Source organism: Notamacropus eugenii, chromosome X (genome assembly GCF_028372415.1).
Source record: "Notamacropus eugenii isolate mMacEug1 chromosome X, mMacEug1.pri_v2, whole genome shotgun sequence".
Lineage (NCBI taxonomy): Eukaryota > Metazoa > Chordata > Mammalia > Diprotodontia > Macropodidae > Notamacropus > Notamacropus eugenii.
Window position 1 is genome coordinate 23,608,213 of NC_092879.1, and position 72,089 is coordinate 23,680,301.

A 72,089-nucleotide genomic window follows, 5' to 3' on the forward strand; every position below is an offset into this window, starting at 1 on the left:
ACATATATAAGTTAATAGAGAAAATATGGCTACTCCTGGATATGAATGGAGAGTAAATATATGAATACTCATATATATGTACTAATACAGGGTACCATTACTAATGTCTATGAGGAGACAGAATTGTAAACTGTACAAATCAATTTATAGAAAGAACAAATGACTTCTTGTACAAAGGAATGATGAGAAAGCCCCAGAGTGCCCATATACATATATATTTGCTGTCTTCATACATATGAGTTGTCTTGTGACATATTCTCTATACATTCAGTTACATAAGTTTAAAGTAATATTTTATAGGAGAAAGACTCTCTAGTCTTATATATGAGTATGCATAGATAAATATAGGGAATATCTATAAATGTATGATTTATTCCCATATAAGATAATATAATGCTATATATATATATCATTATATATATATGTACATACATATATGGGTGTATATATATTATTATAAAGAGAGCCATGCAATACTCATAAAGAGGAAAGAAGAGAGAAAATGAAAGATACAGAAGCAATGAATATTCGCAGAAAATACTTGAACGCTCATGGAGACAAAGCCTCAATCCTGGTCCTTAGGGTTCTCTCCCTTCCTGCCCAGTTCCCCGCATAGCCAGAGTCAGGAAACCCCGATGGGAGCCCGAGACACTTACAACGGTGATGGGGGAGGGGGAAACGACCCCGAGCACTTATTAGGGGGAAGGAGAATTAAGCTCCAGAAGGTGGGGTGGGGAGAGATGCTGACTGCAGGGAGATGGATAAGTGGGATGTCTGGTGAGGGCCATAGAAGGGAGGAGGGACGTTTGGCATAGGAGGACTCCTGGCTCACCAAGGTGGCAGTTGACGTCACAGGTTATCAGAGCTTTGCCTTCAGCGGGGTTCCACCTTGCCCAGGCTCAACCCCGATAGACCGGTGGCTCCCCGAGGACCCTGAGGGCCGGGAGTGGATATCGGAGAGGGGAGAGAAGCCAGGGAAGTAGCCCATAGCCGCTGGTTCCCATCCCCTCGAGGCCCAGGTGCCTGAGCTTGCGAGACACCAGGCCTCGAAACATAAGCCCCAGACCCTAGAACTTCTGCTCACTCCTGCTCACTCCCGCACTAGCCCTTAAGGGACTTTGTCCTTCCACCCCCGGACTCTGAGGTCTGACAGTCCCTGCGAGATGGGGAGGGGGGACGTAAGGAGGAGGGGGCCGAAGGGGAAGGGCGCTCTGGTTCAGGAAACCGGTGGGTCCAGGAAGAACCAGAGGTTTTCTTCCAATTTTAGGGTTGAAATAAGGGCAGAACTTGCTGACTGGGCGCTGCCCCGGGGGAAAGCATCGAACTAGCAGGGATTTCTCGGCAGCGGGGTTGGGGGCTAGTTTGCTAACCTGGCAAGGGTATAGATATGGGGTAGGGTCCTAGTGGGCTTGTGGGTCTGGATAGTATGGAGAGTTAAAAGAGACCTCAGAGCTCGTCTGGTCCAATGGCCTCATTTGAGAATAAGGGTAACTGAGACCTGGAGAAGAGCAGGTCCATGGCCAAGGTCGCAGGGCCAGTAAGGGGCAGATCCAGACCCTGACCCAGGTCTGTCTTGGCTGTCAGGCTATCTGGCTTCCATCTTGGCCTCTCCCTCCTCTGACAGGCAAGCTTTATGGGCTGAGGGTCCTTGGGAAAGCTCTCCCCAGAAGCTGATGGGCAGCGAGGGGATATATATCAGTGCATTGAAATATACTCTATTGCCTCTTCTGAGTCGTCTATGATTATTCCTGTATTCTCTCTAGATATGTTCACATGTGTAAACACTCATGTCATTTCTACATTCCTGTACTTCAGTCGTGAGTACGCCTTTGCTCCACATTCTTCTAGAAACCTTATTCTCTGTCTGTACTCCCATATGTTTGTCCTGAGACAGAAGTCATGATATATTTTTCTCACAGGGAGAGAAACATGCAATACTTTTAGGAATATAGAGAGGATATCGGAGAGAATGTGTACACACATTTGTGAATGGAGAGAACATGACTGCTCGTGCAGAGGAAAAGAGTAAAGAAATGAGTACACAGGTAAGTAGGAACAGAGAGCATGACTACTAATGCTGAAGAGGAGGTAGAACTTATAAAAATATAAATTAATCCATAGAAAGAATAAATGAGCACCCTAGCCTAGGAATGAGGAGAAAGAACGTGAGTGCATATACGCCTACATGCATACGTACTGTCTTCACATGAGCTGGCATGTGTTGTTTATATACTCTGACGTAAATATGAATTTGTTGGGGAGAGACTGTAATGATATACGTGGGTACACACGGAAGAAGATAAACACATATAGGTGAAATATATGAGTCCTTTACATAGGATTATTTGAGACATTTATGTATGTGCATAGACCCTTACATACGTACGTGGGTACACACTCCATTTTCAAGAGAATCATTCAGTACTCCTGAAGAGCAACAGAGAGAGGGAATGGAGGGTAATTCCTTTATGTGAACATACAGAGGAAATATGTGAGCCCTCCTGGACAAGAGTATACAAATCCCCGCGGGTCTGAAGAGGGGTCGAGGGCCACACACAGCAGGGGGTCTCTGCGCATCAGGCCGGGTCCCTGGGATCCTCTCCCTCCCTGCCCGGCTCTCCAAATGGTCACACTCAGGAAACCCTGACGGCAGCTCCTAACGGCGATGCAGAAGAGGGAAATGAGCCCCAGAAGTTATTTGGGGGATGGGGGAATGAGCAGGAGAGGGCGTTTACGAGAAGGCGAAATGAGCCCGTGAAGACTGTGGAGGACGGGAAAATGGCCCGAGAGGGTGTTTGGGGGAAAGATGCTGACTGCAGGGAGACAGGTGAGTGGGATGCCTGGTGAGGGCTGGGCGAGGTTCTGAGAACAATGTGGAATTATGCTCAAAGGGCTAAAAATTCTGCATACCCTTTGATCCAGAAATACCACTATTAGGTCTGTATCCCCCAAAAAATGAGATACAAAGGAAAAGGACATACATGTACAAAAATATTTATAACAGCTCCTTCTGTGGTGACAAAGAATTGGAAATTGAAGAAATGACTGTCAGTTGGAGAATGGCTGAACGAATCGTGTTGTATAGTTGTGATGGAATACGATTTTGCTGTAAGAAATGATGAGCAGGAGGCTTTCAGAGAAACCTGGGAAGAACTACATGAACTGATGCAAAATGAAATGAGTAGAACCAAGACAACTTTGGGTTTTTTATTTGTCACGCTTAGATTTCAAAAATTTTTTTTAACGTAAGAGTAGTTTTCCTAATGACATGGAAAGATAGCTTTCAAGGTAAATGTTTGTAAGATTTTGAGTTCCAAGTTTTTCTCCTTCCCTTCTGTCTCTACCTCTTCCCCAATACAGCAAACAATTTGATATAGGTTATACACGTACAATCATATTAAACATACTTGCACAATAGTTGTGCTGTGAAAGAAGAAGCAGAAAGAAAGAAAAAAAGAAAAAGTGAAAATAGTATGCTTTGATCTGCAAGAAGGCTCCACAGTTCTTTCTCTGGATGTGGCGACCATTTCCCATCAGCAGTCTTTGGGAATTGGTCTTGGATTATTGTATTGCTGAGAAGAGCTAAGTCTGTCATAGTTGAGCGTCACACAGTGTTGCTGCTGCTGTGTACAAGGAGCAGGAGAACATGATGAAAAGTTCTGTCCACTTCTCAGAGAGAGAGAACTGATTGTCTCTGAGTACAGAATGAAGCCTCTTCTCTTTAACTTTCTTTATTTTTCTTGCTTTCTTTCAACATGACTAATAGACACGTTTTGCATGATATCTCACCTGTAATGTATACCATATTGTTCGCCCCTTTGGTGAGGGAGGGGCAGGAGGAAGAGAAAGATTTTGGAACTCAAAAAAGTGAACTTTAAAGTTTTTAATAATTTTTTAAAACATGACTTTTCAAAAGTCTGTAAGGGAATATAGATGTAAACAGAGTTTCGAGAAACAGAAATGCAGGTAGAGGAGCAAAACTAAAGCGCCATGGGCTAAAGCCCACAGCCGCTCCCTCCAACAATGAAATCAATGTATTTTGTGACAAGGAATTTCAGAGTGAGAGTATGCATAGATGGGGTAAGGGGAAGCAGGGACAGAGGGAAAGGGATGATGTGTCTGTATCAAGATGATGGTTCCACAAAGAAGTGATGATGTTTTCTATAGTCTCTAGATAGACAAAAGATTGCAAGTGGATGGGAAAAAGTGGCAGGAAAACAGGAATTGATTATGGAAAATTTAAGAAGGCAGATCTCAATTCAACCTGGAAAGGAGAGAGCTTCCTCGTAACTACTCCAAGAGTGTTGTCTCCATGAGAGTATTGGTCTAGGAGAAGGGATGTATGAGCTCCTGGGGGCACATGGTACCCAGAAATGTGAGACAGGAAAGGAACATGAGATAGAATGTCCAAAGAGAACAATCATGAAGAGGGTAGGACGTTGAAATGGACTAAATGATTGGAACACAGAATATTTTTTTCCCTAAGAGGCTTCTATTCAACCTTATTTCCCTCCCATATTGATACATATTTTAAAGAGTGAGGTAGAGCAGTGCTTAATACTAGTTATTTGTGGAGATAATAGCTCTTGGGAGATACTCCCTGAGGAGTTGGAGAAGCCTTCCCTGCCCACGTAGACCTTCCTTTTCCTGACGCTGTCCTTGGATGTTGGGGAGGAGGTGTTTTCTCATATCTCTTCACTCAAATCCTGATTGATCTTCATAATTTTGTTTTCTTTACTTTTGATTTTCTGCTGAGTTGCTGTTTACATTTATTTCACCTGGTGTAGATAGTTTCCTTGGCTCTGCCTCAGTTTATGTAGATTTTTCCATGCTTCTCTGTATTCATCACATACATAATTTTGGTAGTATTGACCACACAGTAGCAATTCATTGCATTCATGTACAATTTGTTTAACCATTCTACCACTGATGGGCACGTACTTTTGGAACATCCAAATTTTAGATATTATAAAAAGCGCTGCTATAAATATTTCGGACAAATGAGGACTTTTTTCTTATCAATGGCTTCCTTGAGGTGTAAGCCCAGTAATGGAGTCTCTGGTTTAAAGGAATAGGCACTTTAACCACTTTATTTGCATGATTCCAACTTGCTTTCCAAAATGGTTGTACAATTTCATAGCTCCACCAACAATGTCTTTGTGTGTCTATCTTCCCACAACTCCTCCAGTGTTGACTGTTGCCAATTTTTGGTCATTTTTGCCAATTCGCAGGTTGTGAGCTAAAACCTCAGACTTCTACATTATATCAATAATTTAGAGCATTTTTCATGTGATTGTGAATATATTGCAGTTCTTTTGAGAACTGTTTTTTCCTGTCTTGACAATTTAGCTACTGGAGAATGGCTATTGGGCTTATATTTATTAACTGTTTACGTGACTTGATTATATATCAGAGAGATTTGATAGGTTTTTTCCTATTCAATTTCTTTTTATCATTTCCTTTGATATTCTAGATCTGATTTTTTTCCCACTATTATTTTAGGGAACTTTGTAAAGTATCATCTTGGTAATCTGATTGGCATAGAATTAAAACTGCAAATTGATTTGGAGGGGCATAGTTATTTGTATTGTATTGGCAAAGTTAACCATGGACATTGAATATTTTTTCAGCTCTTTCGGTTGTGCTTTGTTCTTTTAAGGATTGCTTTGTATTTGAATCTACACAAGATTTTTGTGTTCTTTGTGACACAGATCCTCAGATATTTTATGAATTTTGTAGTGATTTGAAATGGAATTTCCATTTCCATTACTGTTTGTTGTGTTTTCTCTTTATGATATATGAAGACTGTTTGCCTATAAATATCTCTTTTGTAGCCTACAATTTTGTGGAATCTATTCCCTCAATTAGTATCTTTCATGATTCCCTGGGTTTTTCCAAGTAGGTAAACTTTTATCTTCCCTTCACCTGTCTTTATTATTTTTATTCCCTTCTCATTTTATTCCTTTTGCAAGCATTTCCAGAATTATATGAAATAATAGTGGGGAGAGTGAGTATCTTTGCTTCCCTCTGTATTTATTGAAAAAGATTCTAGTGTATCCCATTGTACATGATGATTGCTTTTGGATGCAGATAGATGCTTGTTAATTTTTAATACCTTTCTGTGGCCATACTTTCCAGGGCTTTCAGCATAAACATATGCTTTTTCAAAGACTTTTGCCAGTATCTATTGAGATTATGTAGGTCTGGATGTTTGTTTTTAATATGATTATTTATGTTGTTTTCCTAGTGTTATGATAGTACCTTCTAGGGTACTCACCATCAGAGTAACATAATGCCCATTCAGGTAACAGGCCTCTTTTAGAAGTAAACAGTGAATGGCCCCTTTAATGAGCAAAAAAAAATTAAGTAAGTAAAAGCAGGGGGGAAGGAAAGTGCAGTAGATTCTCTTGATAATCACTCTGAAGCCAGGAGGGTCCCCATAAGGGGCATTAAGTAGAGTTTGGGTAGGGACCTATTGTTGTACAAGGTGTGAGCTTCAAAGTGCTGTGGGTTTAAGGTTTTGGCAAATGGAAAGAAGGAAGGAAGGAAGGAAGGAAGGAAGGAAGGAAGCAAGGAAGCAAGGAAGCAAGGAAGGAAGGAAGGAATCTGATGTGTAAACCCCAAGTTACATGGCCGTCCTCTGGCCATCGAAATTTCCCTTCACTGCAGAGGAAAAGGAAGAGGGGACCTCACTCTAAGTGAGTACCTGAGTAGGTCAAGTTCTCCTAGTGCATGCTGGGCCTTCTCCAGTCATCCTGATGAATATCTGGTCACTGGATCCAGACGACCCAGAAGGGAAAGTGAGGCTGGGGACCGTACACAGCTCTCCCTCACTCAAAACAAAATCAAGTGCAAGTCATTTCACTATTTCTCTGATGTCATGCTCTTCCTTGAAAACGCAGGACGAACAGAGAGAGACAGGGAGGGCTTTGCATGGTGGTCAAAAAGCGCTGTGGTCCCTCGATGGGAAAAGTAGTTAGCAAGACCTGGTCTTTTGTAAAACAAATTGAAAAGACAACGAACCAATCAGGAGACCATCCTGGATAGTACTCTATAGTAGTGACCAGGGGAAGATGAAGGCATCTGGTCTCATTCCACCAGGCTCAAGTGTCTCTGGATATAAGCTACAGGTGAAATCAGCATTCATTGCAAATGGAAAAGCTGCTTGCATTTCCCAGTTAGGCATATCCTCAATAACAGGCCCCTTGGTCTTGTTACTCTTTGCTCCTACTATTTGCTGTATTGGAATGGAGCTTGTATGTAATGAGTCAGTAGTCTTAAATATAAAGACATCAAGCTCAGAAAACCAGAAATGCAGACAACTAATACAATTTATTTATGAGTTTAATACTTTACACAAAAGTCTTCAACATGCCTTGTATTGAGGGGGCGATTTAGAGAGTGTTACTGCATACACAAAGTACAATAGATATTTTAACATCTCCATTAAAATATATCTATATATACTTTCATTCCATTTAAATAACTTCCTTATCTCTTGCCGAGCATATCTAGTAGCCAGCTTGTAGCCCCTTGTAGCCAGCTGCATTCTGGTACTGAAAATACTCAAAGGTTCACAAACTAATACTAAGCATTTGGGGGTGTGTGGTTGATAGAACCACTTGCCCTTCAAGTCACCAATTCTCTTCAGATGATTGCTCCATACCCAACATGCGGTTTAAGAAGGGAAAGGAAGAGGAAATGGTTTTCTATTATTAAAGATGCTTAAAAAATGGGTTCCCAAAATAACGTCATTTCCAACAACTCAGTGTCCCACCATGTAACTTTCATTCCCCAAGAGAAGATACAGGCAGAGTCTAAAGAATCCCATAAAGGACTGCAGGTGGTAAATTCCCAACTTTAAAGGTACTGGATTGGAGGAGGAAAAAACCCAGAGAACTTTCCACAAAAAATGTACAATTCTAAAACTGCATAAAGCAGCCCCTTACTAGGGTTACTTGACTAATCCCTGAATTTAACAATGTACTCTCTTTGAGCTTCAGATGGCTTTCACCTACAAAGAGTCAAGCATTTGCAACCTTCCTTTTCCAAAAATAGCCCTCTGTACTCAAGAATCTAAGAAACTTCCAGCATTATCAAGCATCCCAAATACTTGTCCCATATTCAGGGGCCTTGGATGACAAAGCTATTTGCCTAAAAACCCCTACAACAATACATTCCATTTAGGATTTGCACAAATACAGTTCTTAAAGTTTATAACAGTACACAGTACACAGATGGAAACTACTTGTGCAGACAATTTCTATCACAGTATAAAGCACCAAGTGAATGTACAATTATACAGAAACTAATTTTTAAACATAAAGACATGCAAGGTTTTGTGTCATGCTTGAAATGGCCTTGAACGCCAACAGGAATTAGTCATAGGAGAGGAGCGACATCAAGTTTCGGTATTTTTTTTAATATTTCTGAAGAGACAGGCACACCCATGAACAGGGGAACGGGGAATACCCTACTCTTCACAAAGGAATCACAGGACAATAGTACTCAAAACAAACCACAACCCCTCTGATACTTCAGTGGAATGTAGCTCTTAGGCACAACACAAACTCAAGCATCATTTTGAAATGGCCTGGGTTTTCAAAACACTTATAGATGTTCTTCCTGTAACTGAAATAACACATTAAATATCGTCCCAAAGGACATCCAACACTCTGGGACAACCATTTAAAGCTGATAACTTAGATGATCTCAAGGTTAATGCCAGTCCTGTGCAGATATGTTTGCTTGTCAAAGATGACGTTCTCCTCTCCTGGAAACACGAGGAGGGGGGTCTTCTTTCTTTATGCTATTCATTTACTGCTGGTGGAGACTGAGAAGCAAAGCAACATAAAAACATAGCAATGAAAATTAGGCAAGCAGCTGTGATGGAATATTTTCAACATCTCATCATATAAAATTCTACACTTATTTTGAGAAATGAGAGGGAAGTCTCACTCCCACATTATTCTATGGCTAGAGGAGAGATATATCAGGACAAGTTTATGTCACACTAAAGATACCTTCCAAGCAAGGCCACAGGATTCAGCAGCCAACTTAGAAAGATGTTGAAAAGTCAATTATTTGGCGAAGTAAGATTATTAAAGACCTATGGAGTGGGGAAGTAGGCACACACCATCAGCTTGACTAGGGACGAGTTCTTGAGTCAAGGATTGAAAACACACTTCTGAGAAAAATCTCATCCAGGGTAGAGATATGGGGATAAATATACTCAGTGAAAAGTTGACCAGCTACCCTAAGTCACAATCTTCACTGTGTGGAAGCACCCCTCTCCCACTCCTCCTAGCTCCATACTTGAGGAAACATGTCATTCCCAGTTACTTTTCAACGGTCCCCCTTAAGGGTTGGAAACAAGCTTTACCTGGCTGTTCAGTGGCACAGGGAACAGTGATTCCAGTGTCTCCAAACACTGGAGCAGTGCCCGTTTCTGCTGAATTGTTAGGCTCAGGAAAGATTTCAACGTCTTCTTTTGATCTTCCGCAGCAGCAAGCTGTTGCTGTATTTCACCAAGCTGCAAAACATATTCGTCACATCTGCAAAAGAAGAACAGAAAGGCAGTTCAGCACCTCCCACCAATCACTGTACCTAAACATCTTGGTCGCCCTTCAGGCATGGGTCCCCAAGCAGGCAATCCCACTCAACCCATTTATCTTCAAGGACCAACTGGATCGCTCACAAGTGAGCAGCTGCCGTGTTGTTTCCTTGTCCTTGTAAAGAACACAGTTCTCCACTCGTTACTGCCTCAATGAAGGAGGGGATCAGACCCTGCATCAAAAAGGCTGGAGACTGCCGTCTCAAGGAAAGCTTCCACTCAGTAAATAAGTTAATAACAACTCCTTTCTCCATGGTATTCTAAAGTTTGCAAAGCTCTTTTCTCACAGCACTGAGTTGGATAATCAAGCATTGTTACGTCAATTTTTCAAACGAAGGAAACCTCACAAAAAGGATGTGACACATCTAAGATCCCAAATCTAATAAGCACAAACCACAGTGCAAACCTGGCTAAACCCTAGGTCCATTGCTCTTTCCTACATCCTTCTGACTGAAAAAAAACCCTCCTGCATGAGGAAACACAGTCAAAAATAACCTTGGTTTTAAGAAATCTCCTAGGCAAGGTCAAACACCATGGTTACCTGTGTCATTCCCTTAACATTCTCTCAGTGCTTTAGTATTGAGTCTTCATATGAATACACCTCCTGCTGAAGGTAGCTTACAAGGAAGCGATCATGTAGCACACCATGCTAAGAGTACAGGACAGTTAAGAAACAAAAAGGGAACTAAGGCAATTGATCTTCCCATTATCACGCAGGATGTGACTCCCAAAGTCAGAACCAAATTCCCACTTGGTGGTTCTTTCACAGAGTGTCTCATGTTTAGACTAGTGATGGGAAGTGTAGATAATATGAGCAGGAACAGCTCTACGTGTGCATTGTCTTTTCTGGGAAGAAAAGGTGTAAGATCTCTCCTTCCTCCCTTTGTCACACATACAACCAAACTTGCATAGATTAGCTTGGGGGCAGGTGCCCACATTAGCGTAACCCAGAACTGGAAATCTTTCCCTTGTCCCAAGCTGTGTGTTTCCTCACAACCAGGAAATAGTTGTCCACTCACACCAGAGTGTTGGGGGAGTTTTGGAAACTTTAGAAGAGGCAGAACTGAAACTTGCCTGCTGGCAAACACTGCCCGAAGGGAGCAAAAATTAGCACTATATTCTTTCAAAACTTTCAGCTCATGCCTCAATTTATTCATGGTTTCTGCCACCACAAGCTTCTCATCTTCATATTTGCGTTTCATATTGGAAAGGGCACCTTCAGCAGCCTAGAGGAGAGTGAAAAGAATATGAGTCTACTGGCAAGCTGCAATGCAGAATTTTCCAAAACCTCCTCCAGAGGTTCAATGCACTCCCCCACCCTCCTCAATACTAATACTTTCCCTCTGATAGTCCAATTTACCCTTTGTCTATCTTGCACGGACATGGTTGTTCGTGTGCTGGCTATTCCATCAGTATGTGAATACCAGGAGGGCAAGGATCGTATTTTTGGTTTGTTTTTTTTTTTTAAGTTGGTTTTTGTTTTTGTACCCCTACACCTCAGCACAGGGGCTGGCACAAGGGACGTCTTAACAAATGCTTAGTGATTTGCTTTTATCAACCAAGTGAACCAACTTCTCAACATACTTTACATGATGTTAGCTACTGACTCTTAACCCACTACAGTTATCTCATATCAAGGGGGTTAGGAGCACGGTACCCTGAGATCTTGGAAAATCCACATAAAAATTTTTGGTCTTCCCTCTGTACCAGAGAAAAAGTCTGAATCATTACCTTAATAAATCATTAAAATATGTTGATGTTATATAATATTCTATATACATTTTATGCATTTCAGCGGTTCTACAGTTTTTCAGTGTCATCTGCTGGCCTTCATGTGTCATCTGCGGATTCCACAAAACTACTCCCAAATTCCCATTAAATTGCTTATGCCAACTCCTGATATAGCAAAACAGCAACAGAAAAAGTCAAGATGTGGAAGGCAGAACTATAGTTCCTAATGTTAATCAAAAATGTAAGATGAACCTACCCTGGGGCCTAGTACACAAGATCGCTAAATTCCCATCACTATAGACCTTGGGGATGACAAGTAATAACTTGCACCTAGGCACTGGCAAGGGATTTTGTACTTTGTTGGGGTAACAAAACCTTAAAGTGGCAGAAATAGGAAAAAATGAACTATTCCTTATATCTTTCCAAGTTAACATGTGAACTTCAGAAAGAAAAAGAAAAAAATGTTCTTTTGGATGCCTGCTTTTCCCAACCTGACAACAAGTCATCTTTGAGTCCTTAAAATTTCATAGCATGTCTTTTTCTGCCTCTGCTCCAGAGGCAAATGTGACATGGCTGTGTAGTATCCAAAGTGCCCAAGATTATTGCCAATAGCTTACCTGCTTGCTGGCCTTCAAGACAGTCCTGAGAGTTGCTATTTGCTCTCTTTGAGTGTTCAACAAAGACTTCAGTTCCATTATTTCCTCAACAAGAGCATTTTTGTCCTTCAACTCTCTTGACATGGTTTCAATGGACTTGTTGCCCAGTGAGATCGCCAGGGCTGTCTGGAGTTGCTTCACTTGACTTCCAATGATGGAAATTTGGTTGGAAAGACTCTCAGGTTCCTTGTCATCCTCTTCTCCATCAGACTCACAAGGAGAATCACAAACGGCCTGGTTGCTGCTGCCACTTTCCACGGAGCTTGCCTCAGGGCTAAATAAGGCTTTCACAAAGAGATCATCAGACTGGCTTCTGCACATACGTGCATTGGCCACAACATCACTGGCATGCCTTTTGCAGGTATGGTCAGGGGCCTCTTGGCCATCTTTATAGCCATCCAACAGACCACTATCAGGTAACAGGTTGTTGCAGACACACACCTGGTGATACATGTTGGCCAGATCTTCAGTAATCACCTGCAGCTCCTCCTGGGTGAGGCTCAGTTTGCTCTGAAATTCTGATGACAGTTTCCTCGAAGCCTGAAGCTCCTTCTCTGGGTTGGTAAGGATCTCTTGCTTCTGCTTACCTGATTCAGCCCAGAATCTTATGTGCTCTGCCAGGTTTTGAAACTCTTCTTGCCAGGCCTCCACCTGTTTGTACCTGGCTTCAAAATCCTGGTATTTCTGATGTAGCTCCTGAAGTTCTGTCTTCAGCCTCGCTAATTGGGAACAGTTTGACGCCGCACACTTATTTTCCAGGCTATGGAGTTCACTGCCACCACTCTTCTCTCCATCTTTTCCAAAGAGCAAACCCCCTTCTTTAGTGCCGCACCGTCTGTTTAAAGTGTGGATTTCCTCAAGAAGGTAGGTATTTTGAATTTGCTGTACAGAAAGTGCATCCTTCGTACTATCAAGCTGGGTCTGCAACTCTTTTATACTCCTTAATAGCCATGACGTTTCATGATCAACCTGAAGGTACAAAGCAAAGAAATTCAAACAGGAATTAAATTTCCTTCTAATATTGGCCTTCAAATGAACAACCACTTGTCTGATACATGGTGGAGTGGATTTCTTCATGGATAAAAATTCCCAAGTGTGTTAGGGGTCATCTAGTCCAACCTCTGAGATTCTAGAGTTTATCCTCATTGTATGTTTAGAATAGGGTATCAAGGAGAGGGAGGAAGGGGAAGGGTATTCTGTTTGACTTAAGATTAAGACAGAATCCAGGGGGGGGAGAGAAAACTTTTGTGGCCTTTACACCACAGAGTAAGGAAGCCAGACAACATGCAGAGGGCAACCAGCATAGTGAACGAACTTGAGTTCATGCTGTATAAGGAATGGTTGAAGGAAATGAGAAGGAGAAAAGACTTGGGTGAGGTAGAACAGAATGGCCATCTTCAGGTATTTGAAGAGCTGTGATACAGAAGAGGTCTCAGACTTTCTCTATTATTTGGCCCCAGAGGAGAAGGTGGAAAGAGGCTCAATGTCAGGGAAAGGCAGACAGTTGTCCCAAAGAATAACTGACTGCCCTGAGAGGTGACAGGTTCCCTCCATGGAGGTCTTAAGCAAGCTGCACTCAGAGTCCTTTGGGGGATATGGGTTGGACTAAAAGGATTTGAGGCCACTTTCGTATTCAGAATCCTGTGATTCCATGAAGGGGAAAAAAGCATCTACTCTTCCTGAATTCACAGTTTCTGTTGGTGGTACCACCATTCACACACAGACCCCCAGGTGGTAACCCTGGGGTCAACTTTGGACTTTTCTGTCTTAGTGACTTTTCCTAGCCAGTCAGCTACCAGGTCTTCCTGATTCTGCCTCTGAAAATCTGCATCAGTCTCCTATGCTCTCCATTCCCCCAGTAATCATGTTAATAATTCCCGCTCTCTTTATTAGCTACCCAGATCTCTCTTTTCTGCTCCGCAGGCCAAAGGAATATTTCAAATGCACAGATCTGGTGGTGTTACTCCTCTGTTCAAAAGAAAAAAGAAGAGAAAAGGAAAGGAAAGGAAGGGAGGGAAGAGAAGGCCAGAAAAAGGAAAGGAAAGGAAAGGAAAGGAAAGGAAAGGAAAGGAAAGGAAAGGAAAGGAAAGGAAAGGAAAGGAAAGGAGAAAAAAAGGAACTGGGAAAAGAAAGTGAAACAAAATAAAATAAAATTGAAAATAAAATCTTCCAGGACACTGTGGGTGCACAGATGAACATGAAAAGAAGCCCTACCCTCACCGACTTTGGGTCCTGCTGAGTGGCTGCCACACATATCCTAATCAGTACGTTCCAGTACCAATAATGGAACTGAGGGACATTTCTTGAAAAGTGATCTAGGAAACTTTAAAAACAGAACCTTAATCCCTGGGGCAAATCAGATCAATCTTCCTGGAACTAGGGTCCAAGTGTTGAAAGTAGGAACACCTGCTGGTACAGTCTAGTTAGGATATAGATGACAAGATGGGAAATATTGTGAGATAAGGGTTTATTGGAACTTTGTGGACATGGGAAAAGCTTTAAGGGTCAACCTACAAAGTTTGTTTTTATCCTCAAGGCACTAGGAGGCCCCTATAGATTCTGGATCAAGGGAGTAAGATAGTCACACCTGTCTGTGACTTAAGAACATTTTCTCAAGACTTTCTTAAAGGATGGTTTGCAGAGGGAAGAGTGAACAAAAAGGCCACTCTTCCAGCTGTCATTCTTCGAGGCCCCCATGGCCTGTCACCACAACCCTTTTCTGAACTCTCTGTTGGGACTTACACCCAAACACTCTCCACTCCCGTCAGACTACATGACTCTCCTGGCCCTGATTTGGACTCCTGTGTCTCCCCCTGGCGTAGTCTGCCTCCTGTTTGTCCAAGGAATTCTTGTGATGCTCCCTTCGAAAGGCACCTTCTCCAGCAAGACTTTCCTGTTCCCCTGCTTGGTAATTGGTGGGTCAAGGATTCTTTACTCTAAAGTTTACTCCTGTAGCCTGAATCCTCAGAACTTGGCCTTTCTCTATCTAGACTCTAGGGAGGCTACTTGAACCTCCTCACATGAACTGACTGTCCTGGACCTGACTTCTGACCCACCTGAGGCTTTCCTGACTGACCATACTACTGCTTGTGGCCAGCTATGCCTTGTCTTCAAAGTCATTTTTTGACTTCAAAGTCTCAGCAATGTCCCACTACAGTAGAAGAAACGTGGTTAAATTCAATTGTGCCAGCTAGTATGGACCTGAGTCAACTTGACATTAGTTCCTCAGCACTAAGAGGCCTGTTTACATGGGCCCTTCCCTGGGTTGCACTAGAAAAGGACCTTCAGCCTCCATCCCAGGACTCTGACTCTAAGAAGGGCTTGCTAAAGAGTCATTATTTGTGCTGCAGAAGAACATTTTTTCTGCCACAAAAGTGGGAATAGTTTAGAGTGAGGCAAGTAATTTTCCAGAGGCAAATATTCTTTTAAAAAATAATCCTCTGACTCACTCACTGTTAAAATGAAATATCAGCAGCTACAAGAACTCAGTGGGTTAGAAGCCAAGGCACATTATGGTCCCATTCTCATTAGCAAAAAGCTTTTCCCATCACGGGATGGTAGAGACACCACTTTCTGACAAACTGTTTTTTCAGATGCTTTTAAGACATTAGAGCCAGGCTAAGTCAAATGCTACCAGCAATAGACAAGGGATGGGAGGCCTGTTTCTGCAAAGGGACAGATTCTAAGACTTCAAGATCTAGAGGTAGAAAGGACTCAGAGATTATCTGGTCATAATTAGATTCTCTCTTACTGAGTCACACAGGTCATAAGTGCTGGAGGCAAGATTTGAACACGGGTCCTCCCAGGGAGCCTGTGACTCCTGAAATAGGGCTCTTTCCAGTGTACCATCCTGCCTTCTCTAGTGCCTGCCTCTTTATCCAATCTACTTAAGAGCAAAAGTTTTTGGTACTTTAATCTAGCTCTTTTAGAGCAGGGAAGCTAAGGTGATCCACTATCCTTTTGTGGCAATGTGTTTCCCCACTGGAAAGTAAACTCCAGGAAGGCCCACACTGTCTTGTTTTCTTGCCTTTGTATCCCTAGAACTCTCTACAGTGTCTGGAACATAGTAGACGTTTCATAAATGTTTGCTCTCTCATTTGTCTAGCCAGCTAGTTAGTTATCTAACGATGCTATGCTGGGATACGTTTCATTTATCGTCATGGGCCACACTGGTTTCAGTTTGATTGAGCAAAAACTGTTCAGCCCAGAATATTCCTAATCAAGTCAACTCAGTTTAACAAACATTTACTACTGCCATGCACGTTTTCAAGTGGAACAGACTCAGAGATAGGCAGTTGCAAATTCATCTTAAACCTGATTACCTGGACCTGAAAAACCGAACTATTGTTACCAATCACTAATTTCTTAAAGCTTTTTCAAGAATAAGTGAGAGGTCAGAATACCCATGGAAGTATGGGAAACAAGATGTTTCACATAAATCTCTCTGAAGAAAATGTCTGAGTAGTCAAATGGCTAAGAATTTATCACATGATTTACCAAACGTCAGGAGAGCAACACTGAGGGCATCTTGTTTCTTCAAAAAGTCTCGGGGGGTAAGGTTAAAATTCCTCGACCACCTCGAAGGTCTTTTCTCACTGGTTCATTTAAGACGTGCTCCAGATGTCTGCATTTTTTTTTCAGCAAAAGTCATTTCCACATTCTATTCCCCTTTCATCATATCTGCAGATCATAGCTGTGACTCTGCCACAGCTGAGCCCTACTAGCACTCCTCACCTATTCTCCTCTTTGAAAGACCTGGAGACAAAGATACACTAAGGCCACGGGGTTTGTTTGTTTACTTGTACCACTGAAGGAAGGCTATACACAGCTCAGCAAAAGAAAGCCAGCTGAGTACTTCTCAGAAGAATTTTGCCATCTTGCATTGCTGTTCTAAACTCTCCTAAGAGGCTCATTTACGTTTAGATCCTCATGCTGCCTAGCTGACAAACACACAGAAAAGAGCCCTCCTACCTGCACAAGCCGCTGGTTCAGTTTCTGAATCTCTGATAAACTGAGCTCACTCGAAAGATCACACACTAAACCAGGAGGGGAACTGAAGCTGTTCCTATTTTGAAGCGTGGACACCATGTTTTCTCTGGGGTTCCTGAAGACTTGATTGTTGTAGCCAAAGGCCAGGTCGTCATCATTACAATGATTCAGGCCATCGAAATTTGTCGGCAGAGTCCCTAAGGAATCATAGGTATTGATGTACCCAGACAGCACCCTGCGCAGCTCCTTTTTTTGTTCTCGTTCACTCTGGAGGGTTTCCAAGGCCTCCTCTAGATGATGGTCAGAGATCTCCTTCTGTCGAGTGACTTCAGCCAGACGACTATCTCTAAGCTCAATTTCTTCATTTCTCCTCTGAACTTCACGTCTTAAGCCTTCATACTCCACCTGAAATGAAAAGAAAATGTCCTTTTCCTAAAACAACTACTTATCCTGTGCAGCTCATGAGTTCTGAATTTTGCCTCACCTTATTTATGCTAGAAACTGCCCTGATCACAGACATTCCCCAATAGATAAGAACCAAAGGATAGGAACAGGCAGTTCTCAAAGGATGATATGCAAGCTCTCAACAATCGTCTGACAAAATGCTGCAAATTACAAAAAGTTTCAGAAATGCACAGTACAACAACTCTGATGTTCCATCTCATATCCTTCAGGATGATGAAAAAGGGAAATTGCAACTGTTGCAGGGAAACAGGCACACTAATGTCTAATTGGTAGAGGTATGAATTGGTCTGGCCATTTTAAAAAGCAATCTGGAACCATGTTCCAAAGACACCAAACTGTGACTACGACTCAGTGATACTGCTATCAGGCCAATAACTCCAAAACATCAAAGAATGAGGAGGACTCATGTACAAATATATGTACAGTAGCTCTTTTCTATGGCAAAGAACTGGAAACAAAGGGAGTCAATTCGAGTATCAGTCACTGTCAACCACTATGTTAAGCGTCAGGGATTTAAAAAGAAAGCAAAATTACAAAAAATCCTAGCTCTCAGGGAACTCAGTCTAATGTATAGCTTATCATTTGGAAAACAGATGAACAAATGCATGAATATGAGTGCAACAGAACATGATCATTGCATTGTAAGAAATGATGACAAAGAAACCTTGGGAAGACTTGTATGAACTGATGTACTGCGGAAAACAGAACCAGGGTAATTATACATAAGGTGACGAATGAGACATACATTTTTGGAGGTGGTCAATGTGAGAATTTGTTTTACTTGAATGCATATTTTACAAGGGTTCTGTTTTAATTTGTGTGTGCGCGGTGAGTGTGAATGTGTAAATGTGCTCACATGCATGTGTGTTGTAGGAGGGGGGGAAGTTGGAGAAGAGAGAAGGTGACAGCAATAAGGTTTTTAGAAAGAAATAAAAGAGGGCCATTGGAGCATTTTTTAAAATGTACAGAAGAGAGCAGAAGGAACTGAGGAAAAGCAGGATAGTTTTGCAATATATCTTATACTTAAAAGTAAAGGGAAACTCTAAGCAATAGCTGCAGTGCTGGGTTGGATGTCAATCTTCTTTTTCTATTCTACTTGTTATGCAGGAGTGCTAATCTTCATGAACTTTTAGGTTTGGCATTTAAAACAAATATTTAAAGAAAAAAATAGCCAAAGGCCACTTCTGATTCTGGGCTGAAAGTCTACAGAGAGCTCTTGGTTACAAGTCTGTGGCTAGGTATCAAGCTCCATTCCTGCTGCTGCTTCCTATTAGCCCCTCTTGCTTGAATTCAGAACTCTCATTGCTCAGTCTTCTTGCCTGTGTCCCCTATTCCTGGGTCTCTTAACCTGTCTGTTCCTGAAGTCTGCTACTTGACTTCATCTGCCTAGATGTATGGCCAAAAGCTGCATGGTTCTCTGCTCTAAAAGATAGCTCTGACCCACCTGGCTTATGCCACTGGCAGGACTCTTGCTTCTGGCCACCCGAGAACTCTTGTCACCTATAATCTAGTGGAATAGTCTGAGAAAAGTGCTCTAAGGGAGCACTTTTAGTCTAGTACAATGAGCATCACTGTGGAAGTCAATAGGTCCTGTACAACAAGTACTCGCTCATAAAGTGCGTCCTCTCTGTTGGTCAAGTACCGTGGTAGATTCTGGGAACACAAAACCAAAAGGCATACGCAAACAGCATAACAAACATGTGGCACTAGCAGAACAGACTAGAATGCCATCTCTAGGCTCCATGTCAGCATTCCAGCGCATCAACAATCCCTCAGAGAAGAATGTGGTCATTCTTTGCTGTCCTTGGAGTATTATAGTCTCTCCCATGATGTCCTGCACATAATGAGCACTGAATTTAGTTAAGGCAAGAAAGTACCTTAAGGTATCTTCAGTGACACTTTAAAAAATATCCATGGCTTGTTGGCCATTTTGGGGTGGGGGAGACCATAGAGAAGAGAGGACTGCCTGGAAATTGTTGAAATAAAGCCAGGATTCAATAGAACTTTGATTAAAATATTTTTAAAAGTAAGGACTAAAGATGAGGGTTTCATACGATCTGCCCCCCTGCCCGTGTGCGCCCATATGCGCACACAGAAACACATACACACACACAGAGACTCCTAAAAACACACACACAAATCCAAAAATCATCACATCTGCTACAAAACCTTCCAAACACTCAGACATTGCCCCTTATGTTCACAGGGTACTTTGGGGAGTTCTCATTTTAAATGCCCCTCCCAAAACATTGGGTATTTCCTTTCAAATACTACATGGAGTATTTCAGAGTCAGACAGATTTAAAATAAAGACATTCCACCCACTAGATGACCAAGAAGTAACACCCACCCAAGGGTTCCTTGGGGAAGCTACTCCCCCTGCCCCATCCTTGGGGTTCAAAAGCCCATTGAGCAAGGCCACAACCAGAAGCCCATGCCAATCTAGTGATATCAAGCTTCAGAAGTCTCTTACTAGCAAGAGGCTGAATGACCCTGCTATCAAAGATCTTAAAATCCAAATCCTTTCTCAACAAATCATTTCTAGGTAAGACTTCAAGTCAGATGGCTGTTCTACAGTAGAGCCCACTTCATGGGGATGGGGAGGGCTATCTAGGGCAGATGAACAGCAGGCAACAATCCTCTTCCAATACCATCTTCCATGGTGAGGAGGGACTTATTTTTCTGCTGTTAAGCCACGTTTTCCCTTGGTGCCTGTAAGTATTCAGGAGAGAGCAATCCCCAAGGGCACACTTCTCAACCCTTGCATGAGACACATAAATGCCTAGCTCCAGCTCTGATCTAGTGCCATAATGACTGGTCATTGCTAGCCTGATGGGTGAGTCCCTGGCCCAGATGCGCTTTTCCTGAGGGGCCCCAGCCACGCTCACTTGCTTCAGGTTCAGCTCCCTCTGTGGAATGCTCCACTATACCTCAGTAATTCTGTCCTCTCCCAACCCCCTTGAACTGCTGTTGTTTAGCCATTTCCATCTCAGGTGGCTCTTTCTGACCTCATTGGTCTTGGCATAGCTAGATACAAAAGCGGTTTTCCATTGACTTCTCCAGCTCATTTTACAGATGAGGAAACTGAGGCAAACAGGATTAAGTGACTAGCCCAGGATCACACAGTTAGTAAGCATCTGAGACCAAATTGAACTAAGGTCTTTCTGACTCCAGGCCCAAGTGATCGATCCACTGCACCACGTAACTGCCCCCAGCCCCTTTCCACCTCCCCTTTGTTTTCTCTTCTCCAATTAGACTGTAAGCAACTGTCTCCCTCTCCTGAATTAGTGTCCCTGGTGTCCCCCAGTAGAAACCTATTAAATCTTCCACCTTTCGATCTGCCAGGTGTTTCAAGAAGAAAGCAACAAGGTTACTAAAGTCCATTTGGAGCCTCCAGTAACTACAGAGGATGGAAACCGAGACTCACTTACCCGGGTCTCCTTTAAATAGGAAATGTGCCCCTTTAAGGAGAGATTTTCTTCTTCCAATTCTGTAATGTCTTGCAGCTGACATAATTCATTCATCTCATATTGTTTGATGTCATCTTTCAACTGGGCTTTTTCAGTTTGTATACTTTGGCACCACTGGGGGGAAAAACCTTTTATCACTAAAAAGACAAATCTGATTTAACATTTCTCTTTTTCCATCTTCTGGAGAGCTTTAAGATGCTTCTGAAGGTATTAGATCTAAATGCACAAAAGGCAGAAACTTACGTATTTAAAAAATGGTGGCCGTGACAGAAGATGCTAAATATTTTTCATTCACCAAACATTTCTTGAGGTTCTGTTGTACCACAAGGTATAACTTGGGTCTTTCACCACCTTTGAATAGAGGCCTTTCCCAGTTCTCCCACAGATGCTGGACCCTTCTTGTCTAAGTTTCCCTTCTATCTATCCGTATGGATCTTGTATGTACCTATTTATTGATATGATTTCTCCTTGATGCAAATATAAGCTCTTCAAGAGCAGGGGCTCTTTTTGCCTTTCTTTGTATCTGAACATGCACAGGGCTTGGCACATCACACGTAATTAACAAGCGCGATGTATGCATATACACACATATCTCTGTGTGTCCATCTTTCATTGCCAAAGACAACCATGCCATCACAGAAATGATGACATGACTTGCACTTGACTTTGTTTTGAGAGAGGGAGGGCTGTGCAGGTCACCAGCTTCACTTCTCCTCCAGAGCCATCTGAATCCAGTGACCTGATATTCATCAGGATGACTGGAGATGATCCAGGATGAGGCAACTGGGGTTAAGTGACTTGCTCAAGTTCACACAGCTAGTGAGTGTCAAGTGTCTGAGGGGAGATTTCAACTCAGGTCTTTCTGACTCCTGGTGCTCTATCTACTGCACTAACTAGCTGCGCCCCCCCCCCCCCCAACAAACATATGCATCACGTAGATGACTGACTTTTTACTTACATGTATATGTGTCTGTAGACATGTACATATAGATATGTCATATATACATATATATATATGAAGCACCTAGTTGACTGAATTTTATATATATCAAACAGTAGAAAATTGAGAGGTGCATTTTCATGTACAATTCTCTTTGTTCTCTGGTATGTATATGGAAATCCTCTTTTTTTGCTGATCAAATTTAAATTTTAAAAAACTTTTAAGAGGTTATAAACCTGAAAATTAGCAGTGATAAGCATTAAGGTAGGGAACAAAGCTTGTCCAAACTAAACACATGATCTGATCACCTGGATAATGTAAAAGGATCTTTCTAAAGGACACAGACCCAAAGAAGTATAACACAGTCATTCCCAGATGAGGAAGTCATGTGACAGACTTGCTGGTAGAAAAGGAAGACAGAGCTGAGTGACAACTCTCCCATTCCCCGAGTGTCGTAATCAAAAATAGTTTATAATATATCATAATGTGTCCAGAAATGTTGGAAGTTCCTGAAGCACAGCCTCTTCTCTAGAGAAGTTACTTAAGTATCTGAAACTCTTATTTTGCTCATTTTAATCTTAATTTTTAGAGTTCGAAAGGGCCTTGAAAATCCAATCTGATATCATTTTGTTTTATTGTTTTGCCTTTTTCATTCTGAACTTTACAACCATCAAATTAAATCTGTATTTCCATATACATTACAAAATATTATTATACATAAAACACATACTCTCTTTTACATGAAACTCATTTCTCTCAGTATATAATGAATTTAGCACAATGAATTGCTGACTGGACTGCCTTGTCAGTGCCCACAGGCCTCTGGTTATCTCCCTGTGCTAAAAAAAAAATTTACCTTCTGCAGCCTGGTCTTAACCTTCCTTGACCTTTTCTGGAGCAATTGTAGGAGAGCTGCGCTGTTTCTTCCTGTGCTGTCATCTTTGCTCAAAATCCAAAACTTAATTTTAAAACTAAGCCAGCAGACAATTTGTGTGCAAACAGAAGATTTCAAACAGAATTGAACTTTTTTTAAAGAAGAACAACTCTTTTATACACTATTTGATAGATCTCTATGGACTGTCTTCCTCACACCCATATGAAGGGGCACTATTACCCCCATTTAACAAGTTCGGGAACCCAGGTATAGATAACCTCAATTATCCTGGCGAGAGTCACACAGTCCAAAGGCAGAAGAGCCAGAATTTCAGCCCAGGTCTCTCCCGACTCCCAAGGCTACTGTGCTTTTTCTTAAGCACCAATTACCATTTCAGGCTGTGAAGTAGCATACACTCAAATGCCATGGTGGTATATAGGATCATTTGCTTCTGGATTAAATGGGGTTCTTGGAGAGACCTTTTTTTGTTCTTGTGCCTTTGATATGTTTATTTTTTAGTCTTCTCCTTACTCTTATAAAACTACTAAAATTTTATTTAAAATTACCAGTACTAGGTTTTCCATGAGTGCCTCCTCATGTATATAAAGTATACATATTTTAGAACATGACCTAAATGACATCTGTTTGGGTTGTTCTGTACTTTCCTTTTCTCACTTAGGATGGGGGTGGTAAGAGGGGGACTTAAGATTACTGAGTAAGCAAGCAAGGTACTTCATAATGGAAATCTTCAATGGAATCTTATTGAGAATGTGTAAGCTGTCCCCCACACAATCTTGGCATGGGGTCCATACACCCAGGGAAGAAAGACACATACTGACACACACCTTCTTCAGCTCCTGGATTATGGATGAAAGGCGAACATTTTCTGCAGATGTAGTAGTCACAAGAAATCTCTTTTGTTCAATGTCATCCTGCAGCTCTTCAATTCTCTCCATCAGCTGTGCCTCCTTGGAAGTGGTTTCTAGCAGTGAGCATTCTTCTCTGTTCTCTCCATCAAATGTGGCCCGCTTATGGTGGCTACGACATTCTGCTAATGCCTAGAATGGACAAAGAAGACAGTCGCTTTGCAGGCACAGTAGAGATGGGATTTACAACTGAGATATTGTAGTGTAGCACACAGGAATATTAAATTCTAACCCAGAGGGATGACTTTTTCCCATGACTGAAATAGTTTTGCTGGACAAGTCAGCAAATGGTTATTGAACACCTACGATGTGTCTTATAGCAAAAGAAGAAACAAAACCCAGCACAATTTTATGGAATACTAAGGGACTGTCTCTGCCCTTAAGGAACTTGCAATTTAGATGATAAAATAAAAATGTTAACAAAACAGGCCTCTACATATAAACTAAACATATTTAAAGAATTCAGCAAAGAGATTTAACCAAAGTGCTTAGCTAAAGAAAGCTGGTGGGAGGAGTTGTGTGTTTCACATTTTCTCCAAAAGGGAAGACCTTGAAAAGGAGCATAGACAGAACCAGCCTTGGTAGCTCTCAGGAAGGGACCTCCCCAGGAGCCACTGATGGTTCTGAGTCCCTGTTAACTTCCTGTGTACCTCTTTCGGTTGAGGCATTTCCAGCCTATGGGACTCTAGCTCTGTTTCCAGGTCCCCATATTTCTGATTCAAGAGCGCATTTTCCTCAAGTCCTGCCAGGTCACATGTGGCGGCCTGGACTTTCTCCTGCCTTGTCTCCTGCAACTCACTGCATTCCACTTCTTCTCCTTGAAGTGCCTCGATCCTTTCCTGTTCCATAAGGGTTAAGGTGGACCCGTGCCTGCCAAGCACAAGCCAAGAATCAGTTCGTTGTCCCAGATAAGTCCTTAAAGAAAGGGAATATTTACCGAGTATGCTGTTAAACAAACACAAGATTCATATGGAAAGAAACTTCAACACACAGCTTGGTATGGGATTGGGAGGGTGGAGAGCGGGTGGGCAAGAGGACGATGTAAATTCTAGTGTCAGTAGTTACCAGCTTTAAAAAAAGGTGGGGGTGACTGTGCACAGGAAGAGCCTGGGAAAGTAGGGAGGGTTCAACAGACAAAGCAGTACAGTGAGAAGATTTGACAATGTAGTTTTAAGACAAGAAAGCTAGTCACTCAGAGCATCTCCACTAATCCTAAAAAAAAAAAAAAAGGAAAAGAAAAATGGGGCAACCTGGAGGAGAGAGAGAAAATGAGGCATCTTCATTCATACGCAAGTACTATAGGAAACAAAATATTTCCCACTCATTCTGTAATGAGTCAATGAATTGTGGTGGGTCAGGGTGAGAGGGGAGAAACTGATGCCATAAGGCAGGTCCTGAATAAATGTTTGATGATGGGTAAAAATGAGAAAGCAGAAAAAGATTTAAAAAAAAAAACCTTTTCAATCACGGCTGTTTTAAACTGATAAAAAGGAATTTGACATTATTTTTAAAATAATGTGTGGGTACAAGTTGAATGCAACTGAAATGCTGGATGTCCCAAGCATCTTAGTGCAGTTTTGTTGCAGTTCAGTCATTTTCCAGTCCTATCTGACTCTTCATGACCCATTTAGGGTTTCCCTAGCAAAGATCCTAGAGGAGTTTTCCATTTCCTTCTCCCATTCATTTTGCAGATGAGGAAACGGAGGAAAATAGGGTTAAATGACTTGCCCAAGGCCACATAGCTAGTAAGTGACTGAGGTCATAGCTGAGCTCAGGCCCTCCTGATTCTAGATCCTGCACTCTAGCCACAGCAGTGCCAAATGGAGTTTTAACCTTTAATAATTTCAGAAGTAGAAATGAGACCAAAGTATTTTAATCATTTTAACATTTAATTGTTTAGTTTTATTAAAATTATTCAGTTTTGAGCATCTTGAAAAATGAATTTATCATTAAAATTTAACCAGTTTTTTGCTTCAGTTCCTCTGAAGAGGGCAATGAAGAAAAAAGTCAACTGCATTCTCTGGTTAGCTGAACAGCAAGAAGGAGAAAATTCACTTGCCATCACAAAAAGGACGTTCCCCACAGAAATTTAACAAGTCAATGAAAACATTAAAGGAAACTGGCTCAATTCATGATGAGCCTAGATCCAAGAGACATCAAACACATGAAAAGACTGTGGCTGAAACCCAGAGGGCATTTGGACAGAATGCCTCCAAAATCAGTGCACCGTATCTTTGCTGAACTGAGCATTCCCGAGGCTACGATGAGCAGAATTCCAATGGACAGGGTTGCAACTGTTCAAATGTCCCTGGGAGAAGATTTCTAGGCCAGGTTAGACTTCTGTCAATTGATGGCGTCAAAAATGGAAAATTACAATGACAGACATGACAAGGTGATTTTTTCTGGTGACGTACCTTTCCGTACAAGTGGTAAAGTTAACCGTCACAACTGCAACATTTGGGGCCTAGAAAAGTCTCAAGGAGCCTGGCGACAAGAAAGAAACTGCCCAAAAGTTCTTGTCTGGTGCACCATTAATATACCTTGCCTTTTTTTCGAAGGATCTACAGTCAACAACAGTGGATCTTACTTAGCAGTGCTGCCAAATTTTGCTTTTCGAGCTGCAGAGGTTGAATCTGTTTGAACAACACCATTTTTCACCAAGACAGGGCACCTTGCAATCATGTATTCTGTGAGTGACACTTTCTGGATGACAGCCTCTCAGAACAGTGGATCTGTAGAGGAGGCCACCTTGCCGGTACAACCTGACCATCTGATCTGTCTGTACTAGACTTTCTCCAGTGTGGCCAGGGTCATGTCAAAATTGTGGCGTATGCATCAAAACCTTGTTCTTTGGATGGCTTTAATGGTAGCATCACAAATGCAATCCTTTGAATGAAAAGGAGTTGAAAATTTTCATAAAACACAAAAATCCTCTAGAACAAGGCATAATACAAAATGGTGGTTAGACTGACTTTTATTGAGAAACATCCCAATATTTTAAACAATTAACCTTTCAAATGTTGTTTTTCTTACAGATCCATGGCATTTATACTTCTGAAGTGATTAAATCATGGCCCACTATCTCTTTGATCTGGACTTCTTATGAATTGAACCACTCCTACAATGTTTTACCCAATTGTTAATTCTGTGGAGAGAGGGCTCCTTTTAGCAATTCAAATTATTAAACTTTGATTTTTTTTTTAATTTTGTAGCCTCTCTACTTGTAAAGTTATTAAAGCTTAAATCAGCACTAAGACTGTTAGCATAAGGCATCTTGGTTCTGCTTTCTCCAGTTTTTTGGCTGCCAGCTTTTTTTTTGTCAAGAAAATAATTTCATGAGACAAATAAACGTGGAGTCCATCTTCCATGAGAAAGAAGAACTGAATTTGGTGCCCGAGGACCTGTGTTTGAATCTTGTTTCTGCCATTTAATACTTGTTTGACGTTGAGAAAGCTATGGAACTTCTTTGGGCCTCAGTTTCCTTATCTGTAAAATTAACAGCAAGAAGGCTCACTCTGTGCTCAACACTGCTTGAATAATCTATTGCAAGGGGAATATTTTAGCACTGTGGAATTGTCCTCTATTGCTCATCAGCTAGATGAAGAAGAGAGGATGAGGATGGCAGAGGGAGGAGTCACTAGTGAAGACTATCGAACATTTTCCCAGCAGCCTTCAGGAAATGTGGATGACAGTGGTTTCTTCTCTATTCAAAAATGAAAGATCATTTACATGCAACTAGAGGGAACATTGGTTTACGGTTTGAAAGTTAGGAAAACTATGGTTTAACCTAAACTCTCTCTTGACGGGTCCAGAATTAATATCAGATACTTACCTTGCACTTTTCTTGGCTCAGTTACAACAGGAGGGTTCTTCCATATTTGTTGTTAAGGGTGACCTACCAGACTGTGAAGCTGACCAGCTCCTGCAGATGATTCGGATACAACAAATGCATAGACCAAAACTCATTGTAGAAGAATTAGCCCAACTCAAAGATCAAAGAGTACAGAAAACAGACCTAGAGTACTCTTTAGAAGTAAATTACACATATGATGGAACAAGAATGTTAGATGAAGATGAAGAGAATCTACAAAGAGCTCTATCTAGCACTAAGTCGACAGGAAATTGATATGGAAGATGAAGAAGCAGATCTGCATAGAGCACTTCGACTTAGCATGCAAGGTGGTTCCAGAAATAATATTTCGGAAGACATTCCACAGCCCTCAGGGACAAATTCACCATCTCTTACTTCAGAAGAACTACAAAAGAGAAGAAAAGCCTACTTTGAAAAGCAACAGCAGCCAGAACAGATACCACATCTACAAGTGCAGATGCCCTTGAAATTGATCCAGGTGACGATATAACCAAAGAAGAAATGCTTCAAGCTGCTATGAATATGTCTTTGAAAACTGTTAAAAAATAATTTGAAGACTGAAGGAAAAAAATAGCAAAGCAACTTTTTTAAAAAATATCAAAATATTCATATTCCCTAACATTGACTTCTTCTGTAGATATATCCCATACTGACCTCATTTCAGAAATATGCCAGAGTAGCACAATTCAGAAAAAAGGAGGGGGAGGTGGCTTGCAAATAAAAATGATAGAAAATGCATCAAGTTTAGAACTAAACCCTCTGTATTCCAAATACTAGCCAAAGAGGCATTCAGCCATTAAAGAAATAGGCAATAGTTTTCTAAATAATAACATTTACTGTCTTTTGAGGGATGGCCAATAACCTCTTAAAATAAGAATTTCTTAGAGACCTATTTGCACACCAACTCACAGGATCTAGTCGCAGATTTTTCCAGTTCTTTTGAATAATCTGATTTACTCCTCTCTCACTTTGTTATAGTTGCTTGTTGCTTAAGGTCCCAAGTGGCTTTATTGCAAAGACTGTCACTTGTCTCTAGTTACAACAGGTATGATATTTAATGGGGTAAATCACTCTAGTCCCAACTGCATTTTAAGTGCTCTAGAGTATTTTCTTTACTTTTCATTGTCTTTGACCTCAGTTTCTCTCCTATATACCTTTCATTCCACCTTAGTTGAAGTTAGCCTGTGACAAGAATTATTTCCTGTCCTTTCAATATGCGATAAAGGGATCAGTATCCTGTGATCAGTGCGTTCCTACATTTGAAGGAAACCCTGCAAAAGTGAGGTGTTGAGACAATATTCAATTTGGGGACAGCATAACTATTTTTCCAGGTGCTTTATAAATATGTTCTCTGCTATGTCAGAATGTTACAGCATTTACATGAATAGCCTTACACTATGCACCTCGATGTTTCCTCTCTTGCTAAGGAAAATGAGGAAAATAAAGTATGCAAGCTAGCTTGTGTGAATTGTAAGATTTAAGGTCCAAGATATGTGTGTAATGGACTAAACTGGGCTACCTGGTTTGTGTCATCCTGCAGCCTTTTATTGTGAATGGTGCTTTCTGTTTTACACAAATTTGAAATGTAGGGAAATGTAGAAATGCTTCACCTATGCTCCATTAAACAGAAATATTTTCACCCATAAAATAATCTTGGAACACATGGAAATAATTTCCTTCATAAATTAGATTTAAAATTATGTTGTTACTTGAAACATACTGCTTCGCTAGAAATACAGCAATAATTGGATTATTCAATAGCAAGTGAAGTTGTACATAAAAAACAGTTTTGTCACACATGTTTTCATAAGGTTCCCAAATGACTGTTTCCTTTTATGGAAATAGAATAGTGCTAAAATTTGGATTGAGATTAATAGTGCCCTTTTAAAATAGGCATTTTGCTCCTGCCATCAGCCATTATTTGTTTTCATCTGTAAAATTTTTCAGAGTAGATGTATTAAATAAAATGTTCAAAGTGAGTCTCTGGAAATTAAAAATATAGTAGGATGACATTTAAAAAATTATGGATGGCTGTACTGATCAGGGAAAATTTTTTACTGTAAGATTTGTTGCTAGATGTAACTGAAAATATAAGAAATGCCTTTTATTGATAAAGTAACCTACACTCAGCTCTTCATATATTTGCGTTAATGCCTTCTCTAACCTAAAAACTGAGCTAACTGTTAAGACTGAAACTGTTTTCTTCCATACTTGCTTACACAGTAAAAGCTCATAAAGGAAAGTAAAACACAAGGCTGAAACCCTTGCAGTGCCCAGATGAAGAAGTTTTTAAAATAACACATCAGCCTTAATTCTTGATGTTTTTTATTGACTCAAGTTGGACCCTTAGGCTAGAAAGTTCAGATTGAATTATGCCTACCTATGCACATAGCATATACATTTTATATTGTAAAAACAAGTAATGCACTGCCATCTTATCATGGAATATAGACGAATATAGGCTTTTGATGGCTTAAATTCTAGTCATTCAGACTATATTCCTTAGTTGACATAATGTCAAAGATGGCTACTTCATCATATTCCATTGTATAAAATAAGTTAACTGAAAATTCCCCCCTGCACCCAGTCTACCTTCTTAATCTGGCATTTCTTCAGTGCAGCATAAAACCTGTGAATTTTTTTAAAATTTTAAACTGTATAAAAGTACACCAAATCCTACCTGACAATAGTCATCCTGCTGTGACAAAGTTTCATTTGTGGCACTAAATGTAGGGAATTACTATAAATGCTCAAACAAGGATTTCTATTCTTGGTCAACAATTAGGAGGATATTAGTGTTTAATATTTAAACAATATTTATTCTTCTGCAAAAGGAGTATCAAATGCGATGAACAAGGTACAGAAAAGTTTTGGTTGGAACTCGGCAACATTAGTCATAAGTAACGACAAACTTGGAAAGACCATTGCAATGTGTATTTTCAGATAAGTGCATGACTTCTACATGGAAGGAGTAACTGATCAGATTTTTTAAAAATTTGCAGGTTAGAGATATGAAGATTAATGTATAAATATGAAAAATATTTGGAGGCAAATTATGTCAATATCAAAAATTAAAAAAAATAAAATTTATATTTTTGTTTAAAAACGTTAGGCAAATAGTTTTTTTAATTGTTCTCAAAACATTTTGCTTTATTAATGGAGATGCTTTTTTAAAGTGAACCGCCGCACGGAGATTTTCCTAAATCAGCACTGTGTATTGCTAAAAATGTAGTAAATCAATGAAAATAAAATCAGATATATGCTTTAGTATCATAAAATAAAGCTTCTCATACCTAAAAATTATGCCAAAACAAGAAACTGAAAATGCAGCCTAACTTCTCACTGTCCGTACATTCAATACTGTTTTAACTCGTGCCAATTTCTATAATATGAACATGTATTTATAGCTTTTATATTGGCAGACAGGATTTGCCAGAGTGCAGAGAAAATCTTGATCAAATGTGTTAAAAAACTGTAAAGCTATTTTTTAATGCTTTCATTAGCTTGAAAAACAATACATTGTAAGTTGTCACTTTAAAGAGAATATTTTTTTAATCTGAATAAAACCTCTCTTTGCATTTGAAAGAAATGTAATTTCATTTCTTCCAATGCAAGAAACCTGAGTTTTTGTAATGAATTGCTTGTTTTTTTTCCCTCAAAACAAGCATCAAAATGCTATTTACTCCTCTTAAGCATTTGCTGGAACAAAGTTCACAAGAGGGAACAATGCACAAGAAGCTCCCTTACCACAAGAGTAAGTCAGACAATAAGAGTTTTTTTACACGAAGTGGTTAATCTAATGGCCAAGCACAGAGGCATCCACCAGAAGGACCATGAAGGGACACTTTCTGAATCATAAACATTATCATCCCCACCATTACCAATTCATTCCACTTCTATCATCATTGCCCTCTGCTAACCCCACCTCCCAATGAGACAGAGGATGGCGAGGAAGACCTCTGCCACTTTTCTATACTATCTCCTACCCTGTATGGCATCAGGGTTGCTGCCCATTCCCCACCCCAGTGGGGCTCTGCCCAAGATCCATCTTTAACACTGTTCTGCCCTTAAGACCTCTTCCACCTTCTCATTCCAAATAACAACCAAATGCATAAGATATCTGGATATCAACCTCGGAAAGCAAGTAAAAGACATATAGATTCAGTTGCAAGTCCTTAAAGAAATAAAGAACAACCTAAACAGCTAGAAGAATATTCAGTGCTCATGGCTAGACTGTGCCAATATGATGAAAATGACAAAACTACTAAAATAATACTTCAATGCTATATCAAATTGCCAAGGGCATGTGTTACAGAGCTTGATAAAATAATAACAAAATTAATTTGGAAAAACAAAAGATATAGAATATAGAGGCAAATGATAGAAAGAAAGACAAATGGGTAAAAGTAGCACGTCCAGACCACAGACTGTATTATAAAACAGCTGTCATCAAAAACCATCTTAAAAAAAGGAGATATAATGGAACAGACTTAACAAGAGTGCATCAGAAATAACGAAACTCAATTACCCAGTTTTTGAAAATGTGGAAGACATTAATAACCTAGAAAAAAATTCCTTATCTGATTAAAAATTGCTGGGAAAGTTGGAAAGTGGTCTGGCAAAAATTAGGCTTAGAACAGTACCATATAGTCTATTCCATAATACCTTCTAAATGAATGTGACTTTCATATTAAAAGATGATATTTTTTTAAAAAAATGGAAGAGAAACAGATCATGTATATCTCATAGCTATGGGTAAGAGATACATCCTTAACCACACAAAAGATAGAGGCAATTACAAAGATAAAATACATAACTTTAATTACTTGCACCTGGAAAGGGTCTGCACAGACAACACTAATTGGTTGAGGATAAGAAGTTAAGTGGTTGAACAGGGAAAAAATATATTTGTATCAAATTTCTCTGGTAAGAGATTTGTATGTAAAACATATAAGCATTCTTGTGTTTGTGTGTGTGTGTGTGTGTGTGTGTGTGTGTAGCTGAATAATGGTAAGATGTCCTCCCACCTTGCCTTTTTGTGTTGCCATGTTATGCAGAAACACTGGACCCAGAGTATGCAGGAGACCCTGAATGTGCCAAGAATAACCTCCCCCCCAAGGGAACAAAAGTTATTGTTAACATCCCAAACGGGACTTCCCGTGTGTCTTTGGGAAGCAAAACAGGTGCCAGTCAGTCCACATTAGATGGGAAACTGCTTGTGCAGCTGGGACCTTTGTAGATAAGCAGACCACCGTATCTTCACGGTCTATTAGTTCCCAAGGGAAAAGAAGTGGGCTTTGGTGCTGCCTGGCTCCTCCCCTCCAGGAGGGGTTTTGTCCTTTTCCCACCCCTACTGCTCTTTCCCTCCTCCCATGCCACTCTCCTTTAAGTAGAGATGGGTATTTTCCCCTCCTTCTTTGGCCTGCTGTTATTAAAAGACAAGCTTCTGTGGGGATTGTGAACTCTTTGGGTTCCACATGCATGCTCATTTATCTTGTAATAAACCTAGTTTTCATGTAAATTTCGTGAAGGTGTGATTCCCTGTTGTAGCTGTGTGTCTATCCCTCTTTCTCTGTCTCTGTCTGTCTCTTTCTCTCTCTCCATACACACACACACACACACAGATGTGTGTGTATATGTGCATATGTGTATAATCATTTGTCATTCAGCTATACATAAATGGTCAAAGGATATTCAGTGATCCTAGGAAGAACTGCAAAGTATTCATAACCACATGAAAGAAGCGCCAAGCCACTCATAACAAAGGAAACACAAATCAGAACAACCCTGACGTTTGACCTCATACTCTGCAAAGTGGCAAAAGAAAAGGACAACACACACTTTTGCCTTGTTGGTGGAACTGTGAAGTGGTATAACCGTTTGGAAAGCAAACTGAATGGCATCAAGAAAGTGACAAAAATGTCCACACTCTTTAAAACAAAGACCCCATTGCTGGCCTTCTACCCCAAGAAAACCATCCGTAAAGGCCGCTCAGTGTGACTGTGATGGACAGAGCTCCTGGCGTCTGAGAAACTCATGTTCCTGAGTTCAAATCCAGCCTCAGACAAATATTTCCTAGCTGTGTGAAGCTGGCAAGTCACTTAACCTGGCTGGCCTCAGGTTGCTCATCTGCAAAAGGAGCTGGAGAAGCAAATGGCAAAGGACTCCAGTATCTCTGCCAAGAAAACCCCAAATGGGCTCACGAAGAGTTGGACACGACTGAAAAAAGACTTAACAACCACATCCACGCCATCAAGATGGCAAAAGGTCCCCATGTACTTCAAAACATTTTCAGCAGCACTTTCTCTGACAGCTAAGAAATGGAAAGAAAGTAGAAGCCCATCTACTGGGCAAGGGCTACACAAAATGTGGCATGTGAACCTCACGGAATGTTTCTGAGCTGTAAGGAATGATGGGGGTCATGAGTACAGAGAAGCATGGGAAAAGCTTTTGTGAACTGCCGGAGCAGAGCCAAGAAAAACCATCCACAGGAAGTGTAAGAATAGAAATGGAGAGGACAAGGGCACATCGAAAAATCAAAAGTAAACACACCAAAGTCAGAAAGACCAAGTAGGGCGGAGATAGGAGGAGACACCCCCAAGCTTCCTCTTTGTGGAGGGGGGGAGCTCCAGAGGTCTTGCACCTGACGGAGTTTTGGACATTCTCCACGTACCAATCACTTAACGGTGATGACCCTTTTGGAAGTCCTCTCTAGAAAAGACCACTATCATTTGTCATATAGGATGGCTCTCTTGAAATTCCAAATGCCACGTAGACAGACAGCTTGAGCTCAACATAGTCAAAGCCGAATCATCCTCTTTCCCCCAAACCCTCCCCTCAGTTGCCATCTCCAGTGATGACTCTCAAATCCACCCATCCAGCCCTAATCCCCTGCTGACTTCCCAACTGCCTGGTAGCCATCTTCAGTATGCTGAATTTCACACATCCCAAACCGAGCCGTGATCTTCCCCCCGCCCCCAACCCTCCCCTGTTGCCGCAGAGGGCAGCAGCAACCTGCAGTCTTTCAGGCTGAAACCGAGGAGTCCTCCTCCGCCGCCCACTCTCTCGCCCCTCCCATATCTAGCCTGTTGCCAAGGGCTGTCGGTTCTACCTTAGCAACAGCTCTCGGAGGCATGCTCTCTTCTCTGCTCTGATACTGCCACCTCCCTGGTGCAGGGCCCCACGACGTACTGCAATAGCCCGCTGGCGTGCCTGCGGCCCCCACTGCAGTCCCCTTTAGGTTCAGCCACTAAGGAGACTCCCTTCGGGCGCGGCTCTGACCGAACTCCGGGGCTCTCGCACTCAGATTCTAGAAGCTTCCCAAGGCCTCCGGAATCCGAGACATCCTCCTCTTGGGGGCGTTCCACGCCCTCCCTCACCTAGCCCCCTCCTCGCTCTCCAGGCTTCTGGCACCCCACGACCTAGCATTTTCTCTTGTCCTCACTGCCACGCTCTTCCCCCCAGAGACACTGAGCTCCTGGCTCTTCCAGGAACAAGAAGCCCTCCCTCCACTTCTTGGCTCCATGCATTCTCTCTGGCTATCCCCCAAGCCTGCAAAGCTCTCCCTTCCCACCTCTGGCTACTGGCTTCCATCTTGGGGAAGGACTGGAAGCCTTCCCCCAGCCCTCTTCATTCCAGGGCCTTCCCCTCTTATCTCGTCTGTAGCTTCTCTGGACCCCTCACCGCCTGCCGCCATCCCTCAGACTGCCATCTCCTCCAGTCTGGGGCCTCTTTTGGCTTCCCGGCTCGTAGCACGGTGCTCGGCACAGAGTAGGGACTTACTTAATCGACGCTGAATGACCGCCTGGCAGCTGCAGGTTGAAGGGGATAGGACTTTGCTCGCTATGGGGATGGCCGAGAGATACACCTTCAGAAGCTTTTCCCTCCGCCTCAGGGAAGGCCCAGGAGCGGGGGTGGGGGGTGGGGGGGGGGCGGGGAGAGGAGGGAGGTCTCGGCAAAGGAGGCTGTCGGGAAAGAAAACGGCCAGCTAGCGTTTACGGAGACCCACTACGGGCCAGGCACTGTCCCAGGCCAGGCCAGCGTCCCATGCAGTTGCTCTCATAGTTGGGGAGGTTTTCTGGGAAAAAGGAGTCTCCCGCGCCATGAACCCAGCCCGCCTTGGGTGGGGGGAAGGGACGAGGCTGAGGCTAGGAATCCATTAGCAAGCGTCTATGCACCCCTCATCGCCCAGTCTGCCACCTTACCTTTGCATGAGGGCCCGCGAAGGTCGGACCAGAAGAAGCTGCGCGGCCGCTTTTCCTCTGACCCGGGTGGGCCAAGCCTTCCAGGCCGCAGCCTCGGCAGCCGCGGGCGGAAGCACTCGACAGCCACAGGCAGCCTGCGCAGCCGCGTGGAGCCGCAACCACGGTCTTCGCCAGTGCGCGTGCGCAGAGCCAGGGTGTGAGCCACGCCCCCTCCCCTCCCCGCTCCGAGCTCCACCCCAGCCTGCCGGGACTCGATTCGCCTTCCTTCCTGTTCTGGCTCGGGAAAGGAGTGCGCCAGGGGCCTTGGCTCCCCCGGGCGTAGCCCTCCGCCCTTGCACGTGCTAGCACACCTGACAGGCTGAATGCAAACAGTTTTTATTATTATCGTATTATTATTTATTGTTTTCACGGTGACGTGGATCCACGGGCCGGATATTAAATCGCGCTGCCTCAGACAAAGTGCACCAGGCGTAAATCTGTGTCAGGACCATCCACGGTGGTCTGTGTCCTTCAGATTCAGGGTCCCCACCAGTGATTAAGCGGACCCTCAGAAAGGAATTTCTGCACTGCGCAGCTTGTAAATACAACAGGAGAGCAGACTTTGACAGAGCTTCCACTCCAAGTACAGTGCAGGACGTCTGCGTGTTCTTTCCCATTAAGGAGCCATGACACAGTGTAGGTCCAGGCGGTACTAGGATATGGAAAACGCCCCATTATTCCAGAAAGGGTCTTGGGTTAAAGGCCTCCTCAGGAAGGCGAAGCCAGCCCCATCTGGCTTTGTTGACATAGGAAGTACCTCAGGGAAGAAAGAGACCATGAGGTCCAGACTCTTCTCACTTCAAGCCCTGGCCCTTGTTAGCGTCCACAATTTACATGAAATGTTGCCACTGCCTAGATGACCGCATGGCACGCCGACTACTTGGCATTCTGGTGGCTCCGCACCTACTGGGTGACTGCCCACTGACCAAAGACCTTGATGGAACATTGTTAGTGCTGTGGAAGTGGCCACCTCAACAGGCGTAGCTGGGACGGGGGCTGCATACCTGCCCCTTCTTGCTTCTCTTTTCCCCGTTTTGTCTCTGTGCACCAATGCCTGAGGTTTTCTGTGCTGATTCCAACACGTGATTAGCTGATGGCACAAAAACCCTCTTCTGTATTGACGGATGTCTAAAAATTTACTCTTTCAAAGTTCTTCTACAAGCGTTGAGAATGTATTGAGTTTGCTGCAAAGAGAGGGTGTCTTTTTAGGGTTCCTTTCGCTCTAGTAGGCCCCAAGGACCCACCCAACCTATTCTCACTTCAAGAGTGGGCTTGGCCTTTGTCTTGGTGTTGTTCTACTTTGACCCCATAACATCTAGGCCTCCCAGTGACAGGATGGGTTCAGAAATGCTGTGTGTTTGGGGGGTACAATCCCGTTCCTTCAAGGTGATCCCACTGGGTCTTGATGGTGGTCTCAAGGGCCAGCTGCAGCTAGTGGGTCGAGGTGATAGGACTGGCATCTGCTGATACCACCTATCAAGAGGAATAGAGGTTAGCTGGGGATTTCCTCCTGGGAAGGGGGGTGGAGTGCGGATGTCTCATCAGGATTTCTGTTACAGCCACCAAGCCTTGTTTTTGAGGCTTTTTCCTCAGAGCGAGAGACCCCAGCTGTAGGTTCCCTTCAGCAGCAATTGCCCTGGTGAGCCAATCAGCTGGGAGGAGCCAGGGATGAATTGGCCATTGTTTGACCAAGGCCCGGGTATCGTTGCCCCACTACACCATCTTCACTGTCGCTGGTCAGATTCAGTCCTGGGACCGCCTCACACCAGCTGGCTCCCTGTGCACCCCTTCTGGGCCCATTAGCAAGCAGCAAGAACAGACCCCTTCAGTGACATTACTTAGAATCAGAGACCTAGAGTTGGTAGAGACTCCAGAGGGCCTTTAGCCCCTTCTTGGCACATAGAGACCCTAAAACACAAGCAACACCGATCTTGGACAGAGGCCTGAGTCTGAGGCCTCCTGAGGTCCCTGCCTGACCTTCTCCCATAGAGTAATCCCCAAAGGCGTTCATCAGAGATGAAAACTGGTTCTCACTGTCTGTTCAGGCCCTTCCAGAAGTCACCCTCTGACCAAGGAGCCCACAATCAGTTGGCACTGGTGTGTTTGAATAGCCTTTCTCCAAGGCTGTGGCCTGACTGCTTTAGTAAACGCCCATAACCAACTGAGCTTGGCTTAGGAGGCCGAGAATTACATTTTCAGTGTGAGCGTTCATACTTCAGAAATCTGCAAAGGCTGCAAATCAGGGCTGCATTTCGTGCTTGTCAAGACAAGAAAGGGATGGTAAAAATTTTAATATCGCAGATTCGACTTAAAAATGTACCCACCAAAACTTGGGTTGGGGCTGATGAGCAACCACCACCACCACCACAACAAAAGTACATCTAGCCATACATTTTTCTTCTGGAGAGCTGGTCGTTTAATTTTTAGCAGTACATTCCTGTCTACAGTCCTTTCTGGTTGACCCAGCAATGGGTCATGCTGGTTTATGTCAAGAATTCCTGACTTGTCCCTCTCAGACAGATGTCCCTAGTTCTTTTGAAAATCCTTGTCAATTTTTAAAATTATTTATTTATTTTTAGTTTTCAACATTCACTGCCACAAGATTTTGTGTTCCAAAGTTTCTCCCCATCTCCCACTTCCCCCACCCTGAGACAGCATGCATCCTGACTACCCCTTCCCCAAATCTGCCCTCGATCCTATCACACACACACACACACACACACACACACACACACACACACATCCTTCCCTTATTCCCTTCCCCTCTATACCCTTGTATGTGTGTCTTGCCTGTAGGTCTTATTTTCCAATTGCATGTAAAAACAATTTTTAACATTTGTTTTTAAAACTTTGAGTTCCAAATTCTCTACCTTCCTCCCTCCCCAGCCGCCCACACTGAGAAGGCAAGCAATTCAATACAGGTTATATATGAGTCGTGACACAAAACACTTCCATAACTGTCATGTTGTGAAAGACTAGCTATATTTTCCTCCATCCTATCCGGTCCTCCATTTACTCTGTTCCCTCTTTTGACCCTGTCCCTCCCCAGAAGTGTTTACTTCTAATGGCTCCCTCCTCCCACTTGACCTGATTATTTCATCTCAAAACTGATTATGTCTTTTGATCATTTATCAAATGGGAATTGGATCTCACTTTTACAAATTTGGCTCAGCTCCCTATATGTGTGAGAAATCAGGCCTTTATCAGACACACTTGCTCCAAACTTATTTTTCATAGTCACTATTCCTACAGTTACTATACAGTTACAGTTATTATTCATACAGTTACTGCATTTCCCTCCATCCTATTCCCCCATCCCGTTTATTCTAGTCTTTCTTTCTCTCTCCTTTCACCCGGTCCCTCCTCAAACTGTTTTGGTTCTGACCATCCCATCCCTGAATCTGCCATCCCTGCTGTCACTGCCCCCCCTTTTCTTATCTCCTTCCCCTCCTACTTTCGTGTAGGGCAAGATAGATTTCTATACCCAATGTAGTGTGTATGTTAATCCTTCTTTGAGCCAATTCTGATGAGAATCTCCCTCACCTCACTTCTTCCTTCTCCCCCAACCAGTGTAAAAGCTTTTTCTTGACTCTTTTATGTGAGATAATTTACCCCTTTCTACTCCTCCCTTTCTCTTTCTCCCAGTACATTCTTTTCTCACCCCTTAATGTTTTAGCTATTTTCTTTAGCTTCATTTTCAACTTACTCCTGTGCCCTCTGTCTATATGTAGTTCTAAGTACCCTAACAATGAGAAAGGTCTTATGAATTACAAATATGATCTTCCCATGTAGAAATATAAACAGTTTAACGATATTAAGGCTCTTATGGTTTCCCTTTCCTGTTTACGCTGTTCATGGTTTTCTTTATTCTTGTATTTGAAAATCAAATTTCCTATTCATCTTTGGTCTTTCCTTCAAGAATGCTTGAAAATCCTCCATGTCACTGAATGTTCATTTTTTCCCCTGAAGAATAGTCCGCTTTGCTGGGTAGGTGATTCTTGGTTGTAATCCTAGCTCTTCTGCCCTCCAGAAGATACTCCAAGCCCTCTGATCCTTTCCTGTGGAGCTGCTAAATGTTGTGTTATCCTGAATGTGGCTTCAACATGCTTGAATTGTTTCTTCCTGACTGCTTGCAATATTTTGTCCTTGACCTGAAAACTCTGAAATTTGGGTATAATATTCTGGGCATCTCTTTCAGGAGGTGATTGGTGGATTCTTTCAAATTCTGTTTTATCCTATGGTTCTAGAATATCAGGGTATTTTTCTTTGATATTTTCTTGAAAGGTGAAGTACAGGCTTTTTTTTTTTGATTATGGCTTTCAAGTAGTCCAATAATTTTTAAATGATCTCTCCTGCATCTATTTTCCTAGTCAGTTGCTTTTCCAATTCGATATTATACACTGTCTTCTATTTTTTTATTCTTTTGGGTTTGTTTTATTGGGAAATACTTTTGAGAAGTAATGTTTTATATAAATCTTTTGCGTTATTTTTAGAAGGCCTACTGCATTTTCATTTGTAAGTTAATTTATTGCCTATGCCATGAAATGACTACAAATTAAGTACAAAACAGCCAGAATTAAATTAGTGTTTAAACTTATACATTTAAAATTCAGTTCCTGAAGTGTCTAATTCTTTTAAAATGATGAGTGTAATTAGAGAAGGATAAATGAGCTTGTGAAACAAGGATGTGAATATGTTAAGTTTTGAAGTTAAAGTCAGGAATCTCTTTTGTTTTTGCTTAAGGAACAGCACTTCAGGACACAGAGTTACGTTAGTGAAGAGTAGCAACTATTGAGCTATCTTGTGTTATCATAATGAGATATCTGGTTTTACTTATGCCTGTTATTCAGTCTGAAAGGAAAGCATGTGCAGAAATGTATGAAAGCAACTTAAGACTCGCCTTGAAGGTGTTCCCATTCTTTAAAGGGATTTTGAGAGCAGTAGTATTTTTGTGAAGGATCTATTACTGTCACCAACGTAAGATTATAGCTCATAATTATTATCTAGGATATGTGATCCATGAACCCTGAACCCACCTGATGCTGTGATTATTGGAACTTGCTATTTAAAACTCTATGGGACTGGAATTTACTATTGTTTTCATTTGATCTGTACCTGACTTGATAGAATTATATTGCATACAGGAATGCAATTATGGGAATTCTGAGGAAAACTTTATTGTATTATTTGTACTTAGTCCCGCATGACTAGGAAACTGGACCATCTCCCTGTGCCTTTAACGAAGGACCTATGTTATACTGTTTTCTCTCAATTGTCAACCCATATGGCTTCTAAGAGCCCCTATAAGGTCCTTCCAAGTACTCCCCCTACTGCCCCTACCACACTAAGAGTGCGAACTCCTAGATCATCTGAAGATAGTCCTCTCTCAGTGAACATCTGAGCCCACAGAAGACTTTGTCCTCCAGTTCTGGAAAGCCCTGAAGGAGATGACACGTAATGCAGATGGCTTCCCCAAGAATCCAGGCCAAGTCAGTGAAGAGAAGAACTACCTTCCTACTTGAGCCTTCTTTCTGGATCCTTATATTCCATACACCATTTGCCCACATCCTTAGGCTGCCCTAGTTAGTTTTAGTTTTGGTTTGGTTTGTCTGACTGCATGTCTTTCTTTGACGGTGCCCCTCATTTCCCTTACCTTGGGCCTCCCCTTCTCTTGCTTTTGGTTACATTACAAAGGGTTGCTAAAACTCCCCTTTCAGTTTGCTGAGGAAGAATGATTTTTCCCCATACTGTCCTTGATCTGCAGGTGGCGCCTTTGGCACACATTTGACCAAAAGGTGCAGAAAAGTAAATCAGCTTGAGCCACCCTCCCCCTCCTTGAAAAAGACCTAAAACCTCCTTCCCAGAGTTGTGAAGATCAAATGAGATAACTATAAAATGTTTAGCAGAGTTTGCTTGCATAATAAATGTTTCTGTCCTTCCTATTTTTTTTCTCTAGACATTTTATTTCAAGTTTGATTTCATTTTAAGAAGATCTCTTGCTTCCTTCTCCTTCCAGGCACTCTTTCAGTCTTGTGGCCAAGCCATATTTTCGCCCTGAGGTCGAACTTTTAGTTGTAGTATTTTTCTCTTCTTCTGGATTTTCCTCGTGAAGATTCCTGACCACTTATGTATCTTCACAATGTTTGATGTTAACTTTCTATTGGTGTGACCAACAATAAGGAGGACTAGACAGTTTCTTTGATCCTCACAGATTCTTGAACATCTCGAAAACAGGAATTATGTGCAAGAAATAAGGCAATTTCAGCTGTCTTCAAGGTCTAATACACCAGGGACTCTAATGAAGTAAAAATCTTATGGATTAATAACGTTGTTTTTTGTTCATTTGTTTTCAGTCGTTCCCCACTCTTCCTGACCACATTTGGTGTTTCCTTGGAAAATATACTGGAGTGGCTTGCCATTTCCTTCTCCAGAAGAGGAAACTGAGGCATCATTTTCACCAGGCATAGACACTGTTCTGGGGGTGAGGGTAAGGGGGGTTCCGTCTTGCCAAAGCTAAGCTCTGCTTGGCTGGTGGCTCCCCGAGGACACTTACAGCTGGGGGTGAGTATCTCAGAGGTGCCATGGGAGCCGCCCATAGCCCCCCTGAGGCTCAGGCTCCTAAGCATCAGAGACCAGGGGTCAGAAATCATAAGCCCCAAACCCCACGATTGCTGGAAATGGTGCCCAACTGGTCCCCGTGCGACCTTGGCCTTCCACTCCCCTGAAATCTTAGGTCTGACAGCCCCTCTGTGATGGGACGGGGCACCTCTGTTTCAGGAGGCAGGTCCAGGAAGAGCCATGGGCTGAATTCCAAACTTTAGGGTTAGAATAGGGCACATATACCTGATTGGGGGCTGCCCCAAGGGAAAGGATGAGACTAGCAGGATTTTTCCCAGCTGGGGCTGTGGGAGCTAGTATTTGAGAGCACGGGAGAGGGATTTGGGGATATGTGTGTAAAGTCTTAATGCCCTTGGATAGGATGGAGGATTGCAGCAGACCTCAGAGCTGATCTAGTGAAAGCTCCTCTTTTGAGGAAAGAGTAACTGAGGCCGAGAGGAGGGCAGAGGTCCCAGAGTCAGTGAGGTGCAGACCCAGATCTTGAATGAGGGTGTCTCCTGCCTGCCAGACCAGCTGGCTTCCATCTTGGCCTCTCCCTCCCCTGATAGAAAAACTTCAAGCGCTGAAGGTCCCTGGGAAGGCACTTCCCATAAGCTGGTGGGCAGGTTCCACATAGACCTAGAGGTCTACTTAGGACTGTGGGGTTAAGTGAGCCACGCATTCCTACCACTAACTTTGGGGCAACCTGAGATGTACATTAAGCAGGGCCTGACCCTAAGTAAATTTCATGCTTTTGTGGAGTGAGTCTCTTCCATTTGTGAAACTATGGGCATGACCCTTACCTGCTTCTCTCAGAGCCCTACTTTAACGTCTTCTGGGGGCTTAGAGTGGTCGACTGGGCAATGCCATTGCTTCCTGCCCGTTGGACTTGTTTAATATGGTAGCATATGTATAGAGCAAGAGAGAAAACATGGGTACTCATAGACATGAACAGAGAGTGAATATGTGAGTACTCATATATGTCAGAATACAAAGAATGATTACTAATGTTTATGAGAGCACAGAAAGTATGAATCATGTAAATGGATTGATAGAAAGAATTCCTGTACATAGGAATGAAGAGAAAGAAGCTGGGTGCATATGTTTATATAATCTCTGTTTCCATATCCATGAATTGTCATAGATTCTCCACATATTCATTTGCGTAAGTACGACTTTATAAACTACAGAGGAGGGACTCTGCAGGCCCATATGTGAGCACACATGGGTGAAGAGAGAGTACATACAAGTATGTGTGTGTGTGTGTGTGTGTGTGTGTGTGTAACATGAGTTAGTTCCCAAGCAGGATGATGTAATCTTATATAAACGTATAATGATATATGATATATTAAAATGGAGAGTAACATAAATATTTTATGTATATGCCGATTGACGCTCATCCTATATATTATGTTTTACATTTGTGTAGGATTATAAGGAGAGTCATTCAGTTCTTATAAAGAGGAAAACTGGAAGACATAGAGGCAGTGAACATAGAGAGGAGGTATTTGAGCCCTCCTGGGTAAGAATACACAAAGTCCAGCGATTTTGAAGAGGGGGACAGAGGGCCGTCCGCAGAGACTGCAGGGGGCCGCTGGACATCGGTCCTGGTCCGCGGGGTCCTCTCCCTCCCTGCCCAGCTGCCGGAACGGCCGCAGTCGGGAAACCCCGCTGGGAGCTCGAGACACTGGCAGAGGGGAAAATGACCCCGAGAAGTTCTTAGGGGGAGGGGGAAATAAGCCTGAGAACGTCTTAGGAGGTCGGGAAATGAGCTTCAGACAGCTGTGGAGGAGGGAAAAACGAGCCCGAGAGGGTGTGCAGGGCAGGGGAAGTGAGACTGAAATGGTGTGTAGTCGAGGGATGCTGTCTCCATGGAGCCGGGGGAGTGGGCTGCCTGATCAGGGCCAGCAGAGGTAGGGGCGGAGTTGGCGGGAGGAGGACTCCTGCCTCGCCAAGGTGGGCGCTGACGGCAGCGGTCATCGGTGCTCAGCGGGGGGTCCACCTGGCCCAGACTCAGCTTCTCGTGACTGGTGGCTCCCTGTGGACCCCGAGGGCTGGGAGCTGGGATCTGAGAGGCTGAAGATGCCAAGGGACTCACCCAAAGCCCACCTGAGGCTCAGCCAGTGAGGGATACAAGGGGCCAGGGAACTTGTAAACCACATACTCCAGGACTGCTGCATAAGTTAGAGTAGGGCAACGCGTCCCCAATGGTACCTATGGGACTTTGTCCCTCCCCTGCCCTGGCCTCACAGTCCCTGTGAGATGATGGTTGGTGTACCTTTAATTCAAGGAGTAGGACAAGGAAGAAACAGGGGTTTTATTCCAATCTTTAGAATTATAATTCGGGTAGATGGGCCTGAGTGGGGGCTGCTCCAACGGAGAAGATGAGGCTATCAGGGTTTTCTCAGCTGAGGCGCAGGGACTAGTTTCCTATCCTAGGGAAAGGGTGGTATGGGTGTGGGACTGCAGTCTGATTGCCCTTGTTGGCCTGGATAGGACGAAGGCCTAAAAGAGACCTCAGAGCTCATCTGGTCCAGCCTCCTCGTTTGAGAAAAAGGGTGGCTGAGGTCAAGAGGAGGGCAGGGACATGGCCAAGGTCACACATTCCGTAAGGGACAGACCGGGTCTCTCCTGTTTGCTAGCCTTGCCGGCTTCCATATTGGCCTCTAAAGGAAAGCGCAACACAGAAAGATGTGGCCTACATTAAAACACACTCCAATCTGACCTATTTCAAAATGTGTTAGCAATAATTGAACTAAGGGTGGGATGGAAGTTTGGACATAAACACACACATACAGACGTACAGAATCCCACATGCTCCCACATGTACACACACACACATACACACATGCACGCAGGGGTGAGCGCGCCCCCAAATCAATGAACAGTGAATCAGATATAATTTAGAATATGCACAGCCACAGACATACAGAAAGTCTCACTCCCACAATTCCACACACGCTCTGGTGAACCAATGATCAAACAGGGGATAGGATGGAAGTTAAGACATACAGAGACACTCACACAGAAACACTGAAACACATACACTCCCACACTCATTCACACTTGGGCACCTCTGGAACAATTGTTTCGTTAAAAATATTTTAATCCATATCAATACTGATCATGGTGAGAAGATACAGGAGGGTCTCGAGAGTGCCTGATTGACTCAGGAGGTGCGGCAGACAAAGGCAAAACTGGATGAGAACCTTAACTCCTAAGGGAAACGTCAGGGGAAAAGATGGTGGAATATTTGGACATATCTCCTCATAGATGAGCACTACTGTCTTCCATGTGTATTTTGACACGGATGAGTACTCACCTCTTCTCTCACTGTAGCCATACATCTGAGTAATGATATATTATCCTTATGTATTCTTAGGTGAATGAATATTCCTCCACACTCTCTTATTGTCCATACTTCAGTACTCATATATACTCTCTATAAATAAATCAATATATTTACGTTCCCCCAAGTACTGCAGTCACATACTTATGATATACATATGTGTGTGTGTGAGCAGTCATGTAATCAGTGTATATACATGTACTATATTTTCTCTTTTGACTCATATACACGGTTATTCAAGTATTCTCACTCTATATTGGCATAGATGAGCATTCATACGGCTTTTCCATGTTCCTCTCTGATTACTTCACCTGTGAGTATTCATTCTCTCCATATTCCTCTACGTACATGTACCTTATTTCTATACTCTTCTATATTCCTATATGCCATAGTGTACCACATACCTATATGCCCTAGCGTACTACATACTATATTCCTATATGCCATAGTATACTACATGCTATATTCCTACATGTCATAGTGTACTACTTACTATATTTCTGTATACCATAGTGTACTACAGACTATATCTCTTTATGCCGCAGTGTATTATGTACTATATTCCTATATGCCATAATATAATACAGACTATATTCCTCTGTACCATAGTGTTCAACATACTGCATTCCTATATGCCATATTGTGCTACAGACTATATTCTCATGTACCACAGCATACAACATAATGCATTCCAATATGCCATAGTGTGCTACAGATTATATTCCTGTATCTGATAGTGAACAATATGCTACATTCCTATATGCTATTCTGTACTACAGACTATATTCCTATATGCTGTATCTGTCTGTGATTACTGATATGTAATAATAATATGATATATATATATATTATACATATACATTACTGAGAGCTTATAGGAGACCTTACATATGTGAATATGTAGAGAGAATGTATGCATACATTATACATGTGTTTATGGTTCAATATACACCACATGGGTACTCATACATATGAAATTCAAGTACTCATATGTAAGAATAGAGAAAATGGTTACTAATACACATGAGGAGTTAGAACACTAAGTTATTGAAATGAATTTACAAGAAGAATACATAACTTCATGTATACAATAATGAGGAGAAAGAACCTGAATAAATATATATGAATGTATTTTCTATTTTCCTATATGAGTTGTCATATCTTATAAATATGTTTCTGTACATCATTAGCAAGTTGTACTCAATGGCGGTGTGGTGAGGAGGGAGGCCACCTGACTTGTTAGCTTCTTAAGGACTTTCTTTATCCTACCTGAGAAGTCCTTTCGTACAGGGTGTGCCTTTTGTAACAAAAAGTGTCCTGGGAAAGAGCAACTTATGGTCAGTGCTCATATAAAGTTTTCAAATCCTAATTTTAGAATTTTCCAATAGAGAATAGGAAATTCATCCAGTAGTAGTAGTAATAGTACTAATAGTAGTAGTAGTAGTAGTAGTAGTAGTAGTAGTAGTAGTAGTAGTAGTAGTAGTACCTTTCATCTCTGCCAACCTCCAATGTGGACAGTATTGGAAATAGAGAGAAAAAAGATATACTTATCTCTTCTGAAAATTTTTTTTTAAGTTTTACTTCTTCCAGTCTTTTTGTCCTGGTTTATTAGGGCACAGGAAAAATCTAAGACCAAACAAATGTTTGGAATCACCTACGAGAATGGATTAGTACAGAGATGACAGCACATATTTCCCAGTCTTTAAAGATTTTCCCAATTGTAGAAGGTCCCTTTAAACTGAAAGAAGAAACCCACCACTCCTAAACTCAGTTGTATCCTTCACAAAATGGACACAAAGGACACAAGACTGGAAAGAACACTCAATCATACCTGAATGTTTTCTCAGTTTTCCCTAAGAGAATTGGATGTTATGACCTCTCCTGTCTCCTCTAGTTTTATGACAATTTATGACACTCCTGTGGCTGGGCTCCTGTTGTCTGTCTAAAATGACTTCTTTGGTGTACTACTCGTCTTAATGTTCTTATAATCTTATCAGCAAGAATATGTAATTTGGTAACATTGTCATATACTTTGGATTAATTTGCAAATTAGGTTCAGCCATTTAAAGTGCACTTTGTATTTAGAACAATTCCCAAATAGAGAATTTTGATTCTTTTAGATTCTCAACTAAATAACACACGCAAAAAAAGAATTTTCAAGTTAAATGTGAATTGGCTATTTTGCTTCCCTAAGAACCTTTTCTTTCCCAGAGGATATCTTTCTAATAACAGACTTTTTTCTAAAAAACAAAACAAAAAACCTGCACACAAATCCCTTTTCTCCCCCTAATGTGGAGGATACACTATAATAAAAAGTTTTTCTTCTCCAAAGTGTAGGCAACCTTAAACTTGAAAGAATCGCAGAAATTTCCACTTCAAAATTTCTGCAAAATAAATAAAATTTAGGGGTTTTGGTGGTTTCCTAATCAAAGTAGAGGTTTACCTAATTTAGGAAGGATTAGGGTTTAGAACTTGGGAGAGTCCAGCCCTCAATGTGACACTCTGAGAAAAAGTCCCCCAGTCACACACTTGTACACCAGTCAATGAACTGGGAATGGGATGGAAATTAGTACACACACACACACACACACACTGAGAGAACTCTGAAAATACATCCCCTTCCACACTTACTTTCACACCCACTCTGATGGCCGCAACAAAATAATTTCATAAAAACTCAATTGATATCAGTTAGTAATCATTATGAGAAGGCAAAAGGGGGTCTCAAGAATGTCTTGTGAATCATCTGATTGACGTAGGAAGTGGAGATGTCAGGTAGACTGAAGTGAAACAGGTTGAGAACCTTAACTCCTAATGGAAATCTCATGGACAAAGATGGTGGAATATTTAGCCATATCTCCTCAGAAATGGGCATTCCAATCCTATTCCCCCACCCTATTTATTCTCGTCTCTCTCTCTCCTATCAACGTGTCTCTCCTCAAAAGTATTTCGCTTCTGATCACCCTGATTCTGCCCTTCCTTCTATCACTTCCCCCCTTCTCTTATCTCCTTCACCTCCTACTTTTCTGTAGGGTGAGATAGATTTCTATACCCAGTTGAGTATGTGTGTTATTCCCTCTTTGAGCCAGTTCTGATGAGAGTAAGGTCCACTCACTCTCCCTCACCTCCCCTTCTTCCCCTCCAGTGTAAAAGCTTTTTCTTGACTCTTGTATCTGAGATAATTTACCCCATTCTACCTCTCCCTTTCTTTTTTTTCAAGTACATTCCTTTCTCACCCCTTACATTTTTAGTTATCATCCCTTCATTTTCAACTCATTCCTGGGCCCTCTGTCTATATGCACTTCAAACTACCCTAATAATGAGAAAGGTCTTATGAATTACAAATAACATCTTCCCATGTAGAAATGTAAACAGTTTAACCTTATCATGCCTCTTACAATTTCCCTTTCCAATTTACCATTTTTAGGCCTTTCTTGAGTCTTGTATTTGAACATCAAATTTTCCATTCGGCTTTGGTCTTTTCATGAAGAATGCTTGAAAATTCTCTCTCTCACTGAATGTCCATTTTTCCCCTGAAGAATTATACTCCACTTTGCTGGGTAGGTGATTCTTGGTTGTAATCCTTGCTCTTTTGCCCTCCAGAATATATTCCAAGACCTCTGATCCTTTAACGTAGAGCTGCTAAATTTTGTGGTATCCTGACTGTCACTTCACAATACTTGAATTGTTTCTTTCTGATGGTTTGCAACATTTTCTCCTTAACCTGAGAACTCATGAATTTGGATACAATATTCTGGGCAATTTTCATTTTGGGACATCTTTCAGGAGGTGATTGGTGGATTCTTTCTATTTCCATTTTACCCTCTGGTTCCAGAATATCAGGGCATTCTTCCTTGACATTTTTAATTAAATAATTTTATTTATTTTCTGTGTTCTACGGTAACTACCATATAACTTAGATGATTATTTTCCCCTCCCTTCCCCCTCCCTCCCTGAGACTGCATACAATTTTATATAGGTTCTACACATGCATTCCAATTAAATACATTTTTACTACAGTCATGCTGTGTTGAGGAATTAAAATGAGTGGGAGAAATCATCTAACAAACCAAAACGCAACACACACACACACACACACACACACACACACAATGATCTGCTACATTCTGCGATTGAATTCCATAGCTCTTTCTCTGGATGTGGAAGGCATTTTGCCTTAGAAGACCGTTGGGAATTTTTTTTAAGTCCTTGCACTGCAATGAAGTTCTAAGTCTACCAGAAAAACTCTCGCACACTGTGGTCGTTGCTGTGCACAAAGTTCTCCTGGTTCTGCTCCTTTCACTCAGCATCAGATCATACAAGCCTTGCCAGGCTGCTCTGAAGTCTTCTTGTTCATCATTTCTTATAGCACAGTAGTATTCCATTACATTCAAATACTACAATTTATTCGGTCATTTCCCAATTGATGGGCATCCCCTTGACTTCCAGTTTTGGGCCACCACAATGAGTGCTGCTATAAATATTTTTGTACATGTGGGACCCTTTCCCATTTTTGTGATCTCTTGGGGATACAGTCCTAGAAGCGATATTGCTGGGTGAAAGGGTATGCACATTTTAGTAGCTCTTTGGGCATAGTTCCATATTGCTCTCCAGAATGGCTGGATGAGCTCACAGCTCCACCAAGAATGAATTAATGCTCCAACTCTTTCACATCTTCTCCAACATTTACCATCATCCTTTTTTGTCATGTTAGCCATTCTGATAGGTGTGATGTGGTATCTCAGAGTTGTTTTGATTTGCGTCTCTCTAATCAATAGCGATTTAGAGTATTTTTCATATGACTATAGATAGCTTTAATTTCTTCCTCTGAAAACTGCCTGTTCATAACCTTTGACCACTTATCGATGTCAATCCACATGTTTTCAAAGAGCCCCTATAAGGTCCTTCCAATTACTCCCACAGCTGCCAAATTGTGGGTGTGAATTCCTGGATCATCTGAAGATATCCCTCTCTGAGTGAACATCTGAGCTCACAGAAGACTTTGTCCTCCATTTCAGTAAGGCTCTGAATAAGACAACATCTAACGCAGATGGCTTCCCCAAGAATCCAGACCAAGTCAGTGAGGAGAAGGGCTACCTCCCTATGTGAGTCCCCTTTCCAGATACTGACATTCCATACACCATTTGCCAATATCCGTAGGCTGCCCTAGTTTTAGTTCTAATTTGTCTGGCTGGCTGGTTTTCTTTTACTGTGCCCCTCATTACCCTTATCTTAGGCCCTACTTCTCTTGCTTATAGTTACATTGCAAAGGGTTGCTAAAACTCCCTTTCCAAGTTCCCAGCGGAAGAGTGAGATTCTCCTCATACCTTCCTTGGTCTGCTGGTGGCTGCTTTGGCACACCTTTGACCAAAATGTGCAGAGATGTAAGTCAGCTTGAACCCCTCTCTCTCCTTGAAAAATACCTAAAGCCTACTTCCCAGAGTTGTTGTGAAGATCAAATGAGATAACTATAAAATATTTAGCACCCTTTGCTTGCATAATAAATGTTTCTATCCTTCCTATTTTTTTCTCTGGATGTTTTATTTCAATTATGATTTCATTTTAAAAAGATCTCTTGCTTCCTTCTTTTTCCAGGCACTCTTTCAATCTTGTGGCCAAGCCATATTTCCCCCCTGAGGCTGAACTTTTACTTGTAGTGTTTTTCTCTTCTTCTGGATTTTCCTCGTGAATGTTCCTGACCCCTAATATGTCTTCATAATGTTTGGTGTTAACTTGCTATTGTTGTGACCAACAATATGGAGAACTAGACAGTTTCTTTGATCCTCACAGCCTCTTGGACATTTCCAAAATAGGAATTATGTGCAAGAAATAAGGCAAGAAATTCAGCTATGTTCCAGGTCTAAGACGCCAAGAATGAAGTAATGAAGTAAAAATCTTAGGGATTAATAACCTTGTTTTTGTTCATTTGCTTTCAGTTGTTCCCCATTCTTCCTGACGACATTTGGTGTTTTCTTGGAAAATATACTAGAGTAGCTTGCTTTTTCCTTATCCAGACGAAGAAACAAAAATGGTGGAATATTTGGACATATCTCCTCATAGAAGAACATTGCATCTTTCATGTGCATTTTGACTGGTATAAGTTCTCAACTCTTCTGTCACTCCATCCACACGTGTGAGTACTGATATGTCCTCTTTATGTATGAATATGCATGAATACTCCTCCACAATACTTTACTGCTTACATTTCAGTATTTAAATATCCTCCCTCTATATCAATCAATGTATACATGTTCCCACATATTATCTCAAGAGTCACAGGCAAGAACAATTATGTTTTCAGTATATGTTAATATAGTATACTGCTTCTTTTGACTCATTTATCACTATTCATCGATTCTCTCTATATTGGTATATATAAGCACTCATATAGTCTTTCTACGTTGCTATATTAGTGCAACATTAATGAGTGGTCATCCCCTGAATATTCCTTTATCTATAGTAATCCCTTGTTCTCTCTGTATTCCTATATGTGAGTACTGATATCTTCTGTGTTCATAGACCGGCATCTTCACATATTCTCTCACAGAAGAGAAAGCACTGGAATGGTTTTAATGAGAATATAGGAGAACTCTTAGAAGGGAAGAGAGAGAGAGAGAGAGAGAGAGAGAGAGAGAGAGAGAGAGAGAGAGAGAGAGAGAATTAAGATGTGTGTGAGTGTGTGTGTGTGTGTGTGTGTGTGTGTGTGTGTGTGTGTGTGATACTAGGGAGAAGATGGGCCTTCATACAGATGGATAGAGAGTGAACATGTGAGGACTCATACAGATATGAATAGAGAGAGTGGTTGCTAAAATTTAAGAGGAGATAGAATGCATGTCATATAAACAAAATTTTAGAGAGAGTTCATGAACCTTCATAAATGGGAATGACGAGCAAAAACATGAGTGTATGTATATGTATGTATATATATACATATACATACACGTGTATACGCATGCACACACACATATACAATTATATACACATATATCGTCTTCATGTGGGTGAGTTTTCATATTTTCATATTGTCTACATAAGTATTGACTTTTATTCTATAGGAGACTCTAAAGCCATATATATGATTACTCATAAAGTAATAAAGAGAATATATACAAATGAAATATATGAGTTCTTTCTATGTTTGCTATTATCGAGTCATTCAGTTCTCATAAAGAGGAATAAACAGAGAATGAAAGGTTCCTCCCTTACCCTCCTGGAAAAGAACACACAAACCCGGTGGACAGCCCTGTATGGCTGGCCCAGCAAGGAGTCATTCCGGCTTCTGTCCAGACTTCCTGACTTGCCCATCTCAGACGGACATCCTTAATTCCTTTTTTAAGAAATCCTTTTTAATTATTTTTTTAAAATTTATTTATTTAACTTTTAACATTTATTTTCACAAAATTTTGGGTTCCAAATTTTCTCCTCATTTCTCCCCTCCCTCACCCCAAAACGCCGAGCATTCTAATTGCCCCTATCACTGATCTGCCCTCTCTTCTAACATCCCTCCCTTTCCTTGTCCCCATCTTCTCTTTTGTCCTGTAGGGCCAGATAACTTTCTATACCCCATCACCTGTATTTGTTATTTCCTAGTAGCTACAACAGTACTCGACAGTTGTTGCTAAAACTTTGACTTCCAACTTCTCTTCATCTCTCTCTCCCCATCCATTCCCTTTGGGAAGCAAGCAATTCAACATAAGCCATATCTATGTAGTTTTGCTAATGACTTCCATAATAGTTGTGTTGTGTAAGACTAACTATATTTCCCTCCATCCTATCTTGCCCCCCATTGCTTCTGTTCTCTCGTTGCATCCTGTCCCTACCCAAGAATGTTGACTTCAAATTGCTCCCTTCTCCCACTTCCCTCCCTTCCATCATCCCCCCACCCTGCTTATCCCCTTCTCCTCCACTTTCCTGTATTGTAAGATATATTTTCATACCAAAATGAGTGTGCATTTTATTCCTTCCTTTAGTCGAGTGTGATGAGAGTAAGCTTCGTGTTTTTCTCTCACCTCCCCTCTATTTCCCTCCACTAAAGTCTTTTGCTTGCCTCTTTTATGAGTGATAATTTGCCCCATTCCATTTCTCCCTTTCTCCTTCCAATATATTTCTCTCTCACCACTTAATTTCATTTTTTAAAGATATGATCCCATCCTATTCAATTCACTCTGTGCTCTGTGTATGTGTGTGTGTGTGTGTGTGTGTGATCCCACCAAGTACCCAGATACTGAAAAGTTTCAAGAGTTACAAGTATTGTCTTTCCATGTAGAAATGTAAACAGTTCAACTTTAGTAACTTATGACTTCTCTTTGCTGTTTACCTTTTCATGCTTCTCTTCATTCTTGTGTCTGAAGGTGAAATTTTCTTTTCAGGTCTGGTCTTTTCATCAAGAATGCTTGAAAGTCCTCTATTGCATTGAAAGACCATTTTTCCCCTGAAGTATTATAGTCAGTTTTGCTGGGTAGGTGATTCTTGGTTTTAGTCCTAGTTCCTTTGATTTCTTGAATATCATATTCCACCCCCTTCGATCCCTTAATGTAGAAACTGCTAGATCTTGTGTTATCCTGATTGTATTTCCACAATACTTGAACTGTTTCTTTCTAGCTGCTTGCAATATTTTCTCCTTGACCAGAGAACTCTGTAATTTGGCCATAATGTTCCTAGGAGTTTCTCTTTTTGGATCTCTTTCAGGTGGTGATCGGTGGATTCATTGAATACTTATTTTGCATCCTTGTTCTAGAATCTCAGGGCAGTTTTCCTTGATAATTTCATGAAAGATGGTGTCTAGGCTCTGTTTTCGATCATGGCTTTCAGGAAGTCCCAAAATTTTTAAATTGTCTCTCCTGGATCTATTTTCCAGGTCAGTTGTTTTTCCAATGAGATATTTCACATTATCTTCCATTTTTTCATTCTTTTGGTTTTGTTTTGTGATTTCTTGGTTTCTCATAAAGTCATTAGCCTCCATCTGTTCCATTCTAATTTTGAAAGAACTATTTTCTTCAGTGAGCTTTTGGACCTCCTTTTCCATTTGGCTAATTCTGCTTTTGAAAGCATTCTTCTCCTCATTGGCTTTTTGAACCTCTTTTGCCAATTGAGTTAGCATAGTTTTCAAGGTGTTATTTTCTTCAGCATTTTTTTGGGTCTCCTTTAGCAAGGTGTTGACCTGCTTTTCATGCCTTTTTTTCATCTCTCTCATTTCTCTTCCCAGTTTTTCCTCCAGCTCTCTAACTTGATTTTCAAAATCCTTTTTGAGCTCTTTCATGGTCTGAGCCCATTGAATATTTATTTTGGATGTTTGGGATGCAGAAGCCTTGACTTTGATGTCTTTCCCTGATGGTAAGCATTGTTCTTCCTCATCTGAAAGGATGGGATAAGATATCTGTTCACCAAGAAAGTAACCTTCTATGATCTTATTTTTTTTCCCCTTTTTTTGGGCATTTTCCCAACCAGTTACTTGACTTTTGGGTCCTTTGTCAATAGTTGGGTATGCTCTGGGAATCTGTGAGATCTCAGTTCCTCCAGGGTGGCACAAAGAAGCATGTACTGGTCTGGGCTCAGAGAGGGATTTTTATGCCCAGAATTTTAGCAGTTACCTCTCCACAGCCACCTGGCCTTCAGTTCCCAAGTCAGCACTGGGGGCTGATTTTCAGATAAGCTGGATGGGCAGGGCCATCATTCAGTGTCAGACAAAGACCAGCTCTCCCAGGGCCTCCACCCAGGGCTGAGGTAAGACTCAGCTCTTCAATGCCCCCAGGGGTTTTTACGCTCCAACAATGGAGCTTCCATAGGGGCTGCTGTGCAGGCTCTGTGGCTGCTGCCTGCTGCCAGAGCTATGGGAAGGCCCTTCTCCCTGACTGGATAGCTGATAAAACCCCATCACTGACCTTTGGTGCCTGTGGGCCAAGGGGTCTGAGCATCCGCTACTGCGACTGGAGAGTCTGCTCCCGAGGTGTCCTCCTCCCAGAGTCTCATTGCGCCGTGCTGCGAGGCCAAGTCTGGACTGACCTGCATCCTTGGCTTCACGTCCGGCGCAACCGACATTTCCATGGGCCTTTCAGGTCACCGTGGGCTGAAAATCTCCTCCGCTCTCTTGTTCTCCACTTCTGCTGCTCCAAAATTTGTTGAGAGTCCCTCTCTGCGGGTATTTTATGGGCTGTGGGGAGGACCCTGCCTAAGTGTGTCTTTCTAGTCGGCCATCTTGGCTCCACCCCCCATTAATTTTTAAAATATTTCCTGGGGAAATATTCTCTGGGCTCTTCAAGGTCAATGGGGGAGTGAGATAGCAATTACCGATCACTCCACCATCTTGGCTCCTGGGAGTTCTGAAAACAGTTCTTAAGGGAAGTTTTATGTCTCTGAATGCAGAGATGAAAGCAGGATGTCTGGGTTGTCAAATTCTGGGGGCTCCTTAGCAGCTTACCAGGGTCCTCATCTGGCACTAAAACCTTCTTACCAAAAACTAAGCCCCATATATGAACTGATGCTGAGTGAAAGGAGGAGAAGCAGGAGAACTTTGTACACAGCAACAACCACAGTGTTCGAGGAATTTTTCTGGTAGACTTTGTACTTCATTGCAATGAAATGACTTAAAAAATTCCCAGTGGACCCTTGAGGCAAAATGCCTCCTACATCCAGATAAAGCACTATAGAATTGAATACCAGAATGAAGCACACAACTTTCTTTTGTATAATGTTTTGTTTTAAGGTTTCTCTCATTCATTTTATTTCTCCTATGCAGTGTGACTTAGGTGAAAATGTATTTAATAGGAATGAATGACTTGAACCTATATAAGATTGTGTGCTGTCTCAGGGAGGGAATGAGGAGGAAGGTGGGAATGAAGGGGAGGGATTAGAAAAAATTCTAAGATACACGGAAGTGATTGTAGGATACTGAAAACAAATAAATTAATTTAAAAAAAGAAAGAGCCCCTCCCCAAAAGTTATGTTTCAGATAGGTGTAAAAAATAGCATGATGTTCAAATGAATCAGATTGATTCTGTATTATTTTTAATTGATCCTTTCAATAGTTAATTAATTTTGGCTTCCTATTACTTAAGCCATGCTTCTTTGCCTCTGAACTTAGTTCAGAAATTCAGCGGTTCTACAATGAATTGAATCCAGTTCTCTTCGTAAAAAAAGATCTGCCTTCATTGTATTGCACAAAAAAATTTTATTTGTTTTTAGTTTTCAGCATTCACTTCCACAAGTCTTTGAGTTCCAAAATTTCTCCCCATCTCTCCCCTCCTCCATTCTATCACACACACACACACACACACACACACACACACACACACACACACACACACACACACACACACACACCCTTCCCTTAACCCCTTCCCCTCTATTTTCTAGTAAGGCAAGATAGATTTCTATACCATTGCAAGTGTCTTGCCTCTAAATCTTATTTCCCAGTTACATGTAAAAACTTTTTTTAACATTCGTTTTTAAAACTATGAGTTCCAAATTCTCTCCTCCTCCCTCCCCACCCACCACCACTGAGAAGGCAAGCAATTAAGTATAGATTATATATGAGTCGAGACACAAAACACTTCCGTACCACTCATGTTGTGAAAGACTAACTGCATTTCCCTACATACTATCCTGTCCTCCACTTATTCTTTTCTCTCTCTAGACCCTGTTCCTCCCCAAAAGTCTTTACTTGTGATTGCTCCCTCCTGCCATTTAGCATGGTTCCATCATCTGACAACTTATTATATCTTTAGATCATTTATCAGTTGGGGAATGGCTCTAATTTTTATAAATTTGACTCAGTTCTCTATATGTTTGAGAAATCAGTCCCTTATCAAAGACACTTGATTCAAAATTATTTTCCATACAGTTACTATTGGTAGCTGCATTTCCCTCCATCCCATTCCTTCACCCTGTTTATTCTAATTTTCTCTCTCCTTTCACATGCTCCCTCCTCAAAAGGGTTTTGTTTCTGACCAACCCTTCCTTGAATCTGCTCTCCCTTCTGTCACTCCCCCCTTCTCTTATCTCCTTCTCCTCCCACTTTCCTGTAGGGAAAGGTAGATTTCTATACCCAACTGAATGTGTATTTATTCCCTCTCTGAGCCAATTCTCCTGAGAGTAAGGTTCTCTCACTCTCTCTCACCTCCCCTTTCCCCACTCCAGTATAAAAGCTTTATCTTTACCTTGTATCTGAGATATTTTACACCATTTTACCTCTCCCTTTATGTTTCTCCCCATACATTCTTCTCTCATCCCTTAATTTTTTAGGTATCATCCCTTCATTTTCAATTCACTCCTGTGTCCTCTGTCTATAGATACTTCTACCTACTCTAATATTAAGAAAGGTCTTATAAATTACAAATAACATCTTCCGATGTAGGAATGTAAACAATTTATCCATGTTAAGCCTCTTCCACTTTTTAAAATTTTATTCTGTAATTTATTTATTTTAAGTTTTCAACATTCATTTCCACAAAATTTTGAGTTCCAAATTTTCTCCCCATCTCTCCCTTCCCTCCACCCCAAAACACCTTGCATTCTGATTACCCCTTCCACCAACATACTGTCCCTTCTAACACTCCTCCCTTCCCTTATCCCCATCTTCTCTCTTGTTCTGTAGGTCAAGATACATTTCTACACCCATTACTTGTATTTCTTATTTCACGGTTGTATGCAAAAACAATTCTCAACATTTGTTCCTAAAACCTGGAGTTTCAACTTCTCTTCCTTTCTCCTTCCCCATCCATCCCCACTGAGAAGACAAGCAATTCAATATAAGCTATATATGTGTAGTTTTCAAATGACTTCCATAATAGTCATGTTGTGTAAGACTAACTACCTTTCCCTCCTTCCTATCTTGCCCTGCATTTCTTCTATTCTCTCTTTTGACCTTGTCCCTCCCCAAGAGGGTTTACTTCTAATTGCTCCCTCCTCCCATTTGCCCTCCCTTCCTTCATCCCCACACTTTGCTTATCCCCTTCTAACCTACTTTCCTGTAGTGTAAGATAGGCTTTCGTACCGAATTGAGTGTGCATGTTATTCCTTCCCTGCGGCAAATGTGAAGAGAGTAAGTTTCACTTTTTCCCTCTCACCTCCTCCCTTTTCCCCTCCATTGAAAAAGCTTTTTCTTGCCTCTTTTATGAGAGATGATTTGCCCCATTCCATTCCTCCCTTTCTCCTCCCAATATATTCCTCTCCCACCCCTTAATTTTATTTTTTTTAGATATGATCCCTTTCTATTCAACTCACCCTATGCTTTCTGCCTCTTTGTCTCTGTTGCTGTCTCTCTCTGTCGGTGTGTGTGTGTGTGTGTGTGTGTGTGTGTGTGTGTGTGTGTGTGTAATCCCTCCAACTACCCAGATGCTGAGAAAAGTTTCAAAATTTAAAAATATTATCTTTCTGTGTAGGAGTGTAAACAGTTCAACTTTAATAATTCTCTTGTGATTTTCCTTTCCTGTTTACCTTTCCATACTTCTCTTGATTCTTGTGTTTGAAAGTCAAATTTTCTTTTCAGCTCTGATCTTTTCATCAAGAGTGTGTGAAAGTCCTCTATTTCATTAAATAGCCATTTTTTCCTCTGAAGTATTATACTCAGTCTTGCTGGGTAGGTCATTCGTAGTTTTAATCCTAGTTCCTTTAACTTCTAGAATATCATATTTCACATCCCTTTGATCAATTAATGTAGAAGATGCTAGATCTTGTGTTATCCTGATTGTATTTCTACAGTACTCGAGTTGTTTCTTTCTAGCCGCTTGCAATATTTTCTCCTTGACCTGGGAACTTTGGGATTTGGCTACAATATTCCTAGTACTTTTTCTTTTCAGATCTCTTTCAGGAGTTGATTGGAGGATTTTTTCAATATTTATTTTGCCTTCCTGGTGGTGCACGGCCAAGTGTGGGCTAAGCTCCTCTCCACGTCCAGTGGGACAGAATTTTGCATTGGCCTTCCAGGTCACCCTGGGCTGGAAATCTCCTCCACTCCATTGTTCTGTGGCTTCTGCTGCTCTAGAATTTGCTGAGAGTCATTCTTTTATTTTTTATTTTATTTTTATTTTATTTGTTTTCAGTGTTTTACATTCACTTTCATATATCTTAGATTTTTTCCTCTCCTTCACCCTTCTTCCCCCCTACCTTCCCATTCCATCCCTGAGACAGCATATGATTTTATGTAGGTTCTACACATACATCCCTATAAAATACATTTTCACCTTAGTCGTGTTTCATAGAGGAATTAAAATGAATGGGAGAAATCATAAAACAAAGCAAAGCATAATACAAAAAGAAAATGAAAATATTCTGTGATAGAATCCACAGTTCTTTCGATGGATGTGGAAGGCATTTTGCCTTAAGAGACCATTGGGAATTTTTTAAGTCCTTGCACTGCAATGAAGTTCTAGGTCTACCAGAAAAAATCTCACACACTGTGGTTGTTGCTGTGTATAAAGTTCTCCTGGTCCTGCTCCTATTGTTCAGCATCAGTTTATTTAAGTCTTTCCAGGCCTCTCTGAAGCCTTCCTGTTCATCATTTCTTATAGCACAATAGTATTCCATTACATTCATATACCACAATTTATTCAGCCATTCTCCAGTTGATGGGCATCCCCTTGATTTCCAGTTTTTGGCCACCAAAAAGAGTGCTGCTATAAATATTTTTGTACATGTGGGATCCTTTCCCATTTTTAAGCTCTCTTGTGGATACAGTCCTACAAGTGGTATTGCTGGGTCAAAGGATATGCACGATTTTGTAGCCCTTTGGGCATAATTCCAAATTGCTCTTCAGAATGGTTGGATCAGTTCACAGCTCCACCAACAACGAATTAGTTTTCTAACTCTCCCACATCTTCTCCAACATTTATCATCTTCCTGTTTTGTCATGTTAGCCAATCTGATGTGTGTGATGTGGTATCTCAGAGCTGTTTTGATTTGCATCTCTTTAATCAATAGTGATTTCTAGCATTTTTTCATATGACTATAGATAGCTTTGATTTCTTCCTTTGAAAACTTCCTGTTCATATCGTTTGACCATTTATCAATTGAGAAATGACTTGTATGCTTGTGCATTTGACTCAGTTCTCTATATATTTTAGAATTGAGGCCTTTATCACAGACACTAGCTGCAAAAATTCTTTCCCAGTTTTCTGTTTCCCTCCTAATGTTGGTTGCATGGGTTTTGTTTGTGCAAAAACTTTTCAATTTAATGTAATCACAATTATCCATTTTGTACTCCATGATGTTTTCTATCTCTTGTTTAGTCAAACATTCTTCCTTTCTCCATAAATCTGATAAATATACTATTTCTTGCTTCACTAATTTGTTTATAGTATCAGTCTTTATACCTAGATCATGTACCCATTTGCACTTTATTCTTGTGTACAGTGTCAGGCATTGGTCTATGCCTAGTTTCCTCCATACTCTTGTCCAGTTTTCCCAGCAATTTTTGTTGAACAGTAAATTCTTAGCCCAGAAGCTGGGGTCCATGGGTTTATCAAACAGTAGATTACTATATTCATTGACTACTGTGACTTGAGTACGTACCCAATTCCACTGGTCTCCCCTTCTGTTTCTTAGCCAATACCAAGTGGTTTTGACAATTGCTGCTTTATAATACAATTTGAGATCTGGTAGAGCTAGGCTGCCTTCCCTAGCATTTCTTTTCATTAGTTCCCTTCTTATTCTGGACCGTTTGTTCTTCCAGATGAATTTTGATATTATTTTTTCTAGCTCTACAAAATAATTATCTGATAGGTTGATTAGTATGGCACTGAATAAATAAATTAATTTGGGTAGAGTTTTAATTTTTATTATATTGACTCGCCCACCCACGAGCAAGTGATGTTTTTCCACTTACTGAGATCTGACTTTATTTGTGTGAAAAGTGTTTTGCAATTGTGTTGATATAGTACCTGGGTTTGTTTTTGCAGGTAGACTCCCAAATATTTAATGGTGTCTACTGTAGCTTTAACTGGGATTTCTCTTTCTATCTGTTGTGGCTGGGCTTTGTTAGTAACATACAGAAATGTGGAAGATTTTTGTAAACTGCAACATTGCCAAAACTATTTATTATTTCAAGTAGTTTTTTACTTGATTATCTGGGATTCTCTAAGTATATCATCATATCATCTGCAAAGAGTGATAACTTAGTTTCTTCTTTGCCTATTCTAATTCCTTCAGTTTCTTTCTCTTCTCTTATTGCTACAGCCAACATTTCTAGTACCACATTGAATAATAGTGGTGATAATGGATATCTTTGTTTCACCCCTGATCTTGTTGGAAATGTATCTAGCTTAACTGCATTGCATATAATCCTTGCTTAAAGTTTTAGGTAGATACTGCTTATTATTTTCTGGAGAGTTCCATTTATTCCTGTGTTTCTCAGTATTTTCGATAGGAATGGGTGTTGTATTTTGTCAAAAACGTTTTCTGCGTCTATTGAGATAATCATGTCGTTTCAGTTAGTTTTGTTGTTGAATGTTAATAATTTTCCTAATATTGAACCATCACTGCATTCCTGGTATAAATCCTACCTGACCATAATGTATTATTCTCTTGATTCGTTGCTGCATTCTTTTTCCTAAAACTTTATTTAAAATTTTTGCACCTACATTCATTGGAGAAATTGGTCTAGAACTTTTTTTCTCTGTTTTGGCCCTTCCTGTTTTAGGTATCAAAACCATATTTGTATCATAAAAAGAATTTGGGAGTATTCCTTCTTCCCCAATTTTCCCAAATATTCTATATAGTATTGGAAATAATTATCCTTTAAATGTTTGATAGAATTCACTTGTGAATCCATGTGGCCCTGGAGATTTTTTCCTGGAGAGTTCATTGATGGCTTGTTCAATTTCTTTTTCTGAGATGGGGCTATTTAAGCATTCAACTTCCTCTTCTGTTAGTCTGACCAATTTGTATCTTTTAAAATAATCATCCATCTCATTTACTTTGTAGAATTTATGGGCGTATAGTTAGGCAAAGTAATTTCTCATTATTCTTTTAGTTTCCTCCTCATTGGAGGTGAGTTCACCCTTTTCATTTTTGATATTGGTAGTTTAGTTTTCTTCTTTCTTTTTTTTTTAGTCAAATTAACCAAAAGTTTATCGATTTCATTGGTTTTTTTCATAAAATCAAATCCTAGTTTTATTTATAAGTTCAAAAGTTTTCTTAATTTCAACTTCATTAATCTCTCCTTTGGTTTTCAGTATTTCTAATCTGGTATTTACTTGGGGATTTTCAATTTGTTCTTTTTCGAGTTTTTTCAGCTGCATGCCCAATTTTTTGATCTCCCCTTTTTCTATTTTATTCATGTAGGCATTCAAAGATATAAAACTTCCTATAACAACTGCTTTTGCAGTATCCCATAAAATTTGGTAAGTTGCCTCATTATTGTCCTTCTCTTCAACGAAGCTGTTGATTGTTTCTATGATTTAATGTTTAATCCACTCATTTCTTAGGATTAGGTTGTTCAGTTTCCAATTAGTTTTTGGTTTATGTTTCCATGGTCTTTGATTACATATAAGTTTTATTGCATTATGATCTGAGAAGGGTACATTGACTATCTCTGCCTTTCTGCACTGAATTGTGAGGATTTCATGGCTTAGTACATGGCCAATTTTTGTATATGTGCCATATAACACTGAGAAAAAGGTGTATTCCTATCTATACCCATTCAATTTTCTCCAGATATATATCATATCTACCTTATTCAGAGTTCTATTCACCTCCTTAACTTCTTTCTTGTTTACTTTGAGGTTATATTTATCAAACTCAGAGAGAGGAAGGTTGAGATCCCCTACTATTATAGTTTTGCTGTCTATTTCTTCCTGTAACTCCCTTGACCTCTCTAAGTATTTGGATGCTGTACCACTTGGAGCATGTATGCTTAGTGATGAAATTGCTTCACTGTCTATAGTGCCTTCTAGCAGGATATGGTTTCCTTCTTTATCTCTTTTGATTAGATCTATTCCTGCTTTTGCTTTTCTGAGATTAGGATTGCCACCCCTGCTTTTATTACATCAGCTGAAACACTACATGGTATGCTCCAATCTTTTATCTTCACTCTATGTGTATCTCCCCTTTTCAAATGTGTTTCTTGTAAATAATGCATTGTTGGATTATCGTTTTTAATCCATTCTGCTATCTGCCTCTGTTTTATGGGAGAGTTCATCCCATTCACATTCACAGTTATGATTACTATCTGTGTCTTTCCCTCCATCCTGTTTCCCCATGTTTATGCTTTTAGTTCTCCCTTCTCCTCCCCAATAATTTTGATTTTTGACCATCTCAGTCTTCCCTCCCTTCTTTCAGTCCTCCTGCCTTTTAATCCCCTTTTCCCTTACTACTTCTTCCCTCCCTTTTAGCCTCCCCTCCCTTTTCTTTCCCCCTTCCCCTCCTATTGCCTATAGAGCTAGTTGTATTTCTATACTTAACTGAATCTCATCAGATGAGAGTACCTCAAACAACACTCATCTCCCTCCCCTCTTTCCCTCTTCATTAACATATTTTTATTCCTCTTCCTGTGATGCAATTTATTTTTTTTCTGCCTCCTCCATTTCAAATCTCCACTTACAATCCCTTTGACACCCTTAAATCACATTTATTATCATCACATCATATAATTTATATCCACTCCCTCTATCGATGTATATCAATTTTACATTTCATAATAAGTATACAATTCTCAAGATTAACAAGTATCATATTCCCTTACAGGGATGTAAGAAGTTTGCCCATATTGCGTAACAGGTTTTTTTTTCCTGTTCAAATTTTTGTGCTTCTCTTGAGACCTGCATTTGAAGTTCAAGTTTTTTGTTCAGTTCTGACCTTTTCATCAGGAAGGTCTGGAAATCTCTTATTTCACTGAATGTCCATCTCCTTGCCTGAAATTTTATGCTCAACTTTGCTGGGTAATTAATCCTTGGTTGTAGTCCCACCTGTTTGCCCTATGGAATATCATATTCCAATTGCTTTGGTCTTTTAATGTAGAAGCTGCAAGGTCCTGTGTGATCCTGACTGTAGCTCTTTGATACTTGAATTGTTTCTTTCTGGCTGCCTGCAATATTTTCTCATTCACTTGATAGTTCTGGAATTTGGCAACAATATTCCTTAGTGTTTTTAGTTTGGGGTCCCTTTCAGGTGAACGTTGGATTCTTTCAATGGCTATTTTTTGCTCTGGATCTAGGACTTCCGGGCAATTTTCCTTGATGATTTCTTGGATGACATTGTACAGGCCCCTTTTTTCATCATCACTTTCTAGTAGATCAATACTGCTTAGATTTTCTCTCCAGAATCTGTTTTCCAGGTCAGTTGTTTTTCCAATTAGATACTTTACATTTTCTTCTGTCTTTTCATTCTTAGGTTCTGTTTGACTGGTTCTTGATGCCTCATAGATTCATTAGCTTCTACTTGCTCGATTCTGTTTTTTAATCAAATTGTTTTCTTCAGTTAACTTTTGCGTCTCCTTTTTCATCTGTTCAGTTGTTCCTTTTAAGGAGTTGTTTTCACCAGATAAGTTTTGTACTTCCTTTTCCATTTGTCCAATTTTCCTTTTTAAGGAGCTGTTCTCTTCAGTGAATTCTTTTTTCGTATTTTTAATGTCATTGGTTAGTTTTTCTTCTATTTCTCTAATTTAGGTTTTAAAATTCTTCCAGAGCTCTTCCAAGAAGGCTCTTTGTGCTTCAGACCAGTTCATATTCCCTTCTGAAGTTTCAGATGGGAGTACAGTGTCAATGCTGACCTCTTTGCTTTTTATGTTTTGGTCCTTGTCCCCATAGAAAGATTCTGTGCTCTTTTCTTTTCTGCTTTGCTTTTTACTTCTGATAATAACCGTTTTCCTGGCTTTTAGGGTAGATCTCTGCTTCTGTGGCACAAGGAGCTCTGTCTCACAGTTCTTGTGCCCAAAACTTGAGGCTTTGTGTGTTGTGCCCTCTGGTTCTTTCAGCTAGAAATTAAATGCTGCAGCTTACCTGGTGCTGAACTGGCTGGTGTTTGAAAGCAAAGGCTGGTTAGGTCTTTTAAGGTTTCCCCGCAATTACCCTGAAACTAGCTGCTTTTAGTGTGGGGGAGGGGTGGTCTGGACTGTAGCGGCTCCTCTGCTGAGATAGAACACAGGCAAACTCAGTTTTCTGCGCTAGTGTCTTCCCAGTTCTACTGGGTTGCTGAAGCACACCTGCAGTCCTGGTGTTGGCAGTTGCTGGCTTCACTCCTCTGGGGTTGAGGATCTTCACCCGGTTTGTTGAGGTGGGACTGTCTGGGCCAGTTCTGATCCTGCACTGGTCACCTTTGGCCACAGCAAGAGGAACACTCCTTAGTGATCTTTCTAGCCTCTTGTGCTGAGAGCCTGTTTACCCCTTCTGCTGCTCCCACTGTTCCAGGGGTTTTTTTTACAGGGAAATAATCTCTGGGCTAGTCAAGGTCAACAAGGGGAGAGACATAGCAGTGACCAATAACTCCACCATCTTGGCTCCCGGAAACGGAAATCCGAGAGTCATTGGTATTTTATGGGCTGTAGGGGAAGAGCTAGAGTATGTGCGTTTTTCTACTCTGCTGTCTTGGCTCCACCCCTCTAGTAAGCCTCGTGATTTCCCCTTCCTGTTTACCTTTGTTATGCTTTTCTTGAGTCTTGTATTTGAAAATTCAGTTTTCTCTTCAGTTTTTGTCTTTATATCTAGAATGTCTGAAAATCCTCCTCCTCATTGAATGTTCATTTTTCCCCTGAAGAATTATACTCAGCTTTGCAGGGAAGGTGATTCTTTGTTGTAACCATAGCTCTTTTGCTGCTCCAGAATATATTCAAAGCACTCTGATTCTTTCATGTAGAGCTGCTGAATCTTGTATTTTTCTGACTGTGGCTTCACCATACTTGAATTGCTTTTTTCTGATGCCTTACGATATTTTCTCCTTGACCAGAGAACTCAGGAATTGGACAGTTTTCATTTGAGGATTTCATTAAGGAGGTGACTGGTAGATTCTTTCAATTTCTATTTTGCCCTCTGGTTCCAGAATGTCAGGGCATTTTTTCTGGAAGTTTTCTTGAAAGATATTCTGTAAGCTTTTTTTTTTTTTTGGTTGTTGATCATGGCTTTCAGGTAGTCCAATGCTTTTTAAATGGTCTTCCTGCATCTCTTTTCCAGGTCAGTTGTTTTTCCAATGCCATATTACACATTGTCTTCTATTTTTTTCATTCTCTTGGATTTGTTTTCTTGGGAAATACTTGTGGGAAGTAATGTTTTATAAAAATGTTTTGCATGAGTTTTAGAAGGCCTACTATATTTTTATTTGTAAGATGATTTATTGCTTAGTCCATAAAATGACTACAAATTCAGAACAAAACAGTAAGAGTTAAATCAATGTTTGAACTTACAATAGGTATAAAATTCTATAGCTGAAGTATCTCCTTCTTTTGGAATGATGATTATAACTAGAGAAGGATAAATAAACTTGTGAAACAATGATGTGAATATGTTAAGTTGTGAAGTTAAAGTCAAGAATCTCTTTTATTTTTGTTAAAGGAATAGGATTACAGGACAATCAGTTATGTTAGTGAGCTGTCTTGTGTTATCATAAAGAGAAATCTGATTTTATTTATGTCCGTTATTTAATCTGAAGTGACAACATGTGCAGAAATGTATTCAAGCAATTTAAGACTCGCCTTAGAGATGTTCCCATTCTTTAAAGGGATTTTGAGAGCAGCGGTATTGTTGTGAACAATCTATTACCGTCACCAGTGTAAGATTATAGTCAATACTTATTATCTCGGATGTGTGATCCTTGAAAGCTGAACCCACCTGAAGCTCTGATTATGGGAACTTGTTATTTAAGACTTTTTCGGGATAGATTCTCAGGACCAGAAATGGAGAAAAAGGACCAATATCAAGAAAAGCTGAGCCAAGACTCAGCTGTCCTAGAACAACCAAGTGAAATAAAGAGGAGTAGCATAGGTGGAGAAGTTGGGTGACAGCACGAAGGAAGTTATGTGGGCAAACATTTCCGAACGGGATTATGACCATGCCTGCCCCTCAGGACAGACTTCCTCATCCTTGTTCCAGTGGCCTTTCAGTGAGATCCCAGTCCCTTCACCCAGTGAGGGGCATGGATGATGACAGCAGCTGTGACTCTCAGAGACAGCCTCCACCAAAGCCAAAGCGGGACCCCAGGACAAAACTGAGCACATTGTCAGAGACCATCAATGATACAGCAACGGGGAAAAGTGTGAGACTCCACGAGAAAATGGAAGGGCTAGCCAAACCCAGGCACCACAATGATGAATGTTGCAAGAAGATGCCTCCTCCTAAGCCTAAGGGAAATCCAAATACCTATCTAAGCACATCTTTTGATGAGACCTATATTAAAAAGTATGGGCTTACAAAGACTTTGTTGACATGGGACACATCCTTATCACAGGTGAGCAGTCCTGCTCTAGATCCTGAGGAAGAGGAACCTGTGTACATTGAAATGGTGGGGGCTATTTTAAGAGACTTCAAAAAAAAGAGAAAGATGACCAAAGTGAGGCAGTTTACGAGGAAATGAAATATCCTGTTTTTGATGATGTCTGCCAAGAGTGAAAATGTGAATTAGACCATCACAGCTGCTCTTCTCAGTGTGCTACGCCTACAGTGCCTGACTTTGACTTTGCCAAGTCCTGAGTGCCATGTACTCCAAAGAGTTTGCTCTGTGATATCCCCCTCCCTTGCCTAACTTACTGTCTCATAGACCCTCAATATTGGTGTTCCCACCAACACCTGTCCAGTGTTCCCCCAATTCTGATGAGTCACCTCTAACTCCGCTTGAGGTCACAAAGCTTCCTGTGTTGGAAAATGTGTCTTACATCAAACAGCAGATTGGAGCTTCTCCATCATCACTGCCATCTCATTTGGGTCATCCCAAATCAGAGAAAGACCAGAAAATAGCTCATGGACCATCTTCTTCCTCTTGTGTTCATTCTTCGTCACCTCCCCATCCTTCAATTTATATAAAACATCATCTCCACATGGATACTCTAAAAGTCACTCTGCTTCACCTTCTCCTGATAGTATGAGGAGGTCACTTACCCCATTAAGCCTCAAAAGACCACCATCCTATGTATCTTTACATTCAAGAAGCACCTCAATGAGCTCTCCATCAGCGCCACATACTACAGCCAGAAACACATTACAGGAAGGAGGGAAGATGGTAAATGCCTCTATCAGTACCTATGGGTCCTCTCAGAGTGGCTTCCACTCCAGAACTCCCACAAGTCCTTTAGAAGAGCTCACCAGACTCTTTACTTCAGGAAAAATCTTGCTGAGGAAGTCCTCCAGTGGAAGAAGATCAAAAGAACCTGCAGAGAATGTGGAAACTAAAACCCTGAGACATCTTAGATATACAACTGATAAATGTTGGAGTTGGATTGGAATCCCATTCCCTTAATTCCATGACCAGTGCCTTCTCTGCTCTGACAAACCATAGAAATTAAAGAATCTAGACTGTCAGAAGAGAAAGTGACTTTCATCTGACATGCTTCTATAATAGACTGTTTGCTAATAAATGTGTTGAATTACAAATGAATAAAAAAGACTTTATGGGACTGTAACTTACTATTGTTTTGATTTGATCTGTACCTAAGAAGATATAATTATATTGCATATGGGAATGTAAGTATGTGAATTGTAAGGAAAACTTTATTGGATTATTTGGATTATTTGAACCTAGCCCTGCATGGCTGGGAAACTGGACCATCTCTTTGTGCCTTTAACCAGGGACTTATGTTATAGTGTTTTCTCTCAATTTTCAACTCATATGTATTCTAAGAGTCCCCATAAGGTCCTTCCAACTACTCCCACACCTGCCAACTTGTGAATGTGAACTCCTGGATCATCTGAAGCTAACCCTCTCTCAGTGAACATCTGAGTCCACAGAAGACTTTGTCCTCTAGTTTAGTAAGTCCTTGAAAAAGATGACATCTACTGCAGATGACTTCCCTAAGAATCCAGACCAAACCAGTGAGGAGAAGGGCTACCTCCCTACTTGAGCCCTCTTTCCAGATCCTTACATTCCATACACCATTTGCCTGTATCCCTAGGCTTCCCTAGTTCTTGGTTCTTTTGTCTGGATGGCTTTCTTTGACTGTGCCCCCCATTCCCCTTACCTTGGGACCCCCTTCTCTTGCTTTTGCTTGTATTGCAAGAGTTGCAAAATCTCTCTTTCCACTTCCCTGAGGAAGAGTGAGATTTTCCCCATACCTTCTTTGTTCTGCAAGTGACTCCTTTGGCAAACCTTTGAACAAAAAGCGCAGAAATGTAAGGGCAGCTAGGTGGTGCAGTGGATAGAACACCAGTGCAGGAGTCAGGAGGACGTGAGTTCAAATCTCACCTCAGACACTTGACACTCACTTGCTGCATGACCTTGGGCAAGTCACTTAACCCGAATTGCCTCATCCTGCGTCATCTCCAGTCATCCTGATGAATATGTGGTCACTGGATTCAGATGGCTTTGGAGGAGAAGTGAGGCTGGTAACCTGCACAGCCCTCCCTCACTCAAAACAATGTCAAGTGCAAATCATGTCATCATTTCTCTGATGGCATGGTCTTCTTTGGCAATGAAGGACTAACACACACGCACACACACACACACAAACACATATATGTATGTATGCATGTGTATATATATATATATATATATATATATATATATATATATATATATATATATATATATATATATATATATATATATATATATGTATAGGCAGAAATGTAAATTAGCTTGATCCCCCCCACTCCCCTTGAAAAAGACCTAAAGTCTACTTCCCAGAGTTGTTGTGAAGATCAAATGAGATAATTATAAAATGCTTAGCAGAGTTTACGTGCATAATAAATGTTTCCTTCCTTCCTATTCTTTTCCCTAGACATTTTATTTCAGTTTTGATTTCATTTTAGGAAGATCTCTTCATTCTTTTCCAAGGCACTCATTTAGTCTTGTGGCCAAGCCATATTTCCCCCCGCTAAGGCTTAGCTTTTAGATGCGGTGTTTTTCTCTTCTGGATTTTCCTCTTGAAGATTCCTGACCTCTAATATGTCTTTGTAATGTTTTTTCTTAACTTCCTATTAGTGTGACCAACAATATGACAGACTAGATTTTTGGTCATCTCCAAAATAGGAATTACGTGTAAGAAATAAGGAAATTTCAGCAATCTTCAAGATCTAAGACACCAAGAACCTCAATGAACCAAAAATCTTAGGGATTAATAAGCTTGCTGTTGTTTAGTTGTTCTCAGTCATTCCCCACTCTTCCTGACCACATTTGTTTTCTTGAAAAAAATATACCGGAGTGTTTTGCCACTTCCTTCTCCAGCTCATTTTTGCATAGCAAGAAACTCAGGCAAGCAGGGTAAAGTGGCTTGTTCAGGACCACATAGTGACTGAGGCCTGATCTGGAAACTCAGAAGTTGAGTCTTCCTGACTTCAGACCAGCACTCTGTTATTGTGCTAGGTAGTAGCCTTCAACTAACAGCAGAGAAGGCCAATCTCTAAACCCCAACACTCTCACTCAGTAACTTTTCCCGCCTCAATCACCACACTCAGGCAGGGTTGCACAAGCCAACCCACGGGCTTGAAACCTAACTTAAGTCTGCCCTACCCCCACCTTATATAGGCAGCAGCCTTAGCTTCAGCTTGTACCCCACATTGAAGGGGAATGGGGGCTGACCAGGAAAATTTGCAGGGACCTTCTGCTGGCTGATGATAGATGGTGGGCCCTGCTTTGCTGACCAGAATAACTCTCAGGCTGTGGCTATGGTTCCAGGAGGAGTATATGCTGATGAGTGCATAGCAGAGGAGTGGGACCCTACTGACTGTGGTCACTCATGAGTTCCTGGTTTGTAATTCAAATGTCCACCTCCTTTCCCATTTGTGGTTCATGTATATAATTTGTGTCTTCACTTCAGCCAGTTGGAATTCTGATCGGAAGAATTCCCAATTTGCAAATCTGTTCCCCATAATGAAACTAATTAATTAAATGGCTACTTGATAACTAGCACTTTGTCTCTGACTTTCTGTTTCATCATTCTCAGGTTAGAGACTGGCTCAGTAAAATCCTGTTAACATAGTCAAGGTGTATGTGTCATTTCCCAGTTGACAAATGGCCCAAGGGTATGAACACGTCGCTTTCTATTTAATATTTTATTTTTTCTTTAATGACATATGAAACAATTTAAACATTTGTTTTTCAAATTTTGAGTTCCAAATTTTGTCCCTTCCTTTCCCCCTACTCCAGCGAGAAAGATTATACATGTGCAATGAAACAAAACATATTTCCATGTAGGTCACGTTGTGAATAAAATCAGAGAGGAACCCCACCTCCCCTTTGATTGTGCAACCTGAGAGGAACCAAGCTCTTGCAGGTCCCCAGAGTATACTCTACTC

The 72,089-nt window shown here is 41.1% G+C and overlaps 1 protein-coding gene and 2 pseudogenes across 1 annotated transcript; 2 read left to right on the forward strand and 1 right to left on the reverse strand.

Annotated features, from left to right (window-relative positions):
* Positions 1 to 7,313: 7,313 nt before the first annotated feature.
* Positions 7,314 to 35,923, reverse strand: LOC140516158 (protein bicaudal D homolog 2-like). The gene is made up of 9 exons (XM_072627132.1): positions 35,739 to 35,923; positions 24,314 to 24,533; positions 23,583 to 23,795; positions 20,885 to 21,037; positions 16,972 to 17,394; positions 11,962 to 12,969; positions 10,688 to 10,839; positions 9,383 to 9,554; positions 7,314 to 8,833 (listed from the first exon to the last, which is right to left on the reverse strand). The coding sequence occupies exons 1-9, from the start codon at positions 35,744 to 35,746 to the stop codon at positions 8,810 to 8,812; spliced, it is 2,373 nt and encodes a 790-aa protein (XP_072483233.1). The 5' UTR covers positions 35,747 to 35,923; the 3' UTR covers positions 7,314 to 8,809.
* On the forward strand, positions 27,518 to 28,108 carry LOC140515414 (ataxin-3 pseudogene; annotated as a pseudogene).
* Positions 35,924 to 67,540: 31,617 nt separating the features above from the next.
* LOC140516284 (neuronal tyrosine-phosphorylated phosphoinositide-3-kinase adapter 2-like) overlaps positions 67,541 to 72,089 on the forward strand; it is a 27,757-nt pseudogene continuing 23,208 nt past the window's right edge.

What these genes read in the sequence shown, in the direction of transcription:
- LOC140516158 (XM_072627132.1), bottom strand. An exon ending in TAATCCAGGAGCTGAAGAAG is followed by an intron (nt 21,038 to 23,582) that starts GTGTGTGTCAGT and finishes TTTTCCCCCCAG; the next exon opens with TGGTGCCAAAGTATACAAAC. An exon ending in CTGTGCCACTGAACAGCCAG is followed by an intron (nt 8,834 to 9,382) that starts GTAAAGCTTGTT and finishes TTTGCTTCTCAG; the next exon opens with TCTCCACCAGCAGTAAATGA.